Source organism: Peromyscus leucopus, chromosome 1 (genome assembly GCF_004664715.2).
Source record: "Peromyscus leucopus breed LL Stock chromosome 1, UCI_PerLeu_2.1, whole genome shotgun sequence".
In the NCBI taxonomy this organism is placed as follows: Eukaryota; Metazoa; Chordata; class Mammalia; order Rodentia; family Cricetidae; genus Peromyscus; species Peromyscus leucopus.
The window spans coordinates 117,820,584-117,892,672 of record NC_051063.1 but is presented as its reverse complement, the minus strand read 5'-3'; the positions used below and the strand labels follow the sequence as shown (position 1 = coordinate 117,892,672).

At 35.6% G+C, this 72,089-nt stretch overlaps 3 protein-coding genes across 3 annotated transcripts; all 3 read left to right on the top strand.

The window, feature by feature from the left end:
- Window positions 1-3,386: 3,386 nt before the first annotated feature.
- LOC114687724 (olfactory receptor 14C36-like) lies at window positions 3,387-4,325 on the top strand. The gene has a single exon (XM_028862358.1). The coding sequence runs from the start codon at window positions 3,387-3,389 to the stop codon at window positions 4,323-4,325; it is 939 nt and encodes a 312-aa protein (XP_028718191.1).
- Window positions 4,326-14,725: 10,400 nt separating this feature from the next.
- On the top strand, window positions 14,726-23,886 carry LOC114687720 (vomeronasal type-2 receptor 116-like). Its single transcript, XM_028862354.1, has 6 exons — window positions 14,726-14,925; window positions 17,342-17,621; window positions 17,995-18,801; window positions 19,504-19,731; window positions 20,683-20,806; window positions 22,967-23,886. The coding sequence occupies exons 1-6, from the start codon at window positions 14,729-14,731 to the stop codon at window positions 23,884-23,886; spliced, it is 2,556 nt and encodes an 851-aa protein (XP_028718187.1). The 5' UTR covers window positions 14,726-14,728.
- Window positions 23,887-40,991: 17,105 nt separating this feature from the next.
- Window positions 40,992-56,300, top strand: LOC114687721 (vomeronasal type-2 receptor 116-like). Its single transcript, XM_028862355.1, has 6 exons — window positions 40,992-41,191; window positions 49,191-49,470; window positions 49,833-50,639; window positions 51,730-51,957; window positions 52,939-53,062; window positions 55,381-56,300. The coding sequence occupies exons 1-6, from the start codon at window positions 40,995-40,997 to the stop codon at window positions 56,298-56,300; spliced, it is 2,556 nt and encodes an 851-aa protein (XP_028718188.1). The 5' UTR covers window positions 40,992-40,994.
- The last annotated feature ends 15,789 nt before the right edge of the window (window positions 56,301-72,089 follow it).

Here is a 72,089-nt window from a genome sequence, read left to right as displayed (position 1 = left end):
CTGAAGTTACAGCTGGTTATGAATCTCCATGTGGGTGGTGGGAAGTGAACCTGGTTCTTCTGCAAGAGCTACAAGTTATTGACCACTGATCCATCTCTCCAACTCAAAAGACAAAGCAAAATTAAAAAAAATCAAGATATCTCTTGACGCAAATTATGTAAAATTATTCTTAAAGACACTGTTTACTTCAAATGAATCACCAGATGACTTTCTATATTGTGCCATTCCAGATGACATTTATTTAAGTAAACACAGATTCCAAACAAATGAAATTGAAATTTAGGTGAGACAAAACTAACTCATTACTGAAGCCTTGATGGATAACATTATAACCTTCAACATATATAAATCAAACTATAATCCACATCTTTTAGAGCTTTTTTCCTTGACTACTTGTGGTTTCAAATTTTGAAATGCTTAAATCTCTTCATATGAGATTTGAGTTTTGATATTGTTGCTTTTTGAGTAAAAATAATTCAGTGTAATGTTTACATACAAATGAAGTTGCTTCCCAGTTTATCAGGCTAAGAGTGAGATAAATACTCATTGTCTCCCTTTTCCAAATTACTCTATGCTTGTATTCCACTTGGCACTCCCTCTCCCCAACACATACTCTGTCCACTGAAACACACATTTCCTGTCCCTGACCTCTGTTTCTGTACCAGGTGTGTAGTATACTTGACTAATGTCTGTTTTTTAACCATTGTTTAATTACTTATAGGAGTAGACTAAATAATTGCAGTGTAATCACTCAGTCTTAAGAGAAGGATCCACTGCCCCAGGAATTCACATAACAATCACTAAAAATGAGTCAGAACCAACTGAGATGAATAGAATGAGCAATACAGCTAGAGGTTGCTGTAATCACCCATACTCTTTCAATTTCTCACAAGAAACACCAGGGCATTAATTTTTACAACTGCTTAGAACAATTGAAAGACATCTCCCATGTGGGACAATCTCATGGACATAGTCACACTCCTTATGGCCACTCACCAGTCAGTTACAGTTAGATTTTTTTTCTTTGTAGTTATGATACTAGCCAACTAGCCAAAGACTTCATACAATATTGTTTTGTGTTGTTTTTTCTGTTAACTATATTGTCATCATATAACTTCTAACACTGATATTACATTTAAAATATGTACATGGTAAGAATTTTAAAATCTCACAGATAGCTAGGTGGAGGTGGCACTTGCCTTTAATCCCAGCACTCGGGTGGCAGAGGCAGGCGGAACTCTGTGAGTTCAAGGCCAGCCTGGTCTACAGAGTGAGATCCAGGACAGGCACTAAAGCTACACAGAGAAATCCTGGGACAAAAAAACAAAACAAAACAAGAAAAATCTCACAGATGTCATCCCGTGCTTTTGCAAAAACTGGTATATAACTCTCTTGACATGGTCATCATGGACTTTTGTCAAAGGATGCTCTTGGTAGGTGACCAAACTTCCTTTTCTGTAGCATGCTGTAGCCAAAACCAAAAAAAAAGGCATGGGTGCTGCTTCCTGATTTGATGCCCATTTACTCATTTTAGTTTGCCACATCACACTGCTACTGAAGGTGACTCTGAACACATAACAGACACCAGAATTTTTAATCTCTTGCAAGATGGGTCATCTATTGATAAAACACACATTAAGAATCACTTACTCTTGAACCAGAAATGTGTTAGGTTTTGTATTCTTTAATGATAAGTCTTGAGTTACACTTTTTAATTTCACTGCTCACCTTACTGTGGTTATTAAGTTTATTGTGGGCATTTTTAGACTATGTTCTTGAAAGATATCTGTCAAATATAGTACAGATAGGATGATCTATTCAATAGAGGCTATAATAATACCATTAGGAAAACATTTTTTCTCTTTTTGCATCTTGACAAAATGGTTTACTACCAGTATTTGAAATGAAATAAATTGTGGAAATAGGATTAATTAATGCTAATTTTCTGTGTCACTCAGCTATCTATTGTCACTAAATAAGGTTTTCTTAACTTTTGTGCATTTTATGCTTTTAGATATTTTGAGAGTGAAAAAATAAAAGACATTCAATACATATGAGTTTTTCATGAAAAAAGTGACTGTGGCTACCTCACCACTTGCCTTTGCTTTGTTTCATGTTTTCCGTCTGTTTCATAGAGGCTTTTTCAACTCTTCTTAGGCTGCTTTTTAATTAGTTAGAGTTTCATATCCAGGAAGTATATTTTTGGTTGCCTTGACAAATTGATAAAACTCATTACAGTATTTGAAAAAAACTGATAGCAGCTTGCCTTTAATTTCATGAGCTTTGACCTCTACACTCCTGCACTTGATTATAAATTTAGAAATTCCTTTTTTGCATTATGCATTAATCAGGGTTGTAAGATTATGCCAGTCACTACTGGGAGAACATGGTGTGACATTCAATATCATATATTAGAGTTAACCAAACTTGGAGTCCAACTCACAAGAACATAAAAGGTGTCATGTAGAGCATCATGTTTAGTTTTATGAATATAGTTGTCTTTATGCCACCTAGTTAGCCAAACAATATTCCTAGTGTTTTTTGTAATATGTATATTGCTACTGTTCACATATAAAAACACTTGATTTTAAGAAATTGAAATTATCATCTATATAATATGATTGATTTTCAAGAAAACCTGAGGTTTCTCCAAGAAGAGAAATTTCTGCCAAAAGCAGACAAGTTTAACTGTGTTTGGGTTTTCAGGTAAATGGCTTATTCTGTAGGTCCAAGATGTTCCAAAATCTGAGAGAGTTGCTTAAATTCCCACTTTTTCAATGCTCATATTGCTTCATCTTTCTCAACATGTCCTGTTATGTTCATGTCTCTGAAATTCACTCTCATTTTCCCCATCCCTCCTCATATACATACACATTTGTATTTATTTATGAAAATAATCATAGAGCACAGAGGCATTCCAAATGTAAATACATGTATCATAATAAATATACAAACATGGTTTTAAATAGATCTCTCACATGTTGAATTTCACTGGGTATTTCTAAGTCTTTCAGGTAGTTTATCTTAAAGAGGAACTTGCCATATATTACTCAACTTAATATTTGTTAAAAAATAACTTAATATTTGTTAAAACAGTTAAAAACTGCTAATGAGACGGTTATTATTATGAAAATTAACACTAAGCATTTATCATCATACCATACAATCAGAAAGACCGACACATATCTGTGTATTGACAACTAAGCATGATGAGAAAAAATATTTACATAAGCCAAAGAAACATATATTTGATTTTTCACCCAAAACGGCCAGTTTTAGAAAACTGAAATAAATAATAATAAATAAATAAGAAAAATGCTAATAAATATTTTAGGTTATTCTCTGTCTCTGCTTTTCTTTTTCAGATAAACTTGTACTTTGAGACAATGTCCAATTCTACACTGGTGACGGAGTTCCTCCTAGAGATCTTTGCGGAGAGTTGGGGGCTCAGGGTCCTACTCAGTGTGCTGTTCCTGCTGTTGTACCTGGGCATCCTATTAGGAAACTTGACCATTGTCATTGTTACCACAGTTGACCAGACCCTGAACACTCCCATGTACTTCTTCCTCAGGAATTTGTCCATCTTAGACATGTGCTATGTTTCTGTCACGGTCCCCAATGCCTGTGTCAACTCTCTCACTAACCACAGGAGTATTTCTGTGGCTGGGTGTGCAGTACAGGTATTTTTGGTCTTCTTCTGTGCATGTGTAGAGATTCTGTTTCTTACTGTCATGGCTCAGGACCGCTATGTGGCCATCTGTAAACCTCTCCTTTATCCTGTGATCATGAACCACCAATTCTGTGTTCAGATGACACTGGCTTCCCTACTTACTTCTCTTATCCTTGCGGGTGTGAACACTATCAAAACCTTCCAGTTATCTTTTTGTCGCTCGAACCTGGTCCCTCAGATCTTCTGTGATATTCCCTCTTTGCTGAGGCTTTCTTGCTCAGATACCTTTAACAACAAACTCTTAATTCTCCTGACAGCAATTGGGGTCAGTGGTAGCTGCTTTACCTTCATCTCCATATCATATGTTCACATATTATCCACTGTATTGAGGGTTCCTGTCAAAGGGGAGCGAGGGAAGGCATTTTCCACCTGTGTCCCTCACATTATTGTAGTGTCTGTGTTTCTTACTTCAGGTGCCTATGTGTACCTAAGAATTCCAGTAACTTCAGAGTTTGTGAAGCAGATTACTCTTTCTGTATTTTATACTGTTTTCCCACCATTCTTGAATCCTATCATCTATAGTCTTAGAAACAAACAGATAAAGGAGGCAGTGAGGAAATTAACGTTAGGATTTTTTTTCCAGAGTAGAACATAAAAAGAAATTGTATTGGTCAGGGGTTTCTAGAGGAAAACATACAAGCACACACACTCCTCAAAGAGGTTTGTTTTTGACATTTTATTGAAGAGATTTTTTTACATAATTCATTCTGATTATAATTACCCCTCCCTCTGCTTTTCCTAGTTTCTCCTCATCTGTCCTCCCATCTGGAACCATCACCTTTCTACCTCTCATTAGAAAGAAAACAGCCTTCAGAGCGTTATTAACAAAATAAAGTAAAACAAGATAAGACAAAAACTAGTGCATTAGAATAACACAAAATAAACAGATGGGAAACAAGCACAGGTAAAGGCACATAAAACATGTAGATGGAGAGTCCCACTCATTCAAACACTGAAGAAACCCATTAAAAAACCAAGTTGTAGGACAAAACAGAGAAATACATACATACATACATACATACATACATATATATATATATATATGTATATATATATATATATAATTAAAAACAATATGATTATAAAAATAAAGTAAACAAACAAACAAAATGTCCTGAAAAGAAATTATGAGTCAAGGAACCTCAAATGATGCCCTTGAGTTTATTTTCTGTTAGCCATCTAATGCTTGGCGTTTAGCCTACCCTTAAGAGTAGTTTGATTATCCAGTGAAACGCTCTTAGAGGAAACTAAATTTTTCTTTGAAAGCATTTACCAATTAGAGATTGTTCCTGGGTTAGGTGTCAGGGTATGTCTCAATTCTCATTTCAGCTCTAGGACCCCATCTGGTGAGACCCATAGGCCCCGTGCATACTTCCTCAGTTTCTATGAAATCACACGCGCATAAATCATGTTGAATTGGAGGATCTTGTTTACTTTGTGACTTCCATCAACTCTGGCTCTTATACTGTTTCTGCTTTCTCTAGCAGAGGGCCTCCTGAGCCTAGAGGGGAAGCATTTGATGGAGACATACCATTAAGGCTTACTGATCTAATGTCTCACACTCTCTGCACAATTTTTGGCTGTGGTCCTCTGTACTTGTTCCCATCTGCTGCAGGAGGAAGCTTCTCTGATGATGGCTGAGCAAGATACTAATCTATGCGTAATGGGCATTGTCATTAGGCATCGTTTTATTGCTAAGTTTTTTTTAATTTAATTTCTTTTTTTTTAGAACAGTAGTATTTTATTTTATCCTAGACCTTGGGGCTATCTAGTTTCAGGTTCTTGGTAATCCAGTCGGTGGTGGGTATGAATTCCATCTTGCAGCATGGACCTTGAATCATATCAGACCTTGTTTGGTTACTCCTATAAAATATTCATCACCATTGTACTAGCATGCAGGGAGGATACCATTGTAGATCATAATTTTTATGAAGGGATTGGTGTTTACATTTTGCTTTGGTAGCATGGAAAGTTCCTCCTTGTAACAAATAAACTAGAATATAAGAGTTAAGACACTCAAGGGAATCTGATTCAATTCTTCCTGTTCAGTGAAAATGTACAGGTTTGTCTTAAGCAATAATGTCTCCTGTCAGTTTTTGCAATTCAAAGATTGGCAATGGCCTGAGTTGTGTTGGGTGTTCCAATGGGACCTCTGTGGGGGAACAATTCAGTGTCACATAACCCAACACAGATACTGGGAGCTTCATTTAATGAAAATATATGGCCAATTCAGTCTCTATCTTTTCATTATTTGATGACTTCCTTTAGATTACCTTCATGTGTGTATTTATTTTGAGACGCTTCTACTGTATGAAGTTTTTGTAATATTGTTCCAAAGACTGTTATTTTTAGTTGTGTTTCCCCATAATTCTCCATCATCCCCCTATTCTCTCCCCCACCCCATTTAATTTCCTTATTCCATTGACCCTTTCTTCCATAACTATTCTATTTCACTATTCAAATGAGATCTCTCCCCACCTACTCCCTTACTCTATACTTCTTTGGTTCTTTGAATTGTAGCTTGGTCATCATTGACATAAAGGCTATATTCACATATAAGTGAATACATACCCTATTAATATTTCTGGGTCATGGTTACCTCACTCAGGATAATTTTTTAATCCCATTTATTTACCTATGGTGTTTCATATTTCACTTTATTTTATTTACTTATTATTTTTTCATACAATACTTCTCAACTATAGCCTCTTTTCCCTCCCTCCTCCACTTCTCTTCTGCCCAAGATTAACTGTTCCTGCAATTCCATTTAGAAAATAGCAGGTTTAGCAGTGATATCATCCAGAGTAGTCATAACAAGATGCAAGAAGGCTAGGCATATACCGTCATATCATGATTGGATAAATTAACCAAGTAGGAAGCAAAATGTACCACGAGATGGTAAAAGTGTTAGAAATACCCCTACTACCATTGTTTGGAGACATTTTTAATGGCTGAATAATATCCTATTGTATAAATGTACCACATTTTCTTTATCCATTCTTGAATTGAGGGATATCTAGTTTGTATCAAATTTCTGACTATTATGAATAAAGCAGCAATGAGTATGTTTGACCAAGTGTCTCTATGGTAGGATGGAGCAACATTTCAGTGTACGTCCAAGAATCGTATAGGTGGACCTTGAGGTGGATTTATTTTCATCTTCCTGAAAACTGCCGCACTGATTTTCAGAGTGTCTGTATATCTTCATTCACAACAGCAATAGATTTGAATTGTGTTTCCCTGATGACTAAGTATGTTGGACATGTTCATCTTACTTTTAGTACTTAATTGAACTTAAAATTTCAGAAATACATTCTGTAATTGTAAAAGAAAATTTATCCACTTTTCTTTTTATTGATCCACAAGGAAAAATAAAAGATATATATGTGTATGTATAAATATATACAGATATTACAAGTAATCAAAAAATCTCAAACATTTATTTTTCTATGCCAGTCCTCCCAATAATATCATCCCTACTCACAATGGATTCCCTGAAGTACCCTTAGGCTACTTCTCTCAAAGTCTCTGCTGCAGCTTGCACTGTGAAGGCTGTAATAGAAATTTGTGACAATACCACTGTCACATCCATCAATAGAACTACCCCTCCTACCATGACTTTCATCACTATAAAAAAATCTCTACAACTGCAGTCACTAGCCTTACCAGAATGTCTATGTAACACTATATTTGTTCTTCTATTATAAATAGCAGAGGTGTAAACTCAGTTTATAGATATGGATTTTCTGCTCTTTATTGTACAATAAATACTTCTGCCTCTAAGAAGGCCAACAATTATAGTTGTCATATGACAATAATGGATATATGCCTTTGAATACTCAATGTGCTAATAAAGTGGGATGTGGGACAGGGAAAATTAGAAGGAAATCAATCTTCAGTGAGGTAATCCAGAGTCAGAAACTAAACTTATAAGTGGCTATGAGATGTAAAGTAAAGGATAACCATGTTATATCCACAGCCCCAGAGAGGATAGGTAACAAGGGGAGCCCAAGTGGGCATGCATGGACCACCTTGGGAAGGAGAAAATGAGGAGATCTCCTATATAAACTGGGAGAGTTTATGAATGGGAACAAGAGGAATTTTTTCAGGGATGGAGAGGGAGGGTACTGAAAGAGATGACTAGAAGGTATGGGGCCGGTATTCGGGGCTCAGGTAAGAGCTTGTGGTAGGAAAACTCCCAGTATTCTACAAGGATGAACCAATGGAAGACTTCTAGCAAAAGTTAATACCTAGTCTGAACTGGGATCACATTTGACTCGGCAAGACTTCCAGTAAAGGGATTTGGACACCAGCCCAGCCCCCAAACTTTTGACACACATTGTATCCTGTCTGTGGGTTGTGCCTGGGGTAAGTGAGCATGGAGATTGTGGTAATGGGCAACCAATGACTGGTCCAGCCTGATACCCATGCCACAAGGGTGAGCTCACTCTTGTCACTTCCCGGAGCACCTGGAACTAAAGGCAGGATGGCCAAATGATAAAAGATAGAACAACAGAAAACATTTCAACATAATGATACCTGAAATTATTGTGCTATACACATAGATTGGTGGGTACTCCCATTGTCATCAGAGAGGCTTATCCAGTTACTATGGGAAGAGATGAAGAGACCCACAACAAAACACTAGGCAGAACTCAGGGAATCCTGCTGAAGGAAGGAAGGAATGAATATATGAGCCACAGGGGTCAAAGAAACCACAAGAAAATCCACAGAAACAACTAATGTGGGTTCATAGGAGCTCACAGAATCTAAACTGACAAACAGGTAGCCAGTCAAGGACTGACATAGACCTTCTACATATATATGGAACAGTTGGGTAATTTGGTCTATCTGTGGGACTCCTAACAATAGATTTAGAGGCTGTCCCTAGCATTATGTCTGGCTCTTGGAAACCTATTCCTCCTACTGGGTTGACTTACCCAGGCTTAATATAAGGGGTTGAGCTTAGTCCTGCAGCAACATAACGTGCCATGCTTGTTGATACCCATGTGATCACTGTCATTTTATGAACAGAAACAGATGAGAGGTCCATGAGGCCAGTGCAGGAGTTCGGTGGAGAATGGGAATGGGAGGAGAACACAGGAGGGGATCTGTGGTCTGGATGTAAAATACAGAGAGAGAGAAAGGGAGAGAGAGATTGACTTGTCAGAGGATTTCTCCTGTCCTGACTGGCATCAAGGACCCACAAACAAATATAAAATAATCTCTCAAAAGCTTATATTAATTATAACTGCTTGGCCATTAGATCATCTTATCACTGACTAGCTCTTAAATTAACCCATAATTCTTATCTATGTTTAGCCATACGGCTTGGTACCTTTCCTCAGTTCGGCCTTTTCCTCTTGCTTCCTCTGTGTCTAGCTGTAGACTCCTGACTCAGCCCTCCTTTTCCTAGAATTCTCCTTGTCTGCTTTCCCTACCTACACTCCCTGCCTGGCTTCTGGCCAATCAGCATTTTATTTATCAACCAATCTGACCAACATATTCACAGTATACAGAATGACATCTCATAGCAGAGATTGCATAGGAGTCCAAATATCAGACAAATATGAGGAATATCTGAGTGAAGGATCAATAGAGTTTGAAGAAAAAGATGGACTCAAATTAGGCAAAGCCTTATTACATAGCTCTAGAGTTTTGGAATTTGGAGAGAAATCTCTCTTCTTGGAAGGCAAGTTGAGAGAATTTGTAATACCTCCTTTATTGGTACTTAAATCTCAGCAGTATATATCTTAGCAGTACTCAATGATGTGATCCTTCCAGTTTAGGTAACTGGAATGTTTTCAAGGCAAAAAATGGATTATGTAGGTATAAGTTGCACAGATGTTAAAAAGTTTCTATGCTACTGATTTCCTTAATTTATCTAGACATAAATATACATTCATTAAAAATATATTGCATCTAATTCTCTACTTAATGTCTCTTCTTACTTCTTTAGATGTCAAATTCTCAGCCAACACAATAACAAGACTTGTGCTACTATAGGAATGAGTCTAGAAAAAAAGCATTAAGTACATAAACAAATTTGTCTGATTTAATTTTATCATATTTGAAGCCTAATTTCTAATGATCTCTTTATGCTGTTTTCAGGAAGACACTTGGACACCCCATTGACTTTTTTCTCTTTGTTCTTAAAGAAATAAAAAAGATCCTTCATAATTTATCCAATATTTCTCTGTTAGTGATAAATGATTGGGACCCATTCATTTGTGGGAAAATAAAAATTTATTCTCAAAAATAGGTGAATTTCTTCCTAACATCTGTCGTATAAATCAGAGAAGATATTTAATTGTACTTACAGGACCCATGTGGTTATTATATGCTATATTTGAATCAATCCTATATATCTCCAAAAGAAACAGGTAAAATTGGTTGAGTTGGTTTTAGCAAAATATTTTCTCTTTTCTTCCTGATTTTCTGATATCAACAATGAAAGGAAGAAAATGTGTTTATTTTGATGCATAGAATTCAAACCTGAAATACTTGGAAGGTGTAGAGCTGTAGTTCTCAACCTGTGGGTCAGGATATCTTTGGAGCTGCCATATCACCCTGCACGTGATATTAACATAACAATTAAGAAGAGTATCAACATTATAGTTATGAAGTAGCAATAAATGTATTTTATGGTTGGGTGTTACTACAGCTTAAGGAACTTTATTAAAGGTCCACAGCATTATTAAGTTTGAGAACCACTGCTCTAGAGGCACATACCACTACTTATGCCACAGAGATGTGTAGGACAGCAGGAAACTGAACTGGTTTGCTAGCAGACTGGTTATCTGTAATTTTTAAGATATTCACAAGGAATTGGATATTTTTTAATGGTGATATGAAAAGTCCACTCATCCAAAAATTCCAGCTTCAGTTGAGCACACTGGGTATTTTACCGAAGAGTACACATTCCATCTTTTAGTTATTGCTTGTGATCTATGGGCTTCAGCTTCACTATGGACTGTTTTTTCCTCTCCTTAGTAACCATAAACAGATTCCATATCCTTACAGTTGATTCCTAAGGACACATCCCTGGACATTGCCTTGGTGTCTTTGGTGGTTCAGTTTAGTTGGAACTAGGTGGGAGCGATCATTTCAGATGAAGACTTAGAACTTCAATTTCTCTTGAAATTGAGAAGAGAGAGGCAAAGAAACAGTGAGTTCTTAGCCCTTATGCATATTACCTTTATGCATATTAGTTCTTTGCCTTTATGCATATTTATGCATGGAGGGCATAATGATATTCTGGAAAAATTAGTATATATATATATGTATGTATATATATATATATATATATCACAATATTACCAACAAAATTGTTATCTTTTACTGAGATGGATATTCTTATTTGCAACTGAATCTTAGAATCCACAAATCAGAAAATCTTCAGAGAATCTGTGTCACTACCTCACAATAGCATATGATCCCAGACAATGAGAAATATCTTCTTAATTTCTTCTATGGGGCTTTTACACTTTTATATTACTATTCTGAATTATCTGGATTAAAACATCCAGATAGAACTCCTTTCAACAATGGCTACAGTATTTGCTAATCTACATTATGGTGTGTGGTGATAAAGGGTAGATTATTGAATCTACTTTCAAAGAGAAACTACTTTTAAATATTTTATATTGGATTGGATTTTTGTATATTGTATACAAATTTTTGTAGCACAAATCTTAATTGGTCTTCATAAAAACAAATTTGAGCCAAGTATTGGGGTGAATGCTGGAAGATCAGAGAAGCAGAACAAGCCACAGCTTCCTTACCTTGCCAGTTCCTCAACTGATGTTCTTTCAGACTGGAATCCTCTGAGTTTTCATCCAACTGGATTTCAGCTGAACTGCTGCTAAAAGCTGAAAAAGCTTAACCAGATCTAATGCCTTGTCTTCATGCCTTAATTATCTTTCTGCTTTCTGCCATCACTTCCTGGGATTAAATGCTCACTTCTTGGGATTAAAAGCATGAGTCACCATGCCTGGCAGTTTCCCGTGTGGCTTTAAACTCACAGAGATCTGGATGGATCTCTGCCCCCCAAGTGATAGGATTAAAGGCTTTTGCACCACCATTTTCTGGCCTCAATATCTAGTGGCTGATCTGTTCTCTGACCCCAGATAAGTTTATTCGAGTGCACAATATTTTGGGGAACACAATACCACCACAATTTTGATACAAATTTGAGACTATTTTTGTTGGATCATATTATATATGTATTTCTACTCCTGTTTAAGGTATTATAAATATACAGTTCAAGGAACAATGTAATGCAAATTACTAGTCCTTGAAAGTTATTATTACCAACTAATTAGGATATAAAGAAATGAAAGTTAGTAGTTGGTCATTACAATTGAATTTGTAGTGCAGTTAGGTATGTTTCCAAGGTCAAGCATATTTTAGATAGACAGGTCATCTTCAAATGCTTCAGAGATCTACAGAATATGGCACTTAGGACATTTTAATAACATTATTTTAATATATATGATACATGTCTACTCTTGGCAGCATCAATCTACTTCAGAGAAGATGATGGGTATTAAATAAATTCTCTATGAAGTTCACTTTCTTTGTGACAAGTTAGCCACTGGACAAGACAATGCCCTTGCCTTGACTGCTGACATTATGCTGTCAAATGGGACAATGGGACACAAAAGAAAGGACTGAAAAACATTACAAGACAAAATAGGACAGCCCTTAAACAAATCCTGCTTGACAGATGAGTCTATGAGGTATGCTAGGCCTGTAGGCTAAAGATGGATGCCCCAATATTTAAGAATAAACTGATATGACTGTTCAGGAAGCCAGCTATTTCTGTCATTCCTCACATTTTTGTAAGTTGCTTACTTGCACTTTCTACTTACTCAGTTAATATTTCCTTCTCCAGTCTCCATACTTAACACTGCTTGCATGACCAAGAACCTCAGACTACATTACCCAAGTACCTAGGGTTGAGCCAAATACAACCCTTCCAAAATCTATATTAATAAAAAGATTCTGAATGGCAGTCTGCTATACCCAAAGTTCAATGCCTTTCTCAGTCATCATCAGAGAAACTTCCTCCTGCAGCCTAAGCAAGACAGTAGCAGAGTGAGAAACATTGAAACACTTGCTCCTAAATGTATTGACTATATTAATTGCCTCCTCTCAGAATGTATAAAAGCTAGAGAGGATGAAGGACACTAAAAATTGAAGAACCTATATTTCAACTTGATTGATGAATGTGTGTACTCACTGACACAGCATGCATGGGTTTTTCATGAGTCTCTACCAAATGGGGACCTAGAGCTGAAAGAAGATATAAACTCATACCCTCATTCCTAAGTCAAATGCAATCTCTAATTGATTAACTATTCCTAGGTTATATCACTGGGCAACCTAACAACTTTTAAGGTTTGGCTGCATGCAAAGCAGTAGATGGCCAGCAGAAACCAGACTCCATGTCATCCTTGAAAATTCCTTGTCTCACAATGTCATGTCAGGACTTTACATTTTTTGAAAGTTTGTCATTTTCTTTTTTTCTTTCATATTTTTAATTTTTCCCATATATTTATGCAACATTTGCTTTGTATATATAAGATTTGTATTTATAAGATTCTATGTGTTATACCAACAGATCTTCTGATTCTTGTCACTTCCATTGAGATTTTTTTCTTCATTTTCTACATATTATTTAATTTCTATGTATTGGTTTCAGTTTAAATTTATTAAATTACATTTTCTTATATTATAATCCCTTAAAGACTGTGTTTTTTTCTAATAAGAAACAGAAGCAGGAAAGAACTGGTTACAAGATAATGGGAAAAATTATAAGAGTAGATGGTGGGTAATCATATGAGGATATATTTTGTGAGAAAAGGAGTTATTTTCAATAAGAATAAAAATACCTGAGAGCCTCCCCAGCACCCTGCCTCTCTGCTGACTCCCCAATGGGAGACCTCGATTTGGGGGATGTGGATTTGCGGGGTGGTTTGAGAAAGAGGGCTGGGTTTGGGTGCAGGGAGGAGGGGGTGTTTGTGGATAGTATGTGGAGTGAGTAGAAATTTTCTTAAAAGAAAAATGAAAAAAAATGCCAACTCACCAAACAAATAAAGAAAAAGTAAAGAAACAAAGATCTGTACTATTTTATTCACATTGAAGTCATTCAAAATTATGGAGTAAATTAGAATAAATAATGTGAATAACCAATATTGTAGATATAGAGCTATATGATCATGAGATATCAGTTAATTGGAACTGAGGCAGAGCCAATGAATAGAACTATAAAAAAGCAGTTTACTTTCTGCATTGATATTGAGATACTGATTGAAATTTATAATTTCAGGATGATTATTGGTTCTCTCATCTCAGCAACTGTGGGAGATTTTATGTTGCCTGTGACCACTCTGTGTGTGTGTGTGTGTGTGTGTGTGTGTGTGTGTGTGTGTGTGTGTGTGTTAAATTCCCTACTCTGTGTATGTCAGGGAAACCAATAGGTGATAAGGCATACCATATCATAAACATGCCTAGATGTAATATTTGTTTGTCTATAGTTAACTCTGCCTAGAATTGGTTCCCTATCATATTTGGTATGGAATTTCTAAGGCAATGTCCTTCAAATATTTCACATGTTGATAAGAATAGAGATCATGTGGATTAGGTGAATACATAGATATCTCAGGGGGAATTTAGCCTGGGGCCTTCATGTCTACTGATGTGGAGGGAATCACAGGAATGTAGAAATGAAGATAATTACATAAATAAAATTACTGAAATTTTCTTGCACCTGAGCTTAATAACTCAGATGCAGACCCTGAAGCTGAGTATGTTTCAGAGTTCTCCAGAGAATAATAAGCTGAGAAAAATTATATTAGGAAATAAAAATACACTTCTGAGTACTAGAGCAGAAAAAGAGACACATATGTGTACAGGCACATCTGAAACGTGGTTTTCTGTGAATCTCTGCTTATTACACGTTGCCTTGGTTCCAATCTTGGTGACATTAGAAAGATGTTCTATTTGAAGTTTGTCTTCTTGGTCATCAGGCTTTCCTTCATTTTCTGCAGTTTGGTGGGTCCCAAGTGCTTTCTGAGATTTAAAAATCCATATACTTGGGGTGAAGATAAAGACACTGATTGTTTTTTTTCTATTTATACAAAGCATGGTCACATCAAGAACGAATATTTAACCAGGAATCTAGATAAGAAGTAAGTGCCTTTCATTTATTTGTTTTTGATTGATCATCAATGTAAATACTTAGAAGGCCCAATTATGGGGCCTTCTCCATGTTTTCAGTCTGTTTTGCCCTACCTTCCTATCTAGGACATGACCAAATTTTATTTTTTATGCTGATTATTACACTATTTCAGGTGATTTAATGGTTATCTGATTCATCTTTTTAGAGACAGATTTTCAGGCTAAAAGCTGTATAATATAACTTGTCTATATTTCTATTAGAGAGATTTCCTTTATATTGGCAATTCCTACTGTATGTTGCCAAGTGATATTTCCAAGAAACATAATCCAAGGTAATGACACGAGACCATTTCTTTGAGGCTGAGTAAATTTTTCTGTCAGTGTTGTGCTAGTGTTTTTTCCATTTTGATGGAATGCCGAATTTGGTATTTCTTAAATGCTTCATGGGTACATTTCTTAAAAGAATACTGCATTTTTATTCAAATGTTTATGTATCATTTCAAAACTGCTGTGCTGTATGACTCCTGTAGATAAAATCATGCATAAAAACATAAAGATCATTCACCGTGGTAACTTTATTCTTTGCATTAAATTTTGTTTCAGTTGAGAACATGTACAGCCAGATTTCTTTTTAATGCCAATGTCAGCAGTGTTTTTTCTTTTAAGTTTTATGTTGTTCATGTATAACAGTCATCTACACAATTTCAGGAAACAGTTTGTGTACTTGTTATAGATGGTATGTTGTGAAGACATGTCACTATGGTTTAATAAAAAGCAAAATGTCCAATATGTCTAGGCAGGATTTTTGGGTATGCAGGATGCTGGAAAGAAGAAGCAGAGACGCCTAGAGATGCAGAGCGAGCAAGTTGGGCACTACAAAAATATGGTTATAAAGCCACAAGGCAGAACCTAAATTAACAGAAATGTGTTAAAGTTATAAGAGCTAGTTAGAAAAATGCCAAAGTTAAGGCTGAGCATTTATAATTAATAGGTCTCCCTGTCATTATTTTGTTGGTGGCAGCCCAATGAAAAACTCAACTATAGTATGTCACTGTAAATATTGACTTTATATTAGCCTTGTCAAGTGCTTGAATGAAAGTGCTGTCTGTAGCACATGCCACAGTTTGAAAGTAATCTATTAAATACAAATATGGTCATTACGATCTATTTTATTTTCATTTCTTGACAGTCTGCTCCATAACTTTAATCTCTGACACTTATTCCATATTTGTTTCTCTTTTCCTTTTTTCCTAATTATAAAGAGTGTGTTCACATGTTGTGGGAATATGTACAGCATAGTGTAGATTTTTAGATGTGATCATAATTTAACTGGATTGGTGATGTGTACTGGATTTGATATTTGATTTGGATAATTGTAGCAATGTCTCCTTTGGCATGGTAAGCAAATTGTCACAGGTAACATTATAAATATCTGGTAATATACATGTACAAGATGGGCATTGTACTCTATGTGAGGAATAACACAATGAAGTTTTAATATTTGAGACAAAAGTTGTATTCATTTATTAATAACATACAGATGAATGCAATTCATAGCAGAAGATGATGTTTCAGATCATGGAGCAGAGGAGAGAAATTTTCAAGGAAATAAGGTAAAGCGACAATAAAACTGGTCTCGGTGCAAAATATAACCATAGCGATGAAGGACAATGAGGAATGACTTTAAGTGACATCACATATTCTTACATTTATCAACCAGTCAGAGCAACACATATTCACAGTATACAAAAGACAAGCCCCAGGAAGGGCCGATGTGAAGAGGGCATATTCTTCACATAAATGATCATTGTTATGAACAATAACATATCACTGAAGATTATAGAGCATCAAATGCAATGGAAAAGGACAAAGGTGCAACAAATAAAGAGAAAAATTAAAAATAATGATATAAAATAATGATATAAAAATAATGATGCTGTCTATATTGCTTATAAATTTAAATATTCTCAGAGATTGTGATACATATGGATATATTTTTAACCCATTCCTTATAATCATAACTAATTCAGAGCCTTGTCAATGGTTGCTTCTTTGTAAAAATCTATCACAATCTGGATAGAAGATAATATCCACCTACTTTCCATTTATGTTATTGACTGTAATTCTCCAATAGAGGAATAAGTAGATTAAATGTCTTTTGGTACCATTTTTTCTGTGATCACACACAAAGGAATAAAATTGTAAGAAAGTTCAAATCAAAGCATCCCACATGAGTGATATACACCTCCTAAATATTGAAAAATCCTTCCAAAATTCCAGAAAATCTCATTATGCAGTACAGTAATAGGGCTTGTGTCATTACAGTAATTGAAAAAGCAAGCAATAAATACATAAAAACTATTATTGTAATTTAATATTACTATGTTTGTAGCCCCATCTCTAATGATCTCTGTGCTTACTTTTCAGGTTGACATATAAAAATATCCACTTGATTTTGTCTCTTTATTTTGCCCTTGAAAGTATCAACAAAGACCCTCATATTCTACCCAACATTTCTCTATTAGTTAAAGTCGAATGTAACCTCCTGGATGATTGGAGAATGAATAGTTTATCCACAAAAATAGGTGAATTTCTTCCTAACTACTACTGTATAAATCAGAGAAGATATTTAATCGTACTTACAGGTCCAATTTGGTTATCATCTGCTATGCTTGGGCCACTGCTGTACATCACCAATAGACCAGAGGTAAGCATGGGTGAGTTAGTTTCAATGAAACATTGTCTCCTTTCATCCTGATTTTCAGATACCAAGGCTGATTAAAGAAAAAAGTATATATGTGTGTATAGAATTCTAAGCATATATACTCAGAAAGCATTGACACATACCAGTACTTTAGCACAATTACACCCAAGAACAAGGAGAAATTTGAAGTATTTCAGTAGCAGACTTAGTTCATCGGTACTTTTAAAGATATTCACAAGAAATTACATAAGATTTAATAATGAGATGAATATCCACATGCCCTAATATTTCCAGTGTATGATGAACATAATTAGTTTTAAACTAATCATTATATATTCCACCTTCTTCAATTAATTGTCTCTTGTATGTCATTCAGCTTTACTATGGACCATTTCATCCTCTCCTGAGCAGCCATGAACAGTTTCCACATCTCTACCAGATGGCGCCTAAGGACACATCTCAGGCTTTGGTCATGGTATCTTTGGTAGTGTATTTCAGATGGAACTGGGTTGGAGCAATCATTTCAGATGATGATCTAGGACTTGAATTTCTCTCAGAATTGAGAAGAGAGATGCAAAGAAACAGTGTGTGCTTAGCCTTTGTGCATATTATTATGGAAGATAAAATATTATTCCAGAAAAATGTAAATATTTATTATAATGAGATTACAACGTCATCAGCCAAAGTTGTTATCATTTATGGAGACAAAGATTCTCATCTGCAACTTAACCTTAGATTGTACAGACTAACATACCTTCAGAGGATCTGGGTCACTACTTCGCAGTGGGATATGATCACACATAATGACAGATTCCTTCTTGATTCCTTCTATGGGACCTTTACATTTTTAATTCACTCTTCAGAATTACCTGGTTTTAAAAAATTTATTGAGACAGCAGATCCTTCCAAGTATAGTAATAAATTTTCTCTTGCTAAAATGTGGTGGATTTATTTTAATTGTTCTCTGACTTCATTTAATTCTATGAACCTTAAGAATTGCTCAATAGAAAAACGAATGCAGTGGTTATTTCAGCACCGTTTTGAAACGTCTGTGAGTGGTACGGGTTATGTTGTATACAATACTGTGCATGCTGTGGCCCATGCACTCCATGAGATGCTGCTACAAGAAGTAGATACATTGTCAAAGTATTCTGGGGAAAAACTGGAGTTTGACTCTTGGCAGGTAATATGTATTCTAATGAATGTAATGTAGTATTGTAAATATAATTTCATAATGGTTGATGTTGTTTCTACCTAAGAATTTCAGGATCATTTCTATCATATACAACAATTTGTGTATTCTTAGAGTGTCATGGGAAATTAATTGTTTATAGGCCTTAATCCAGCCAACACTGACACTCAGATAGATATTCCTGATCTATGCCAAGAATGTTTCCCATAATACTTTTTTTAGATATGCATGTTTTTAATATTTGAAATAAAAATGTATTTCTTTCTCATGAAAACTTGAAAGCCAACAAGGAGATGGATGTTCTCTTAAGTGATCAAAATGTTGGTCAGCAATTAAGTGGATCCTAAATAACAGTAAGAAATTCTTCCACATTTGTATTTTCATAATAAAAACCTCAGTTCCTTAGCTAATTGTCAGGTATCATTTAGAAGAAACATTATGGGTAATATCTATCTACTCTCCAGGAATATCATTCATGGGGGCATGTGTTAGATAATTAACATCAATGACAAACTACTATTTCCAATCATAATGTTGTTGTTATCCTTATGTGGGTTTTTCCATCTACTATATGAGTACTTGGTATTAAGTCACATTTCTAGACATATTAATGAAAATTAGAGGCAATCTATACTTCAAATTATTTGTTCTAATGTGTAGGCATGCTTGAACCTAAAATAATAAATGTTTCAGATGGTCCATTTCCTGAAGAACATACAATTTATAAACCCTGTTGGAGACCAAGTGAACATGAATCAGAAAGAAAGTCAGTATGTGGAGTATGACATTCACTACAGCATTGATTTTTTCGCTAATCTTGGACTTAAGGTGAAAATAGGAAAGTTTTCCAAATATTTGCCACATGGTCAACAATTGTTTATGTCTGAAGAGATGATAAAGTGGAACATAGACCTTAGGCAGGTTTGTTGGACTTACTTGTACAACTCTACAAGCAACATAAGTAACCAAAATCTCAAAGTTGCTTTCAGCACCCTCCTGAAATAGAGTATTTTCAAAAATATTCACATACTTATTTCTCACATTTCTAGATTTTTCTTTCAGAACACATTTTATTTCATTAGTATGAATATTCATAATTTGTGAGGGGTCCACTTTTACTCTTTTCTTGTTTGCCACAAGGTTGAGAGGGCAAAGTCATAGCTCTGACAGAACTTTGCACATGGCCCTTGAGCACGAACAGACTTGATGAATCAGCTCAACTTAAAGCCGAGTATAGGGAATATATAATATTGGGGAGCCTGGGAACAAAATTAATTTGCATTAAGTGGCACATTGTGATCACAAGGCTTATTCTGTGGTAGTTGGGTCCTACAACAGTACTCCCAGCACAAATCTTCTAGAAGGAATCTGTGCCAAAGTTCAAGCCAAAGATGAATCAGCATCTGCTTTAGAGACAGGCATCTGGTTTAGAGACAGCTTTTCAGTCCCACAGGCTCAGGTATATTCTCCAAATAAGGGCAGGGGTAGGGGCAGGAAATTCTTCTGGGGGAAGGGAGCCCCATGTTATGGAGCTATTGTGATAAGCTGCCAGGCCATGGAGAGGCTTTGATATTTACCAGACAGCAATGTCTTCCAACATCATAGCTACATATTTCGATGTCTATGTATCTATTTATATGATAGACAGATAAATATAAATTAAATATAAACACACATACATACAAGTTTATCATTATATAAATCATAATACATCTATAATATATAATCACAATATGAAATAAATGTTACTTTTTATTTATTTGCAGATTTGTAATAGGGAGTTTTTCAATAGTACCATGTTCTAAATTTCTCTCACTATTCCCAAGTAGATAAGACTTTTTTTTATTATATTCCATTTGTTATTTTCCTCAGATTCCATCCTCAATATGCAGTATACCTTGCAGTCCAGGATTCAGAAAATCCCCTCAGCAGGGAAAGGCTGTGTGCTGTTTTGATTGTATCCCTTGCCCAGAAAATGAGATTTCCAATATGTCAGGTAAATGTACAACATATGAACAGATTCATTAGATTAGTTAATTACTGTTGTCTCAATGACACCTTCTGGGAATATAATATATAAATTTCGTCATGCAATCAAATGAGCAGCAATTCTGCCTCTGAGCATCACAACCCATGTCCTGAGACACATATTTGAATTGTTACTCCAGCAACTATTCATGTAGTGTTTCATTTGGAAACTGATTTAGCGTATTAAATATCACTATAGCATTTATCTTAGCCTGTAATCTAGTCCTTCATAATATATCTAACATTCTCTTCTTTTCTAAGACATGGGAGCTGCACATTCTTATTTACATAGCATCTATGATATTTGTGATAACTTGTAGATGATCATGGATGATGCTTCCTGATTAACAGGCATGCATTTTCTCATGTGTCCTATGGCAGATCATGCTGTCAATTTGTTGATTGTATTTTCATTTGTAGACTAGTCCACAGGTTAGTTTCTAGACAACAAATATAATCCAAATTGAAACATTTATTTTCGTATTTCAATTTGAAAGGAGGTATTCCTGTAAACTTTTCAGATTAAATAGGTGGGAATATCGACTTAGTGACAAGGCACCCAGGGAACATTTGATAGTGATATTATACGTACCAAAACAGGTAACTGAAAAAAGGAATTAATTGCTTTTGGAGTAATAACACAAACCTAAAAAATAAAATTGCTGCCTTATTTAATCTGAAGACCAGAATTGTTCTAAATAATTTGAATGTAAGTAACATGGAGATACAAGTAGAGTTTACATACAAAAAATTCCATTGAAATGTTAAACATATTTTGTAGAGGACCTATTGAATAATGGGAAAAATAGTGTCACAGAACACTAAGTAGAAAATAAATTGATGAAAACTATGGTTTACATATATTAACTTTAGTTTAATTGAAAATAAAATTAATGTACAAATATTTGAAAATTAGTAACTGCTTATGTGTATTTTAAAATAATCAAAATAAATTATTTTATAGCAAATAATAATTATAAAATGATTAGAAAAATAAAATATGAATGTTTTTGTCCAATTATTTGGATAACATCACATATTAATTTATGAGAGAACAAAAGCTATTTGAATGCGATTTAGTCTTGAATGGAAAGACTCATAATTAGAATAATATTATTACTTTCAAGTTTGATTTGTTGATCCATTCAATTGAATGCAAGGAAAAGTATGTTAGATTACATGATATAGGTGGAAGAGAGCTCTTCCTTCTACCCCTTAGTGTGTGCCTTATCTATGTCCTTAGGGGCCGAGCCTAGTCCTACCTCATCTTGATATGTCAGGCTTCCTTAGAACCCATGGAAGTCATGCACCTTTCTGAAAATAAACAGAGGAGACATAGATTGTGCAGGGAGAGTGGAGCTGTGGGAGGAAAGGGGAATAGAGAAAGGAAAGGAAACTGTGATCTGGAGGTAAAATAAATGAATAAAATGGTTTTATTTAAAAATATGGAAAGCATCTCCATCATGTTGTTTTCTCAATAAATATTTTTCTATCAATGGTCCAATCTTAGAGAAATTAGTAAAGTGGTAGATTCTCTTTATTAGCAAATATATAAGAAACCTAATAATAAATGTGATATCATTAACATGTAGAGATTTAGGTGGTCAAAGGTTCATGGATCTTCTGCATTCCCTGACATTTTTTTTCGTGCCTTTTAAGCAATATATGGGGTTGTTTGTGTTTCAGTACACAAGCAGTTACAAAAGGACATTGATATATAGTACTTGCCTTGCAGTTGATAGACAGACAAAAATATCTATGGAAGAACTTGGTTTTATGAATTTATACTTTAAAATTTCTGAATTGTTAAGAATAAATATGTGTTTCTGTATTGTACTCAATAAGATATTTTATTGTGTAATCATATTCTGTTACATGCCATTAATTCTGGCAAACAACTAAAATGTCTTGACTGTAAATGAAAAAATGCAAACAACAGATTTTCAAAATTGTGCATTAAAAAGTTAGATTTTGCTACCACTATTAATTCTTAAATAAAAAAGCTAACTTTCTGTCTACCTCAAAACATTAGACTAAATTAAGAAGAATTTTTTAATGCATTAATGTAATATGTCCTGTAAAATTCTAAGAAATATTAAACCTGAATATATATTTACTCTTGTACCAGACATGGATCAGTGTTTAAAGTGCCCTGATGATCACTATGCCAACCCTGAAGGAAATCACTGTCTCAAAAAAGTGGTGGCATTTCTGGGTTATGAAGACGTTTTGGGAATGTCTCTAGCCTGCTTGGCTCTGTGTTTTTCTATTCTCACAGCTTTTGTACTGGGTGTCTTTTTGAAACACAAGGACACTTCCACAGTCAAGGCCAACAACCGAACTCTGAGTTATGTTCTACTCATCTCCCTCATCTTTTGCTTTCTCTGTTCCTTGCTCTTCATCGGCCAACCCAATATGGCCACATGCTTCATGCAACAGACCATATTTGCTGTGGTGTTTACTGTGGCTGCTTCTACTGTCTTGGCCAAGACAATTACAGTAGTACTGGCCTTCAAGGTTACTACTACAAGTAGAAGGATGAGGTGGCTGCTGGTGTCAGGGGGATCTAACTTAATTATTCCAATTTGCACTGTGATTCAGCTGATTTTATGTGGGATCTGGCTGGGAACTTCCCCACCATTTGTTGATATTGACATACATGTTGAAAGAGAACACATTTTGATTGTCTGTAACAAAGGATCAATTATTGCCTTCTATTGTGTTCTGGGATACTTGGGCTTCATTGCCATGGGAAGTTTCACTGTAGCTTTCTTGGTCAGAAATCTGCCTGACACATTCAATGAAGCTAAATACCTGACATTCAGTATGCTGGTGTTCTGTAGTGTCTGGGTTACATTCCTCCCTGTATACCATAGCACCAAGGGCAAGGCTATGGTGGCAGTGGAGGTGTTCTGTATCTTGGCCTCCAGTGCAGGGCTGCTTCTTTGCATCTTTGCTCCAAAGTGCTTCATTATTTTGTTAAGACCTGAGAGAAATTCTTTTCAAAGGTTCAGGAATGTGCATTTTAAAGTGGAAAATACTCATTAGATGTTCTTTATCATTAGAACATACTTCCCAATAAGACTACCCTGACATATTTGTTCTCAAATATGTATTTTGTGTCATGAGTAAAGGCAGAAAATAAAGTGCAAAGTAGAGTTTTAAAACATGAAATATGAACCAATGGCTGAGGGGCCCCCAACTGGATCAGGCCCAGGATGAGACAGTTAATTGGCTTGTTCTGTTTGGGAGGCATCCAGGCAGTGGGACTGGGTCCTATGCTCATTGCACGAGTTGGCTGTTTGAAACCTAGGGCTTATGCAGGGTGCTAGGCTAGGGCTGGGAGGAGGGGACTGGACCTGCCTTGACTGAGTCTACCAGGTTGATCTCAGTCCTCGGGGGAGGCTTTGCCCTGGAGGAGGTGGGAATCGGGGGGGGGTAGGTTTGGGGTAAGAGGAGGGGGGCAGATGGGGGAGAACAAAGGAATCTGTGGCTGATATGTAGAACTGAATTGTATTGTAAAAAAAATAAAACAATAAAATTTGGCCCACAATTCATTCTTATAGACCAAACATTGTGATCTGACATTACTATACCTGTAAGGCTGGTTTCCTTCTTTATAGCCATGCTTGTTGAATTGGATCATAGCTATGCATTACTCTGAATTCTATATATTAACATCTAATATCACTTTCCAGTATAACTTATACAGTAAGGTTGTGTTCCATACTAAATCATTACAGTGGAGAGTATATAGAAATGTATTTAAATGATGATTAACTGTAATTTAATTTGTAATAAAGAGGAATTTACACAAAATTAATTCATTTTTGGACCAAGTATTTTGTGTTTACATGTCATCTATACATTAATATGTACAAAAATAAAAAAATTAAATGTCTCTTAACTTGAAAATTAGATCTCAAGAAGTGTGACAGTGACTGGACAAAGGAAAGGGAGGGGCAAGATATTCTCTTTCACTAAGAACATAATGTTAAGAAATGAAAAATTTCTCATTTTACTCATGCCTTTACTATCATGCCTTTCACATACCATATACCCATGCATTTAAACACATATTTTCATACACATGTACAGTTACATAGAAACACACACACACACACACACACACACACACACACATTGTTTGTTAACCTAAACATTCTCTTAGATTTCAAAATTCCTTCTTCCATAACAACTTGAGTATTAAGAAGAGTCAACTTGTCCTACTATCCACAATAATTAAAAATGAATTTCATAATTGATGAGAAAACCGAGGTTGGATTTCATAACTTATGGCATTTTTTATGGGAAGATGTAGAACCTTACATTATGATATATAACTTTTACTAGTTTTTTCCTGGTTATTCTTTCTTTTTTATGAATATAGATACTTTTTCATGCAAAGTATCCTGATTATAATTTCCCATCACTTTATTCTGTCTGGTTTCTCCCCACCTACCTTTCCTTCCAGAACCACTATCCTTATATCTCTCATCAGAAAAGAAAGTCTTCTAAGAGATAACAACCAAATATAAAAAATTTAATAAGGCAAAGAAAAATTATTACACTGAGGTTGGACAAGGCAAAATAATGGGGGGGGGAATCCCAAAAGCAGGCATAAGTGTCAGAAACCCATTCACTCCTAAAGTAAAGAGTTCTTTGTCTACATTGTGCCCTGCCTGCAAAATATGTTAGAGCAATGATGGCAGGGAAGTTCTGGAATTAGCAATCCAATGTCTGGTTTGACTAAGATCCACTTTTTGCTATATAGAACTCACACTCATCACTGAATGGATAGTCAAGGACCTATGGATGGGTAGATGGCCCCGAAATCAGGGGTAAAACCAAAGACTACTGGTCTAAAAAGAAAACCAATAAAATGATTCTTGTGGATAATCTGCTATCTTTATGGATCAGTGTCTGATTCAATCACCATCATAAAGGCTTCCTCCAGGAGACAACAGGAGAAGATACAGAGATCTGAGGCCAGATATTTTGTGGAGAGAAAGGCTAAGTTGGAGAGCTACATCAAATCCCTCCCCTCAGAGATCAAGGAATTCCACACAAGTGGAGGCATAAGGATTCTAAGAGCCATAAGGGTTGGACGACATTAGGAGACATTTGTTCTTATAATGAAATAAGAGAAAGGTGCATATAGGCTCAGGTAGATGGAAGCAGCATGCACAGGATCTACATACTTCTGAACCATGTCATCTGTGTGTATATTATAACTATTAGTTTAGGACACCCAACTCCAAATTTGAGTTATCCTTGTGTTAGATACTCACTTTGTAGTTTGGACATGGTCTCTGAAGAGACTACACACTGATTCCTATGTTTTGTCTAAAACAACAAAAAAAGTCATTTGTTGCTTTCCTGCCCACAGATGTGGTAGAGCCAATTGACTCAAGATCATGTCACATGACTTCCCAACCAAGACAGAATTTACTTTCAAGCTATGAAAAAAAAAGTAAACACTTCCATGCTTAAGCAGATTTTGTCAAATAATTCATACAACAAGACTAAATACTAATTCAGGCATTGTAGAGAATATGTCTACTGAGTAGATATTCTTATTAATATTATTGCCTTTATTATGACTGGGATACAATGGGCATATGTTGTCTGAAAATCACCAAACACTATTTTGCATATAAATTTTTTGAAGGAAATTCATGAATGTTTATGTAAATTATTAAAATGCAACAATGTTTCCTCTGTCATTGTACTGAACTTTGTACATGAGATGTGGAGTTAAGTTGCTATGACTGGATATCATTTCGTTCCAAATTTCTAAACTTTAAAGGTTTGCTTTTTAAGGTAATCATGTTGAAATGTGCCTACCATGGAAAGATAAAGCCTAGTGAGACAGGATTACAGGTATCACCACTCACTGTGAAGTTCCTTCCCACAATACACTGTCCCTGTCTGTTACATTGATGTCATCTTGATGACCTTATTTTTGAGGTTGTATATCTGTGTCACTTGAACCAAGCAAAGTATATGATAACGGAAATTTCATACTTCAACAATTTAGCCATTAAAACTATTTTATTTACCCATTCTTAAGTAGAGAGACATTTAAGGTGTCTTCAATTTCTGGCTATTATGAATAAAACTGCTGTCAACTTAGTTGAGAAGTGTCCTTATTGCACGATTTAGCATCCTTTTGTTAAATGGTCAAAAGTGATATAGTTGAGTCTTGAAGTAGATCAATTTCCAGATTTCTGAAGAACCATCATATTGATTTCCAAAGTGGCTATATAAATTTGTACTCCCACCAGCAATAGAGGAGTGTACATTTTTTGTGTGTTTTTTTGAAACAGGGATTCTCTGTGTAGTTTTGGTTCCTGTCCTGGATCTTGCTGTGTAAACCAAGCTGGCCTCAAACTCACAGAGATCCACCTGGCTCTGCTTCTAATGTGCTGGGCTTAAAGCCGAGCACCACAATGACCCAGTTACAAGAGTGTTCTTGTTCCACATCCTCTCCAGCATGAGCTGCCACATGTGTTTTAAGTCTTAGCAATTCTGCCAAGTATAAGATAAAATCTCAGAGTCGTTTTTATTTACATTCCCCTATTGGCTAAGGATGTTGAACATTTATTTAAATGTTTCCCTGCCATTTGAAAATCCTCTCTTGAGAATTCTCTATTTAGGTCTCTACCACATTTTTCAACTGGATTATTTAGTTTTATGATGTCTAGATTCTTCAGTTATTTATATATTTTGGAAATCAGCCTCCTGGTGGAAATGCGTTATGAAGATCTTTTACCATTGTGTGGGCTGGTATTTTCTCTTATTGACATTGTCCATTGCCTTAGAAAAGCTATTCCATTTCATGAGGTCCCATTTATTAAGTATTGATCTTAGTGTCTGTGCTACTAGTCATATATTCAGGAAGCTGTTTCCTGTGCCAATGCCTTCAAAGTTGTTTCTCACTTTCTCTTCTAATCAGGTTCGGTGTAACTGGATTTATGTTGAGGTCTTTGATCCACTTGGACAAGAGTTTTGTGCAGAGTCAAAAATAAGGCTATATTTGCTTTAATCTACATGTTGACATCCAGTTATTCTAGCACCATTTGTTAAATGTGTTTTCTTTGTTCCATTATATATTTTTAGCTTCTCTGTCAAAAATCAGGTGTCCAGAGGTGTGTGGTGGTATATTTACCCAATGGAATATAAATTGTCTTTTAAAAATAATGTCATCATGAAATTTGAAGCTAAATGGATGGAACTAGAAAAAAATCACCTGAGTTATATAACCCAAACCCAGAAAGACAAACATGGTGTTTACTTGCTCATAAGTGGACATTAGCTCTAATATAATGGATAACCATATTCCAAACCACAGTACCAGAGTGGATAGGTAATAAGGAGGTCTCAACAGAGAACTGAGATGCATAGATTTTCCTAGGAAGGATCTCCTGGGTAAACTAGGGATGAGTGGATATGGGAACATAAGTGATCCAGTTTGGGTGTGACTAATAAAAGAGATATCTAGATAGGGGTGCATTTTGGGGTAAAGCAGATAAATATGTAATGGAATTTCCCAAGAATCTAAAAGCCAACCCAGATAAGACTCCCATCAATAGTGATAGGTAGCCTCAGATGGCCATTTATTGTAATCAAATTGGTGAATACCCTAGTTGGCATCAGAGAGCCTTCATCCAGTAAGTAATGGAAGCAAATGCAGAGATTCATAGCCAAACACTGGTCTCTGCACTGGGAATTCTATAGAAGGGAGGATGGAAGGATTGTGAGAGCCAGGTCCCGCAAGATCATCAAAAGAGAACTCACAGACATAAGTAACCTGGGCACATAAGAGCTCACAGACACTGGAACAACAGCAAAGGAACCATCATAATGAGACCTTATGGTCTCTACATATGTGTGACTGTTGTATAACCTGGTCTACTTGTGAAACTCATAGTAGTGGGAACAGGGCCTGTTGTTGGTACTTTGATAGGACTTGGGAACCTGTTTCTCATACTGTGTTGCCTAACCAAGCCTTAATATAAGGGGAAGAACATAGGCTACCTCAACTTGATATGCCATGCTCTGTTGATAACCATATGAGGCCTACACCTTTTTGAACAGAAGCAGAGGATGAGTAGATTTGAGTTAGGCAGAGGGGAGAAATGGGGAGATATTGGAGAAAAGGATGGCAGGGAAACTGCAGTTAGGATGTAAAATAAATGAATAAAATTAACCAACAGAAAGAATGAAAGAAAGAAAGAAAGAAAGAAAGATAGAAAGAAAGAAAGAAAGAAAGAAAGAAAGAAAAGGAAGAAAAGAAAGAGAGAAAGAAAAAGAACCAAAAGCAAAATGCTGGTTCAGAGTATAATTTCCAGGCCCTCCCAGCTGTGTAACTTCAGTCAAAATGAAGTAATCTCTTTGTACTTTCTCCTTAATGGTCAAACTGAGGATAATTGTAGTATCCATGTTATCATATCTTTATGAAGAATAAATTGCATAAGACAATATTTTACATGCACGAAATAATGTCAATAGTTTTGCACATGTGCCTGTTATTACTTTACAGTCAATGTAAAATCTCTCCCCACCATGAGATGTCAGCACTTGTATCAGCACTACTATAATGACATCTAAATACTACAACCTAGGCATGGCCACCATGATACATTGATCACCATCCCAACCATATTTCCACCAAGCCTACCATCATTTTTATCACCCTTACATCACTATCACAACAGTAACAATTACCATCTTTGTCAGCATCACCCCTTCCTCAGCACTATCATGTCCATCACCATTTACTCTCTAGACCAATCATTGTCCCCATCCTCTTCAACAACTATACCATTACAAACATCATAATCACTACTTCTACCAGTGTGACTACATGATCTGGCAATACCACTGTCATAGCCATCAAAACTACTACCCCTCCTCCTACCAGGACTCTCGTCACTATCCCAAACTTCATTATGACTGCAGTCACTTGCCTTACCAGAATGTCTATGTAAAACTATATCTGCTTTTCTATTATAAATAGCCAAGGTGTAAACTCGGTATTTATAGAGATGAATTTTCTGCTCTTTATTGTACAATAAATTCTTCTGCCTCTATGAAAGCCAACAATTACAGTTGTCATATGATAATAATGGATATATGCCTTTGAACATCCAGTGTGATGAAAAAAGTGGGATTTGAGACTAGAAAAAGTAGAGAAAAAACATCTTCAGTGAGGTAATCCAGACTCAGAGAGACTAAACTTATAAGTGGCTATGAGATGGAAAGCAAAGGATAACCATGTTATATCCACAGCCCCAGAGAGGATAGGTAAAAAGGAGTGCCCAATGGGCATGCATGGACCTCCTTGGTAAGGGGAAATAGAGGAGAACTTCTGGATAAACTGGGAGAGTTTATGGATGGCAACAAGAAGAATTCTTTGGGAGGTGGAGAGTGAGGGTACTGAAAGAGATGACTAGAAGGAGGAGGGGGAATTCGGGGCTCAGGTAAAAATCTGGTATTAGGAAAACTCCCAGTATTCTACATGGATGAAGCAATACAAGACTCCTAGCAAAAGTGAATACCTAGTCTGAACAGGGATCACATTTGACTAGGCAAGACTTCCAGTAAATGGATTGGGACACCAGCCCAGCCCCCAAACTTTTGGCATACATTGTGTCCTGTCTGTGGGTTGTGCCTGGGGTAAGTGAGGCATGGAGATTGTTATAATGGGCAACCAATGACTAGTCCAGCCTGATACCCATGCCACAAGATTTGAGTTCACTCCTAACACTTCCTAGTGTACCTGGAACTAAAGGCAGGGTAGCCAAATGATAAAGGTTAGACAACAGAAAAAAATTCATACATAAATTCAGGTATCCATAATGATACCTGAAAATATTCAGCAATACTCATAGATTGGTGTGTACCCCAACTGTTATCAGAGAGGCTTCATCCCGTTACTATGGGAAGAGATGAAGAGACCCACAACAAAACACTAGGCAGAACTCAGGAAGGAAGGAATGAATATAGAGCCACAGGGGTTAAGGACATCACAAGGAAACCCACAGAAACAACTAATGTGGGTTCATAGGACCTCACAGAATCTGAACTGACAGCTAGGTAGCCAGTCAAGGACTGACATAGACCTTCTACATATATATGTAATAGTTGTGTAGTTTGGTCTGTCTGTGGGACTCCTAACTGTAGATGTACTGCCTGTCCCTAGAATTTTGTCTGACTCCTGGAAACCTATTCCTCCTACTGGGTTGCCTTCCCCAGCCTTAATATAAGGGGTTGAGCTTAGCCTACAGCAACATAATATGCCATGCTTTGTTGATACCCATGGGATCACTGTCATTTTATGAACAGAAACAGATGAGAGGTCTATGAGGCCAGTGCAGAAGTTAGGTGGAGGATGGAAATGGAAGGAGAACACATGAGGGAATCTGTGGTCTGGATGTAAAATACAGAGAGAGAAAGAGAGAGAGAGAGAGAAAGAGAGAGAGAGAGAGAGAGAGAGAGAGAGAGAGAGAGAGAGAGAGAGAGAGAGAGAGAGAAAGAGAGAGAGACTTGTCATCAGATGATTTCTCCTGTCCTGCCCAGCACCACGGTCCCACAGCCAATTATAAAATAATCACTCAGAAACTTATATTAATTTTAAATGCTTGGCTATTAGCTCAGTTTATTACTGACTAGCTCTTAAATTAACCCATTACTTATCTATGTTTAGCCACATGGCTTGATACCTTTTCTCAGTTCCACCTTGTCAGACTCAGCCCTCCTCTTCCCAGAATTCTCCTTGTCTTCTTGCCCCACCTGTACTCTCTGCTTGGCTACTGACCAATCAGCATTTTATTTATCAACCAATCTGATCAACACATTCACAGCATAGAGAATGACATCCCACATCAGAAATTGCAAAGGAGTCCAAAATACCAGAGAAATATCTGAGTGAAGGATCAGTAGATTTTAAAGGAAAAGAAATTACTCAAATCAGGCAAAGCCTTATTACATAGCTCTAGAGTTTTGGAAGTTAGAGAATAAGTCTTCTTGGAAGGCAAGGTGAGATAATTTGTAATTCCTCCTTTATTGGTACTTAAATCTCACCACTATATGGCTCAGCAGTTCTCAATGATGTGATCTTTCCAGATTAGATAACTGGAATATTTTAAAGGCAAGAAATGGATTATGTAGACATAAATTGCACAGATATTCAAAAGTTTCTATGATATTGAATATTTCCTTAATTTATCTACACATAAATGTACATTCATTAAAAATATGTTGTATCCAATTCTCTACTTAATTTCTTTCCCAGTTCTTCTGATTTCACATTCTCAGACAACAAAATAATATGACTTGTATTACCATAGGAATAGGTCTAAAAACAAGTATAATACATAAACACAATTAGTCTGATTTAACATTATCATGTTTGAAGCCTAATTTTAAATGATCTACCATAGGAATAGGTCTAAAAACAAGTGTTAATACATAAACACAATTAGTGTGATTTAACATTATCATGTTTGAAGCCTAATTTTAAATGATCTCTTTATGCTGTTTTTAGGATGAACTTGGACACCCATTTGATTTTGTCTCTTTGTTTTGCTCTCAAAGAAATAAAGAAGATCCTATATATTTTATCCAACATTTCTCTGTTAGTTATAATTGATTGTGACCTACTCAATTTTTTGGAAAATAAAAAATTTATTCTCAAAAATAGGTGAGTTTTATCCTAACAACTGTTGTATAAATCATAGAAGATATTTAATTGTACTTACATGACCAATGTAGTTATTATGTGCTATATTTGGACCAATCCTGTACATCTCCAAAAGAAACAGTAAAATCTGTTGAGTTGGTTTTAGCAAAATATTTTCCCTTTTCATCCTGATATTCTAATACCAACAATGAAAGGAAGAAAATGTGCATAGAATTCAAACCTGAAACACTTGGAAAGTTTAGAGCTGAGGTTCTCAACCTGTGGGTCATAATACCTTTGGAGCTTACAAATTACCCTGCATGTGGTGTTTACATAACAATTAAGAAGAGTGTCAACATTATAGTTATGAAGTAGGAATGAGTTAATTTTATGGATGGGTGTCACCACAGCTTGAGGAAATTTATTAAAGTTCCACAGCATTTTTAAGTTTGAGAACCATTGCTCCAGAGGCACATAAAACTACTTATGCCACAGAGATGTGAAGGGCAGCAGAAAACTAAACTGGTTTGGTAGCAGTCTTAGGTTATCTGTAATTTTTAAGATATTCACAAGGAATTAGATATTTTTTTTAATAGTGATGTGAAAAGTCCACTCATCCTAAAACTTTGAGCTTCAGTTGAACACACTGGGTATTTTACTGAACAGTAGACATTCCATCTTCTTTAAGTTATTGCTTGTCATCTATGACCATCAGCTTCACTATGGACTGTTTTATCCTCTCCTTAGCAACCATAAACAGTTTCCACATCTTTAGAAGATGACTCCTAAGGACACAACTCTGTACATAGCCTTGGTGTTTTTGGTGGTTCAATACAGTTGGAACTGGGTGGGAGTGATCGTTTCAGATGAAGACTTAGACTTCAATTTCTCTTGAAATTGAGAATAGAGAGGCATTGAAAGGGTGAGTGCTTAGCCTTTATGCATTTTAACTTTATGCATATCAGTTCTTTCCCTTTATGCATATTTATGCACAGAGGACATAATGTTATTCTGGAAAAATTGATACATATATTGTAAGGAGATCACAATATTACCAACAAAATTGTTATCTTTTACTGAGATGGAGATTCTCATTTGAACTGAATCTTAGAATCCACAAATCAGAAAATCTTCAGAGAATCTGAGTCACTACCTCATAGTGGAATTTGATTCCAGACAAGGAGAGATTTCTTCTATGGGACTTTTACAATTTTATAATACTATTCTGAATTATTTGGATTAAAATATCCAGACAGAACTCTTTACTAATCTACATAATGGTGTGTGGTGATAAAAAGTAGATTATTGAATCTACTTTCAAAGAGAAGCTACTTTTAAATATTTTATATTGGATTGGATTTTTGTATATTGTATACAAATTTTTGTAGCACGAATCTTAAATGGTCTTAATAAAAACAAACCTGAGCCAGGTGAATGCTAGAAGACCAGTGAAGCAGTATAAGCCACAGTCTCATCACCTCACCAGTTCCTCAGCTGATCCTGTTTCCTCAGATAGGAAGCCTCTGAGTTTTCATCTGAATGGATCTCAGCTGAACTGCTGCTAAAAGCCAAAAAAGCTTAACCAGTTCTAGTTCCTTGTCCTCATGCCTTAAATACCTTTCTGCTTTCTGCCATCACTTCCTGGAATTAAAGGCTCACTTCTTGGTATTAAAGGTGTGAGTCACCATGCCTGGCTGTTTCTAGTTTGGCTTTGAACTCACAAGGATCCAGATGATCTCTGCCTCCTGAGTGATAGGATTAAAGGCGTGTGCACCACCATTTTCTGGCCTCAATATCTAGTGGCTGATCTGTTCTCTGACCCCAGATAAGTTTATTAGAGAGCACAATATTTTGGGGAACACAATACCACCACAAATTTTGTATATTGATACAAATTTGAGACTATTTTGTTGCATCATACTATATATGAATTTCTACTCCTATTTAAGGTACTATACCTATACAGTTCAAGGAACAATGTAATGCAAATTGCTAGTTTTTGGAAGTTATGATTACCAACTAATTAGGATATAAGGAAATTAAAGTTAGTAGTTAGTCATTACAATTGAACTTGTAGTAAGGTTAGGTATTTTTCCAATGTTAAAACATATTTTAGATAGGTAGGTCATCTTCAAATACTTCAGAAATCTACAGAATATGGCATTTAAAATATTTTAATGACAGATTATTTTTTATGAACATGATACATGTCTACTCTTGGCAACATCAATCTACTTCAGATAAGATGATGGGTATCACAGAAATTCTCTATGGAGTTCACTTTCTTTGTAACAAGTTAGCCAATGGACAGGAAATGCCCTTGCTTTGACTGCTGACATTATGCTGTCCTAATGGGACAAGTAGAACACAAAAGAAAGGACTGCAAATATTACAAGACAAAGTAGGACAGCCCTTCAAAAAATCCTGCTACAGATGAGTCTGTGAGATATGCTAGGCATTTAGGCTAAGATGGATGCCCCAGTGTTGCAGAGTAAATCACATGACTGTTCAGGCAGCCAGCTATTTCTGTCATCCCTACATTTTTTGTTAGTTGCTTACTTGCACTTTTTACTTACTCAGTTAATATTTCTTTCTTAGGTCTCTGAGGGAGTTGAAGATTAGATAGTTATAGTTTTCCTTGTTAACAAATTCAGAAAAGAAACTCACTAGGGAATTGTAAAGTTGATAGGTTTGAAAGATATCAAAAGATAGTTTTTGGTTGGTAATACCAGTTAGGATAAAAAGTGCATTAGGTAAAATTCAGGCTCACCAAAATAGGATAAATACTAGAGTATTTTCTCTAAATTTGTCAAATATTTATGGACTGAACATTGTTAATGTAATTCTTGACTGTATATATTGTATATACTTATTGTACTTATTATATATAGTTTTTCTTATATTAGATATAATCGTCTTTTATTTTAGACAAAATGGGAAATGTGATATATTGTGTATGCTAATAAAATTTGCCAGAAGATTGGAGAACAGAACAAGCTACTAGATTAAACATAGATGCCAGGCAGTGGTGGCACACACCTTTAATCCTAGCACTGGGAAGCAGAGATCTGTCTGGATCTCTGTGAATTCAAAGCCACCCTGGACTACTTGAGATTGATTTAGTCTAGAAAAGAAACAGAACCAGGCAATGGTGGCATGCACCTTTAATCCCAATACCTTGGAAGCACACATGTAATATGGCTTGGCCAAAATGTATATAAGGCAGGAGGACACAGGAACAAGGGCCCTTTTGGGTTGAGAAAGGCTTTTTGGCAGAAGCCATCTTTCAGCTGAAGCTTTTTCAGCTGAAACCTTTTGGCTGGACCCCTTTTGGCTAAGGACTCGGAGACACTCAGTCAGAACATTCATGAAGTCGGTGAGTTAAGAAGTAGCTGAGGCTTGTTCCTTTGCCTCTCTGATCTTTCAGCATTTACTTCAATATCTGGTTCTGAGTTTTTTATGAAAAGACCTATTAGATTTCAGGTCACAATGGTGGATATATTTTTAATGTAATTTGTAATCATTTAATGGTAAGAATCTTAAGAATTGTTCAACTAAAAATAGATTGATATGGTTATTCAAGCATAATTTTGAAATTTCTCTAATTGTACAGGTTACATCCTATGCAATAGTATGTGCTTGCTCTGGAACACACTCTATATGAAATGCTGCTGCAATAATTAGACATGTGGCCAAGAAATTTTGGGAAAAGATTGGAATTTGACTCATAGCAGGCAATATGTATTCTAATGAATATCATATTAGTGCCATAAATATCATTTTTATAATCTGTACCTTGGGTAATCTTCAAGTATTTTAGTAGCTTCTCTCAAACACATAATTTTTTTTGTGCTTTGACTACATATCATGTGAACTTCATTTTTTGGATAGATTCAAATCCAGCCAAAACTGACATCCATTCAGAGTTGCATAATTCAATTCAAAATGTTTATATTTCTAACACATGTGAATATTATGTTTTTAATATTTGAAACAAAAATTTAGTGTTTTCTCGTGCAAATTTTAATACAAACATGAAACTGATTGGTTTTCTAAGTAATCAAGAAATTGGAGATCAAATAATAAGTGTCTTTGTCATATTGTTTAATCAATTGAGACAGGAAATCCCTAACAGAATGAGAGATACCATAAAACAAGAAATAGGCTTGGATTGCCTCAACACTCTCCAGGTAATTCACGTTTGCAAGTTTGAGAGATAAACTGCAGTGAGGAGTTGGTGCTTCCAAAATATGATATTTTTACTACTATCTAGATTTTTCTACTATTTAATACTTGTAAGTAGTTCACAATTTGAAACAGATTAATAAAAATTAGAGGCAATCTAAACTTCACATTTTCAGTTCAAATGTAGAGGCATTACTGAGATTAATATAATAAGTGTTTCAGATTGTCCCTTTCTTGAAGAACCTCCAATTTATAAACCCATTTGGAGACCAAATAAACATGAACCAGAAAGAAAACCTGGATATGAGGTATGACATTCACTACACTAATGATTATTTGCCACTCTCAGACTTAAGGAGAAAGTAGTAAAGTTTTTCCCATATTTGCCACATGATCATCAAATTTATATGCCTGGAAAGATTATAAAGTGGAACACAAATATCAGACAGGTGTGTTGGGCTTATTTTTGAAAATCTATATGCAAAATAATTACACTGAATCTCAAGATAGACTTGAGCATCTTCATGGAATAGAGTGTTGCCTAATAGTCACTAACTCATATCCCAAATTTCAAGATTTCCTATCAGGACATATTTTGTTTCAGTTACATATACATATACATATACATATACAAATACAAATACATATATATATATACACATACATATATATATGTGTGTGTGTGTATATGTATGTATATGTGTGTGTTTGTGTGTGTGTGTGTATTTGTTCCAGTTATACATATATGTGTTGATGTGGGTGTTGATATATTGTGTGCCATAATAAAATATGTCTTAATATCACAAGGACAAAGGAACAAACCATGACCATATCTGGCATCTAGGACTCCCCAGCCTGAAAAGCCTTTAGTTCCTGTCTCCTCATGCATTATATACCTTTCTCTGCCCAGCCAAAACCTTCTTATTAGTGCTCGGATTAAAGGCCTATGATTCCCAATACTGGGAATAAGGTGTGTACCACCACTGCCTGTCTCTGTTGTTCTCCTAGACTGAGTCAATTTCATGTAGTCCAGGGTGGCTTGAACTCACAGAGATCCAGACAGAGCTCTGCCTCCCGAGTGCTAGGATTAAAGGTATGTGCCACCACTTCCTGGTGTCTATGTTTAATCTAGTGGCTTATTCTATTCTCTGATCTTCCGGCAAATTTTATTAGGTTACACAATATATCACCACATATATTAACACACACATGCCGATATATGAAAGTTAGATAGATAGATGATAGATAGATAGATGATAGATAGATAGATAATAATTAGATGTTTATTATAGATATATAAAAGCACATATTTACATATGTTTCACATTATAGAAGTAATAATAAATCTATATTATCTAACCACAAAATAGAGTGAAATATTACTTTTAATTTATTAGATGTCCTTTCAAAAATGTTTTTCAATGATGCCGTGTTCTAAGTCACTGGAACTATTGCCAAGAATGAATAACCATTGCTTTCTAACTCATTTGTTACTTTATTCAGATTCTACTCTCAGTATGCAGTGTGCCGTAGACTCTAGGATTCAGAAAATCACATCAGTAGGGAAAGACTGTGTGCTGTTTTGATTGTACCCCTTGCCCAGAAAATGAAATTTCCAACATGACTCATTTGTATATAACTTACCAAGAGATTCATTAGGTGAATTAATGTCTCCCATATTGACATATCTCTGATGTCTTATGGCATTTGAAAAGATTAATTTCCTTGTGAGATTAAATAAATCCACAAGTAAAACCCCTAAAATTGATAAATGTTTTCATCGAAATAGTTGGAATAAACTTAACACAAAAGAATCAACAGTTCTCCTATATAAAATGACAAATGTTTTGTGATAGAATATGTGTGTGTGTGTGTGTGTGTGTGTGTGTGTGTGAAACTAGAAACAAACAAAGAATATGAAATATTTTTATGGCAAAAATTTCAACTATATAAAGACAAAAACATGAAAAAAGTTATCAGAAATTAGAACAATCTCCTATGCTTATGATATGATAGGATTAATATCGTTCAAATGGCCATCTTACTGAAATAGTTATACACATTGATTGTAATCCCCATCAAAAGTCCATATTATTCACTGATCTTGAAAGAACACTTCTCAGCATCATATGTACTCACAAAAACTCCAAATAGATAAAATATGAATAATAAAGGAGCTGCTGGAGTTATCATCATGCCTTAATCTGAAAACGGAATACAAAATCTATAGAAATTAAAACATGCTAAATTTGTATATAACTGAACAATGAAAACAAATGAAGATTCAGACATATATACACACAGTTACAGACACCTGATTCTTGATAAAATGCCAGAAATACATTTGGGAAAATAGAAAACTTCATAAAGAAATGATGCCAGTCAAACTGGATGGCTGTATGTAGATGTATCCAAATACATTATAATTTATCACTCTTTTTGGGCATTTGAGTCAAAGACAATCAATCTAGAATCCATGGATGTAGGAAGGATAAGTATAGAATATGGGATTAGGAGGACAGTTACATTTTCCTAGTAAATGGAAATGGAAAAGATAGATGTGCATGAATGGAGGTGAGCGAGAATGGGTAAATAAAATTACCCACTAATGGGAGGGACAGAGCCCCAACTTGGTGGATATAAATATGTATGTATATATATTATTAAAAATAATTTCAAGTTAAAATAAACATAAGAAATAAAGAAGTACAAATACAGAGATTTCTAAAAAGAGGAATCTCAAATGGCAGAGAAACACTTAAAGATGTGTTCAACATTCTATATGTTCGGTCAGCATAGGTAAGATCAATAAAACAAGTGACAGCCCACACCACTAAGAATGTGCACTAAAGAAAACACATATCCATTGTAGGTTGTAGTGCAAGCTAGTACAGGCACTAGAGAAATCACTTTAGTAGTTCCTCTGGAAGTTGGGAATTGGTCTACCTTAAAATCCAGCTATAACATTTTTGAGATTATGTCCAAAGTTTGCTTCATCGTACCACATCGTGAAACTGGCTCACCTAATCTCATTGTTGCTCTATTCATAATAAGCAGAAATTGGAAATAACCTAGATGTCTCTCAACAAATACTTGGATAAATAAAATGCAGTACATTTATACAATGTACTGTTATTCAGCCATTTAAATAAAAACATTATAAAATTTACTGGTACATCATTTCAGTAGGTAGCCCAGATACAAGAGATAAATATGGTAGGTATTGGCTTATATGCACATGTTAGCTTTTGAGTCAATGACAAGCAAGCTAGAATCCACAGACATATTGAGGCCAAGTATAAAATAAGGACTAGGAAGGCCAGATATATAAAAATAAAAATACCAACTCACCAAACAAATATGGAAAAGAAAAGAAACCAAGATCTGTACTGTTTTATTCACATAGAAGTCATTAAAAATATGTAGGAAGTTATGGGTACTAGACTATTCAAAGAAAAATGTAATGTGAATAACCAATATTGTAGATATAGAAGTGTATGATCATGAGATATCAATTAATTGGAACTGAGGCTCAGACAATTAATAGAACTATAAAAAAGCTGTTTACTTTCTGCATAGATATTGAGATACTATTTGAAATTTATGATTTCAGGATGATTATTGGTTCTCTTAACTCTGCAACTGTGGGAGATTTTGTGTTGCCTGTGGCCACTCAGTGTGTGTGTGTGTGTGTGTGTGTGTGTGTGTGTGTGTGTGTGTGTGTGTATTAAATTGCATGCTGTGTAGACATCAGGAAACCAAATAGTGGATAAAGCATACCATCTCATAAACATGCATAGATGTAATACCTGCTTGTCAACAGTTAACCCTCACTAGAATGGGTTCCATATCATACTTGGTTTGGAATTTCTAATGCAATATGCTTCAAATATTTGACATGTTGATAAGTAAAGAGATCATGTGGATTAGGGTGGTTACACAGATATCTCAGGACGAATCTAGCCTGGGGACTTCATGTCTACTGATGTGGAGGGAATCACAGGAATGTGAAAATGAAGATAATTACTTAAATAGAATTACTGAAATTTTCTTGCACCTGAGCATAATAACTCAGATGCAGACCCTGAAGCTGAGTATGTTTCAGAGTTCTCCAGAGAATAATAAGCTGAGAAAAATTATATTAGGAAATAAAAATACACTTCTGAGTACTAGAGCAGAAAAAAAGAGACACGTGTGTGTACAGGCACATTTGAATCGTGGTTTTCTGTGAAACTCTGCTTATTTACACTTTTATCTAGGTTCCAGTCTTGGTGACATTATAAAGATGTTCTATTTGAAGCTTTTCTTCTTGGTCGTCAGGCTTTCCTTCCTTTTCTGCAGTTTGATGGATCCCAGGTGCTTTCTGAGATTTAAAGATCCACATACCTGGGATGAAGATAAAGACACAGATTGTATTTTTTCTATTTACACAAAGCATGGTCACATCAAGAACGAATATTTAACCAGGAATCTAGATAAGAAGTAAGTGCCTTTCATTTATTTGTTTTTGATTGATCATCAATGTAAATACTTAGAAGGCCCAAGTATGGTCAAAACATCATTCTCCAAGTTTTCTGTCTGTTTTGCCCTACCTCCCTATCTAGTACATGACCAAAATATATTTTTTATACTGAGTATTGCCATATTTCAGGTGATTTAATGGTTATCTGATTCATCTTTTTAGAGTCAGATTTTTCAGGCTATAAGGTGAATGATACACACTGTCTATATTTCCTTTGGAGAGATTTCCTTTATATTGGCAATTCCTACTGTATTTTGCCAAGTGATATTTCCAAGAAACATAATCCAGTGTACTGCCATGAGTCCATTTCTTTGAGGCTGAGTAAATTTTTCAATAAGTGTTGTGCTAGTGTTTTTCTGTCACAAGGGAATGGCCAATTTGGTATTTCTTAAATAGCTTCATGGGTACATTTCTTAAAAGAATACTGCATTTTTATTCAAATGTTGTTTATGTCATCATTTCAAAACTGCTGTGCTGTATGACTTCTGTGGCTGAAATCAAGCATAAAAACATAAAGATCATTCACTTGGTAATTTTATTCTTTGCATTAAATTTTGTTTCAGTTGAGAACATGTACAGCCAGATTTCTTTTTATTGCTAATGTCAGTAGTGATTTTTCTTTTAAATTCTATGTTGTTCATGTATAACAGCCATTTATACAAATTTAGGAGACAGTTTGTGTACTTGATAAAGAGAGTATGTTGTCAAGATATGTCACTCTGGTTTAATAAAAAGCAGAATATTCAATATGTCTAGGCACAATTTTTGGGTAGGTAGGATGCTGGAAATAAGAAAGCAGAGATGCCAGGAAATGCAGAGCAAGCAAGATGGGCACTACAGAAATACGGTTATAAAGCCACGAGGCAGAAAGTAAGTTAACAGAAATGTGTTAAAATTATAAGAGCAAGTTAGAAACAAGCCTAAGTTAAGGCTGAACTTTTATACTTAACACCTCTCCCTATCATTTTTTTTTTAAATCTGGCAACCCAAAGAAAAACTCAACTATAGTATGTCACTGTAAATATTGACTTTATATTTGCCTTGTTCAGTGGTAGAACGAAAGTTGCTATCTGTAGCACATGCCACAATTTGAAAGAAATCTACTAAACACAAATATGGACACTACTCTTAATATTTATTTTATATTTTCACGTCTTGATTCTCTGCTCCATAACTTTAATCTCTGACACTTATTCCACATTTGTTTCTCTTTTCCTTTTTTCCCAGTTATAAAGAGTGTGTTCATATGTTGTGGGAATATGTACAGCATACTGTAGATTTTTAAATTTGATTATAATTTAGCTGGATTGGTGATGTGTACTGGATTTGATAGTTGGTTTGGATAATTGTAGCAATGTCTCCTTTGGCATGGTAAGCAAATTGTCACAGGTAACAATCTAAATATATGGTAATAAACATGTACAAGTTGGGCATTGTACTCTCTGTGTGGAATACGGCAATGAAGTTTTAATATTTGAGACAAAAGTTATATTCATTTATTAGTAACATACAGGTGAATGCAATTCATAGCAGAGGATGATGTTTGAGATCATGGAACAGAGAGAAATTTTCAGGAATATTAAGGAAATAATGAAGAACAGGAATAAAACTGGTCTCAGTGTAAAACATAACCATAGCTATGAAGGACAATGAGGAATGACTTCAAGTGACATCACATATTTTTTACATTGATAAAGCAATTTTCACAGTGAAAGGGAGCATGAGAGTGATGACTCAGAGCCCAAAATACCAAACAAATTTTAAAAATCTCTAAGAGGAGGTTCATTAGAGCATGAATGAGAAAATCTTCACTCCAGTTAGGCACAGTTTTGTTATATCTCTACCAGTCACTAGAGTTCTTGAAGTTGGAGAGAAACTGTCTTCTTGGAAGTAGAGATGAGAGAACTTGCAATTTCCCTTTTTATTGGTTCTAAAACCTCCTCAGTTTATGGCTAAACACTCCTCAATGACATGATCTCTCTAGATAAAATTACTGGAATATTCAGTAAGGCAAGAAATGGATAACGTAGGCATAAAAGCAACCAAGATACAAAAGTTACTAAATGGTACTGATGCTATTCATGATTTTCTACATGTAAATAAACATTTGCTCAAAAAAAAAAGCATTGAATTATCTGATACTCTTTGAACCATATATTTATTACATAAAACATCATAGAAGAATGTTTCTAAACATGCGTTATCTTGGTTTATATCTTGTATCATTAAAAAGAACATAATAGTTGATAAAGAAAATGATGTTGTAAAAATTAAAAAATTGAGCAAAAGTTCCCTACATGTTCCTTTGTCAAGTTGAATTGAGATCTAATTGTATAGTAAAGCAAATAAACTATTCATTTCCAAAACACAAGTATAATAGAGGTAATTTATAGTATATATGTATAAATATATACATATATACACATCATACAAATATATACAATATATATTCATATAGATTTCAAATGTTTATCTAGTTTAAAATTTTTTGTTATGAATAAGTGTTTTGCTTAAATACTTATTAATCTTTTTTATGATATTTTATATTATTTTCAGCTAACCCTATATCCTATGAACTTAATTTAAAAATTTTCACCTTTTGTTCATTAGCAACTTCAAACTTTTAGCATTTATAATTTGCTAAAATATCTTTGAAATTAGTGTGTTTATCCCTCAGTTTTGTAATCTAACACTGAAAGAAACACTCTGTAACATCCTCTCTGTTTTATTTTACATCTTTTAATTCAATGAGAGCTTACAAATCAGGTAAATATCATTTGAATTTGATTTTTATTGGATCCCAGAAGAAATGTTCATTTGTTTTTAGTAAACATATTTGACTGTAGCATATGTCAATATGTGACAACCCTAGTCATTGCTTCTTTTCATGGGCCTTGTAGAGCATTAGTAATTGATATTGTGACAAATTAGAGTATTAAAATGAAATGTTTGCTATGAGTTCATTTTAAACTTGAAGAATTGCTTCAATATATCACACAAATATAGGCATCCACAGTTTTCTTTTTTTTCAAGTTTTAATTTAACTTTATTATTATATTGAGACAGTAGTTAATTTCAAACAATGATAGATGGCAAATTCAAACTTGAAAGGAATGTGAGTTAAAGGTATAGACAAACATACTATGCACGTGCATGAAATTCTCAAACAAGAAAAAAGTGTTTGAAAAATAATATCAAAAACTTGTTTCAACAGGATATAAATTTTTACACAGCAGATTTTAGAAAAAAATACCAGAAAAACCGCAAAGAAGGTCACACATTCATCATCTTCAGTGAAGCCCCCTTGTTTTATTTTGAAATCCACCAGCTACTTTTCTTCAGTTACATGTTTACTCATGACTTGGCCAAAGACATCTCAAAATTACCAAATGTCTCAAAACTTTTTCTAATGCCAGTAACAATGAAGTTATGTGCTTTACTGGACTTTGTGCTTCATGTTGTCTCTGGAAGAGTTTTAGAGTTAATCACTTTTGGTTTGTTTGTTTTGGTTTTTTCTTTTTTTTTAATTAAGAAAATATTTTCATTCATGTTATACAGCACAGTTTTCAAAATGCAATCACTAAAAATGATTATTTGTTGACCGGTCTGACTAGATACTTCAGAGTATAATCAGCCTTTTTGTTGTAGAATATAATAAATTAGATTTCCCATATTCCAACTCCTTTGATGACACACATAATCAGAATATCTGTGACTAATCAGAGGCTTTTTCCATTGTAGATTCAGTAATTCACTAGAACTTGTGATTGGATTAATTGATGACAGAAAGGTAGTATATTGTATGTATTTAAAAAAAATTATTCATTTTACATACTAATCATAGATCTGCTTCTCAGCCCTCCTCCCATTACCTCTCCTCCCCCATACCTCCACTCCCTAACCCTCTATTCCCCCACTCCTGCCTTTGCTCCCCTATCCATCATCCCCTCTTCCAACAGGGTAACTTCTCCCATGAGGAAGGACAGCTAATCCCAGTACATTCAGTTGAGGCAGGACCAAACCTCTCCCCACTGCATCAAGTGTGGACAAGGTGTTCGACTATAGATAATGAGATCCAGAAAGCCAGCTCATTCACCTGGAATAGACCCAGATCACATTGCCAGGGCCCCTTCACACATACCTAGCTACACAAGTGTCTCTGGAATGCAGAGAGTCCAGTCCAGTGTCTTGCAGGTTCCAAAACTGTCCAAAGATCATGATTTGCTTTGAGATTGGTTCAGTAGTCTCTGCAGATTGCTCCCATCATGATCTTGACCCCGCTTGCTCTTATAATCACTCTTCCTCTATTCAACTGGCCTCCCTGAGGTTGGCCTGGTGCTTGATTGTGGATCTCTCTGCATCAGCTTCCATGTGTTACTGGAATAAGGCTTGCTTGGTCCAATCGCAGCTGGGAGACTGTATTTTATTTCTTTATATATTAAGAATTATTATAGATTTGATTTGAGGGTCGCTAAAATTCTTGAATACTGATGAACCAAACTTCAGTTTGACACTTTATTTTTGGCACACTTGATAATGGGATAAGGTATTCAATTGGAATTGTAGAATCCTAATTTATTTTCTACTATTTTCTCTTGTTGACCCAAGACATCATGTAAATGCTTTGGCCTTCACTGTCTCCAACCTAGATGCACAGTGCTGCCAGGAATAGCAATTGAATGCATTCACGTAAAGTTAAATCTCCAAAATTGTGAACTCATATAATACTGTCATGATTTGAAGCTAATTGCATAAGGCACAATTTTTATTAGTTGATTAAGAGTTTGGTATAATGTAATTTAATGATAATTGCTCCTCTCCTTCACCATTCTTTTTTATTAAGCCACCAAGTATATTTTGTGCTTCTGATTAATTTTCTGCATGAGTCCTTCCACTGGGAAATGAATGATCCACTATGGGTCATACTCTTAAAGAAAACTGACTCTTCCCTTTTGAGAATTAATTAATGGCCAATATTAATCTATATGCCATTAATCTATTAATCTATAACCATTTTTATGTGGTGAATGAGATTTGTGTCTAGATTATTTCTGTTATATATGTATAAAGGCTTAACATAAATCAGCAAGTTCATTACTTCAAATAAAGCAAGAGATACCTAAAAAAACACAGAGGAATGGTACTAGATAAGAAATGAGGATTATCCCAGTAGGGATAACCAATAGAAATCTTGGGGTTAAAGGAATTTTCTTAAGCTTATAAACAAGTGGTGGCAACAAAATTTTGGTCTACAAAACAAACAGTGTTCAAGTTTGACAGTAACTTATCACATTCATGCTTTGGAGAAGAAGGCAATGTGATGAATTGAAGGGGAAATAATATTCAGTTATATATTCAGATTGTCCATAAATTAAAATGAAAATCCAGAACTGGTGATCAATCATATTAGGAAATGTGGAAATATTGATGATGTTACTTTGAAAAATGATTTTTTAAAAAGTATGTAAATCACTAATTGGTCAAAGATAAGATATAGAAACATTTACATGAAAGATGAATAGAAAGTAAGAGTTCATGGAATTTGATGACTTGAATCCATAAGAATAAGAACTATAAATTCTGAAACTTTATTTGGAAAAAATGATTTTAGCAATTTTAGATATTAATGTCATAGAATAGTAACTTTGTTGTTGAACTAGAGAATTCAAATTTAAAACTGGAAATATCCATACATCAATAAAATCCAACCCAAATGGCAGAGCACTAAAAAACAATTCAAGCTTGGTTATTTCTGAATCCAACAGAAAACTTTAAGAAATAAAAGAATAGAAAACTTCAGAGTAAAATTATTCAAGCATTAGAACCATAAATTCTAGGGCAAATATGCTATTCATTCAATTGATTACTAGCTGGAGAGCAACAGAATAGGCCAGTGCACTCAGATATGGAACACTGTCCTAAAGAAACAGAATATACACAAGAGGAAATAAAAGCTGAAACAATAAAAGAAAAACAGACAATGAAACAAATTATTAACAAATTGTTACATATGATTTTTTTTTTACTTATTAAGAAATTTTCTATTCATTTTACATACCAACCACAGATCCCACTCCCGTACCTCTTCGCATCCTCCAGCCTTCTGTCCCAACATAGGCCCCAACTCAATCCCTCCAAGACAAGGCCTCCAATGAGGAGTCAGCAGAGCCTGGTACACTCATTTGTGGCAGGTCCAAAAACCTCCCCCTGCACGAAGGCTGTGTAAAGTGTCTCACCAGAGGCACTGGGCTCGAAAAAGCCCACACATGCACCTGGGTTGGATCTTGATCTCACAACCAGGGATGGGGTCTTTAAGCAGGTAAAGCTTCACAACTCCCTTGCCTATGCAGGGGGCCTAATCCAGTCTGATGGACGATCCGCAGCTATTGGTCCACAGTTCATGAGTTCCCACGAGTAGTCTCTGTACATTTCCCCATCATGACCTTGATGCCCTTGCTCAAGGAATCCCTCTTCTCTCTTTGCCTGGACTCTTGGAGCTCAGCCTGGTATTTGGCTGTGGATCTCTGCATCTGCTTCCATCAGTTACTGGATGAAGGCTCTATTCTGACAGGGTATTCAGCAATATGATTACTGATGTAAGACAGTTCACTCACCCTCTCCATTATTGATATCAGAGGATCTGCATGGAGCTTAAAAGTTAAGATATTAGAGAAAGACAATTATTTTGGTAATTAGCACAAACCAACAGTAATCTAGAAATAAGACTAGCATGTTCAGATGAACAAATGAAAATTAAATTATTCATCATCAACCTAAGGGGTTGTAGCTGGAAGATTTTTTGTGTCCTACTTGGTGCCTCAGTCACTCAGACCCAACTAAACACATAGAGGCTTATATTAATTATGAATTGTATAGCCATGACTTATGACTCAATTTTCTTATAAGCTAATTCTTCTATCTAAACTCAGCACATTTCTATTAATCTATATATCACCATGTGTTCGGTGGCTTTACCTCTTTGTGATTTCATGTTGCTCCCTGGATGGCAGGATGTAGTCTTTTCCTCTTTGCCTTTCTTCTTCCTGTCTCTCTTTTCAATTTTCCACCTAGCTATAACCTGAATTGCCATAGGTCAAATGACTACTTTTCAACCAATCAGAGCAATACATATTCACAGCATACAGAAAGACATCCCACAGTAAGGGCCCATGTGAAGAGGGCTTATTCTTTGTAATATATGGTCATTGTTCTAAACAATAATATATCATTGAATATTACAGAGCATCAAATAAAATGGAAAAGGACAAAGGTGCATGAAATACAGAGAAAAATATGCTATTAATATTGCTTACAAATTTAAAGGTTCCCAGAGATGGTGATACAGATTGATATATTTTGTTATCCATTCTTTATATTCATAACCAAATCAGGGCATTGTCAACAGTTGCTTTGTTCTAAAAATCTATCACTATCTGGGTAGAAGATAATATCCACCTATTTTACATTTATGCTATTTACAATAATTCTATAATAATGGAATGAGCCGATTCAGTGTCTTCTAAGACCTCCTTCTAACCATGCTCACAGACAAAGAAATAAAACTGTATGAGAGTTCAAAATCAGAGCATCCCACATGAGTGAGATCCACCTCCAAAACTTTTAAGAATTCTTACTTAATCCCAGAAAATTCATGTTCTCAAACAGCACAGTAACAGGTCTTGTGTCTCCAAAGCAATTTGAAAAAAATCAAGCATTAAATACATGATAACTATTAGGTTAAGGCTGGACAGTGGTGGCACACACATTAAATCCCTGCACACGTGAGGCAGAGCCAGGCTGATCTCTGTGAGTTTGAGGCCAGACAGGTCCACAGAGAGAGTTCAAGAACAGGCACCAAAACTACACAGAGAAACCCTGATTAAAAAAAAAACCCTAATGGTTTAATTTAATATTACGTTTAGAGTTCCATCTCTAATGATCTGTTTGCTCTCTTTTCAGGTTGACATATAAAAATATCCACTTGATTTTGTCTCTTTATTTTGCTCTTGAAAGTATCAACAAAGACCCTCACATTTTACCCAACATTTCTCTGCTAGTTAAAGTTGAATGTAACCTCCTGGATGATTGGAGAATGAATAGTTTATCCACAAAATTAGGTGAATTTCTTCCTAACTACTACTGTATAAATCAGAGAAGATATTTAATCACACTTACAGGTCCAATTTGGTTATCATCTGCTATGCTTGGGCCACTCCTGTACATCACAAATAAACCAGAGGTAAGCATGTGTGAGTTAATGAAACATTGGTTCCTTTCATGCTGATTTTCAGATACCAAGGCTGATTAAAGAAAAAAGTATGTATGTGTGTGTTTTGATGCATAAAATTGAAAGCATATATACTCAGAAAGCATTGACATATACCAGTACTTTAGCATAAATAGACCCAAAGCAAAGAGAAATTTGAAGTATTTTAGTAGCAGATTTGGCTCATCTGTACCTTTTAAGATATTCACAAGAAATTACATAAGATTTAATGAGATGAAAATCCACATGCCCTAATATTTCCAGGTTATGATGAGCACAATTGGTTTTAGGCTGATCATTATGTATTCTACCTTCTTCAATTCATTGTCTTTCAGCTTTACTATGGACCATTTCATCCTCTCCTGAGCAACCATGAACAGTTTCCACATCTCTACCAGATGGCACCTAAGGACACATCTCTGCCTTTGTCCATGGTGTCTTTGGTTGTGTATTTCAGATGGAACTGGGTTGGAGCAATCATTTCAGATGATGACCTAGGACTTGAATTTCTCTCAGAATTAAGAAGAGAGATGCAAAGAAACAGTGTGTGCTTAGCCTTTGTGCATATTATCATGGGAGATAAAATATTATTCCAGAAAAATACAAATATCTATTATAATGAGATCACAACATCATCAGCCAAAGTTGTTATCATTTATGGAGACAAAGACTCTCATCTGCAACTTAACCTTAGACTCTACAGATTATCAAACCTTAAGAGGATCTGGGTCACTACTTTACAGTGGGATATGATAACACATAATGGCAGATTACTTCTTGATTCATTCTATGGGACATTTACTTTTTTACTTCACTTTTCTGAATTACCTGGTTTAAAAAATTTTATTGAGACAGCAGATCCTTCCAAATATAGTAATAAAATTTCCCTTGCCAAATTTTGGTGGATTTATTTTAATTGTTCTCTGACTTCATTTAATTCTATGAACCTTAAGAATTGCTCAATAGAAAAACGAATGCAGTGGTTATTCCAGCAACATTTTGAAATGTCTGTGAGTGGTACAGGTTATGTCCTATACAATACTGTGTATTCTGTGGCCCATGCACTCCATGAGATGCTGCTACAAGAAGTAGATACATTGTCAATGTATTCTGGGGAAAAACTGGAGTTTGACTCTTGGCAGGTAATATGTATTCCAATGAATGTAATGTAGTGTCATAAATATAATTTCATAATAGATAATATAGGTTTTCTCCAAGAATTCCATGGTCATTTCTATCATACACAACAATTGCGTACATTAGACAGAATTTCATAGGAAATTTATTGTTTATAGACTTCAATCCAACCAACACAGACACAGACAGATGTTCATGATCTATGCCAAGAATGTTTCCCATAATATATCTTCCACATATACATGTTTTTAATATTTTAAATATTAATGTATTTCTTTCCATCACAATTTGAAAGCCAACAAGAAGCTGAATGTCCTTTTAAGTGATCAAGATATTGGTCAGCAATCAAGTGAATAGATTCTAAATAACAGCAAGTAATTCTTCAACACTTTTTTTTTAACATACTAACGACCTCAATTCCTTAGCTAATTATCAGGTAACATTTGGAAGAAATAATGTGGGTAATATCTCTCTACTCTCCAGGAATATCATTCAGGTGGGCAAGTGTTAAATAATTAACATCAGTGAGTGGTTGGTATTTGTTGTGGGATGGTCTGTATGTCAAATTACTCTGATTGGTCAATAAGTAAAACACTGATTGGCCAGTGGCTAGGCAGGAAGTATAGGCAGGACTAACAGAGAGGAAAAAAGAAAGAACAGGAAGGCAGAAGGAGTCACTGCCATCTGCCACCATGAGAAGCAGCATGTGAAGATGCAGGTAAGCCATGAGCCACATGGCAAGGTATAGATTTATGGAAATGGATTAATTTAAGCTATAAGAACAGTTAGCAAGAAGCCTGCCATGGCCATACATATAAGTCTCTGTGTTTACTTGGTTGGGTCTGAGCGACTGTGGGACTGGCAGTTAAGAGATATTAGTCCTGACTGTGGGCAAAGCAGGAAATACCTCTAGCTAGAGGTATTTCCATAATAATAATGTTATTAACCCTATTTGAATTTTTCTATCTACTGTATGAGTATTTGGTATTATGTCACATTTCTAGACAGATTAACAATAATTAGTGGAAATCTACACCTCTAAATATTTCTTCTAATGTGTAGGCATACTTGAACCTAAAATAATAAATGTTTCAGATGGTCCATTTCCTCAAGAACATACAATTTAAAAACCCTGTTGGAGACCAAGTGAACATGAATCAGAAAGAAAATCAGTATGTGGAGTATGACATTCACTACAGCACTGAGTTTTTGCCTAATCTTGGACTTAAGGTGAAAATAGGAAAGTTTTCCAAACATTTGCTACATGGTCAACAACTGTATATGTCTGAAGAGATGATAAAGTGGAACATAGACTTTAGTCAGGTTTGTTGGACTTACTTGAACAACTCTACAAGCAACATAATTAACCAAAATCTCAAGGTTGATTTTAGCACCCTCCTGAGATAGAGTATTTTCAAATATATTCAATAACTTACTTCTCAAATCTCTAAATTTTTCTTTCAGGACATATTTTATTTCAGTAGTATGAATATTCATAATTTGTGAGGGGTTTTCTTTTCCTCTTTGCTTGTGGGTCACAAAGTTGAGAGGGCCCAGTCAGTAGCTCTGACAGAAAGCTTTGTACAGGGCCCTTTAACATGAGCAGAGACAGCTCTTCAGGAGACAGTCTTTGATGAATCAGCTCAACTTTTTTCTAGAATATAAGGAATATATAAGACTGAGGAGAGTGGGGACAAATGATAATTTGCATTAATTGTCAAACTGTCATCACAAGGCTTCATATGTAGCAGGAGTGTTTTATAGCAGAACTCCTAGAACAAATCTTCTAGAAAGGATCTGTGCCAAAGTTCAAAACAAAGATGAATCAGCATATGCTTTAGAGACAGGCATCTGGTTTAGAGACAGCTTTTCAGTCCCACAGGGTCAGGTACATTCTCCAAATAAGGGCAGGGGTAGGGGCAGGAAATTCTTCTGGGGGAAGGGAGCCCCATGTTATAGAGCTACTGAGATAAGCTGCCAGGCCATGGGGAGGTTTTGGCATTTACCAGACAGCAATGTCTTCCAACATCGTAGCTACATAAAAATATGTCTATGTGTCTATGTATGCAACAGAGAGATAAATAATGATTAAATATAAACAAGCACATATACATACAAGTTTATCATTATATAAATCATAATACATCTACAATTTATTACTACAATACAAGATGAATGTTGCTTTTTTATTTATTTGCAAATTTATAAAATGGTGTATTTCAATAGTACCATGTTCTAAATTTCTATCACTATTACCAAGTAGATAAGACTTTTTCAATATATTCCATTTGTTTTCTTCCTCAGATTCCATCCTCAATATGCAGTGTGCCTTGCAGTCCAGGATTTAGAAAATCCCCTCAGCAGGGAAAGGCTGTCTGCTGTTTTGATTGCATCCCTTGCCCAGAGAATGAGATTTCCAATATGTCAGGTAAATATACTACATACCAACAGATTCATTATATTAGTTAATTTCTGTTGTCCAAATGACAGCTTCTGGGAATTGAAAAGATAAAATTTATCATGTAGTCAAATGAGCAGCAATTCTGCCTTTGAGTATCACAACCCGTGTCCTGAGACACATACTTGAATCATTACTCCAGCACCTATTTACATAGTAGTTTCATTTGGAAACTGATTTAGAGTACTAAATATCACTATAGCATTTATCTTAGCCAGGAAAATAGTCCTTCATAATATATCTAATTTTTTCTTCTTTCCTAAGACATGGTATCTGCACATTCTTATTTACATAGCATATGTGAGATTTGTGATAATTTGTAGATGATCATGGATGATGCTTCCTGATTAAGAGACATGCATTTTCTCATGTGTCCTGTGTAGATCATGCTGTCAGTTGTTTGGTTGTATTTTCATTTGTAGACTAGCCCACAGGTGAATTTTTAGACAACATATAGAATTCAAAATTGAAATATTTATTTTAATATTTCAATAATGAAAACAAGTATGCATGCAAACCTTTCAAACTGAATAGGTGGGGATATCTTTTTAGTGACAAGGCACTCAGGGAACATTTAATAGTGATGTTATAAGTACCATAGCAGGTAACTGAAAAAAGGAATTAATTGCTTTGGGAGTAAGTAGTAACACAAACCTTAAATATAAAATTGCTGCTTTATTTAATCTGCAGAAGAGAATATAAATTGTTCTAAATAATTTAAACATCATTAGCATGGAGATTCATGCAGAGTTTACATACAAATAATTCTATCAAAATATTAAACATATGTGGTAGAGGACAAAGTAAATAATAGGAAAAAGTTTCATGGAATACTAAGTAGAAAATAAATTGATGAAAACTATGTTTTACATATATTAACTTTAGAGTAATTGAAAATAAAAATAATGTACCAGGTTTTTATTAAATTGGTAACTGCTTATGTGTATTTTCAAATAATGAAAAAAATATTTTATAGAAAATAATAATATAAAATGATTAGAAAAATAAAAGAATATGAATGTTTTTGTCCAATTGTTTAGATAATGTTACATACTAAAATATGAGAGAACAAAAGTAATTGATAATGATATACAGTCATGAATGGAAGACTCATAATAAGGATAATATTGTTACATTAAGTTTGCTCTGTTGATCCATTTAATTGAATGCAGTTGAAAAATATGATGTAATAAATTACATAATATAGGTAGATGAGAGCTCTTCCTTCTATCCTTTATTGTGTACCTTATTTATGTTCTTAGGGGTGGGGTCTAGTCCTACCTCATCTAGATATGCCAGGCTTCTTTGGTACCTCTGGAAGGCATGCCCCTTCCTGAAGAGAAACAGAGGAGACATGGATTGGGATGCAGAGGAGAGCTGTGGGAAATAAATGGGAATAGACAAGGGAAGGGAAAATGTGGTCTGGAAGTAAAATAAATGAATAAAATTGTTTAATTTAAAAATATGGAAAGTATCCAGTTTGTGTTGTGTTCTCAATAAATATTTTTCTATTATGGTCCAAACTTACAGAAATTAGTAAACTGGGAGATTCTGTTTATTACCAAAATACATAAGAAACCTAATAATAAATGGGATACATTTAACATGTAGAGACTTTATGTGGTAAATGGTTCATGAATCTTCTGCTTTCCCTGACATTACTCATGTGGCCTTGTGTTTCAGTACACAAGCAGTTACAAAAGGCCACTGGTATGTAGTACTTGCCTTGCAGCTGATAGAAAGACAAAAGTTATCTATGGAAGAACCAGCTTTTATGATTTTATACTTTATAATCTACTGAAATGTTAAGAATAAATATGTGTTTCTATATTGTACTCAATAAGGTGTTTTGTTGTGTAAACAATATTCTGTCACATGTTAATTAATTCTGATGAACAACTAAAATGTCTTGGCTATAAATGATAAACGACAGACTTTCAAAATTGTGCATTAAAATATTAGATTTTGTTATTGCTATTAATTCTTAAATAAAAAAATAACTTTCTATCTACCTCAAGAAAATAAGGCTAATTGGTGGTGCAAGCCTTTAATCCCAGCACTCAGGAGGCAGAGGCGGGCATATTTCTGTGAGTTCAAGGCCAGTCTGGGCTACAGAGTGAGTTTGAGGAAAGGCTCCAAAGCTACACAGAGAAACCCTGTCTTGAAAAAAAACAAAAAATAAAAATGAAAAAAGGCTATTTCAGAAGATATTTTAATGCATTGATATAATATGTCCTCTAAAATACCAAGAAATATTAAACCTAATGATACATTTATTCCTGTACCAGACATGGATCAGTGTGTGAAGTGCCTTGGTGATCAGTATGCCAACCCTGAAGGAAATCACTGTCTCAAAAAAGTGGTGGCATTCCTGGGTTATGAAGACCTCTTGGGAATGTCTCTAGCCTGCTTGGCTCTGTGTTTTTCTCTTCTCACAGCTTTTGTACTGGGTGTCTTTTTGAAACACAAGGACACTCCCACAGTCAAGGCCAACAACCGAGCTCTGAGTTATGTTCTACTCATCTCCCTCATCTTTTGCTTTCTCTGCTCCTTGCTCTTCATCGGCCAACCCAATATGGCCACATGCTTCATGCAGCAGACCATATTTGCTGTGGTGTTCACTGTGGCTGCTTCTACTGTCTTGGCCAAGACAATTACAGTAGTACTGGCCTTCAAGGTTACTACTCCAAGTAGAAGGATGAGGTGGCTGCTGGTGTCAGGGGGATCTAACTTCATCATTCCAATTTGCACTGTGATTCAACTGATTCTGTGTGGGATCTGGCTGGGAACTTCCCCACCATTTGTTGATGTTGACATACAAGTTGAAAAAGAACACATTTTGATTGTCTGTAACAAAGGGTCAATTATTGCCTTCTATTGTGTTCTGGGATACTTGGGCTCCATTGCCATGGGAAGTTTCACTGTAGCTTTCTTGGCCAGAGATCTGCCTGACACATTCAATGAAGCTAAGTACCTGACATTCAGTATGCTGGTTTTCTGTAGTGTTTGGATCACCTTCCTCCCTGTATACCATAGCACCAAGGGCAAGGCTATGGTGGCAGTAGAGGTGTTCTGTATCTTGGCCTCCAGTGCAGGGCTGCTTCTTTGCATCTTTGCTCCAAAGTGCTTCATTATTTTGTTAAGACCTGAGAGAAATACTTTTCAGAAGTTTGGAAATGTGCATTTTAAAATTGAAAATACTCATTAAGTTTTCCTTTATCATTAGAACATACTTCCCAACAAGAATACACTAATATTTTGATACTCATATTTTAGGTCAAAATGTGTACTTTGTCTCATGAGTAAAAGCAGAAAATAAACTACAAAGCAGAGTTTTAAATTATGGTCCTGATCTCAGTTCTCATGGACTTTGGTGACCCGACATTACTATGTCGGTAAGGCTGGATTCCTTCTTTATAGCTATGCTTGTTGTTGAGTTGGATAATAGCTATGCATTAGTCTGAATTTTACATAAAAACATCTAATATAGCTTTTCCAGTATAAATTATAGAGTAAGGTTGTACTCCATACTAAATCATTACAGTGGAGAATTTATAGACATGTATTTAAATGATGATTCACTTTTATATGGGATGAAGAGGAATTTACATAAATTAATTGATTCATTTTTGGACCAAGTATTTGTATTTATATGACATATATACATCGATAAGTAACAAAAATAATAAAATTTAAGCGTCTCTTACCTTGAAAATCAGGTCTTGTGAAGAGTGACCGTGACTATAGGAAGGATAGGGAGAGAGTTCAGACATTATTCTATTTCATTAAAAACATAATGGACCATGTCATCTGTGTGTATATTATAGCTATTAGTTTAGGACCCCCCACTCCAAATTTGAGTTATTCTTACTTACTATTTTTTATGTTTCAGAATATGGTGTCGATATTTTTTCCCTTTATTTTATTTTACAATACCATTCAGTTCTACATATCAGCCACGCATTCCCTTGTTCTCCCCGCTACTGCCCCTCTCCACTTCCCCCCAGCCCACCCCCTATTCCCACCTCCTCTAGGGCAAAGCCTCCCCCGAGGACTGAGATCAACCTGGTAGACTCGGTCCAGGCAGGTCCAGTTCCCTACTCCCAGACTGAGCCAAGCGTCCCTGCATTAGCCCGAGGTTTCAAACAGCCAACTCATGCAATGAGCAGGGGACCCAGTACCACTGCCTAGATGCCTCCCAAACAGATCAAGCCAATCAACTGTCTCACCTATTCAGAGGGCCTGATCCAGTTGGGGGCACCTCAGGCTTTGGTTCATAGTCCATGAGTTTCCATTTGTTTGGCTGTTTTTCCCTGTGCTTTATCCAAACTTGGTTTCAACAATTCTTGCTCATATAAACCCTCCTCTTTCTCGCTAATTAGACTCCCTGAGCTCCACTCAGGGCCTAGCCGTGGATCTCTGTATCCAGATCCCTCAGTCCTTGGATGGGGTTGCTGGCACAACTATTAGGGTGTTTGGCCATCCCATCGCCAGAGTAGGTCAGTTCCAGCTGTCTCTCGACCATTGTCAGCAGTCTATTGTGGGGGTATCTGTGGATTTCTGTGGACCTCTCTAGCACTTTGTTTCTTCCTTTTCTCATGTGGTCTTCATTTACCATGGTCTCCTATTCCCTGTTCTCCCTCTCTGTTCTTGATCTAGCTGGGGTCTCCTGCTCCCATAGGCTCTCTTTCCCTCGACCCTCACCCTTCATTACTCCCACTCATGTCCAGGATGTTCATGTAGATCTCAGCCATTTCTCCAACATTGGGCAATCCTCGTGTCTTTCTTGGGGTCCTGTTTTCCAGGTAGCCTCCCTGGTGATGTGAGTAGCAGTCCAGTCATCCTTGTACCACATCTAGTATCCTCCTATGAGTGAGTACATACCATATTTGTCTTTCTGAGTCTGGGTTACCTCACTCAGGATGATTTTTTTCTAGATGCATCCATTTGCCTGCAAACCTCATGATGTCATTGTTTTTCTCTGCTGAGTAGTATTCCATTGTGTATATGTGCCACAATTTATTTATCCATTCTTCAGTTGAAGGGCATCTAGGTTGTTTCCCTGTTTTGGCTATTACAAACAATGCTCTTACTTATATTAGATACTTAATTTGAAGACTGGACTTGGTGTCTGACAATACTACACACTGATTCCTATGTTTTGGCTAAAACCAAAAAAAAAAAATCAAAGGAAAGTACTGTACTGAATACAATGGAGAGTATAAGCTAAACAATAGCATTCTTATTTGTTGCTTTCCTGCTCACAGATGTGATGGTTCCAGTTGACTCAAGATCATCTCACATGACTTCCCAACCAAGACAGACTTTACCTTCAAGCTATGAAAATAAATAAAATTAACACTTCCATGCTTAAGTAAATTCTGTCAAATAATTTCAAACAAGACGAAAAACTAATTCACGCTGGGGATTTGTCTACTGAGTAGATATTCTTCTTAATATTATTTCCTTCATTTCAACTGGAATACAATGGACACATGTTGTCTGAAAATCACCAAATATTATTTTGCATATAAATTTTTGAAAGAAATTCATGAATTTTTATATAAAATTATTAAAATGGAACAACGTTTCCTTCTGCCATTGTAACAAACTTTGTACATGAGATGTGGAATTAACTAGTTATGATTAGATGTCATTTCTTTCCAAACTCTAGTGGTTTAAAGGCTTGGTTCTTAAGGTCATCGTGTTGAAATGGGCCTCACATGGAAAGATAAAGTTTAGTGAAAGAGGATCACTGGTCTCACCACTCACTGTGGAGTTCCTTCCCACAATACACTCTTCTTTTCTGTTATATTGTTATCATCTGATGGTCTTGTTGTTGAGGTTGTACAACTGTGTCACATGACCCAAGCAAAGTATGTGATAAGTGAAATTTCATACTTCAACAGTTTAGCCATTAAAACTATTTTCTCTACCCATTCTTCAGTTGAGGGATATCTAGGTTGTTTTCAATTTCTGGCTATTATGAATAAAGCTGCTATGATCTTAGTTGAGCAAGTGTCCTTGTGGTATGATTGAGCATCCTTTCGTTATATGGTCAAGAGTGATATAGTTGAGTCTTGAAGTAGAAACCACCATATTGATTTCCAAGGTGGATGTATAAATTTTCGATCCCACCAGCAACAGAAGAGTGTTCTTTTCTATGTGTGGGGGTTTTTGAGACAGGGTTTTTCTCTGTAGTTTTGGTTCCTGTCCTGGATCTCTCTCTGTAAACCAGGCTGGCCTCAAAATCACATAGATCTGCCTGGCTCTACCTCCCAAGCACTGGGATTAAAGGCATGGGCCACCACCACCCAGTTAGAAGAGTGTTCTTGTCCCACATTCTTTCCAGCATGAGCTACCACTTTGGTTTTAAGTCTTAGCCATTCTGCCATGTGTAAGATAAAATCTCAGAGTCATTTTGATTTACATTTCCCTGGTGGCTAAGGATGTTGAACATTTATTTAAGTGTTTCCATTCCATCTGAGATTTTTCTCTTGGGAATTCTCTGTTTAGGTCTCTAACCCATTTTTCAATTGGATTATTTAGTTTTCCAATGTCTAGATTCTTGTTATTTATATATTTTGGAAATTAGCCCTCTGTTGCATATGGGGTGAGTGAAGTTCTTTTACCATGTGTAGGCTGGTAGTTTGTCTTATTGACAGTGTCCATTGCCTTAGATAAGCTATTTCATTTCATGAGGTCCCACTAATTACATATTGATCTTAGTGTCTGTGCTACTAGTCTTATATTCAGGAAGCTGTTTCCTGTACCAATGAATTCAAAGTTCTTTCTCACTTTCTCTTCTAATCAGGTTTACTGTAATTGGACTTATGTTGAGGTCTTTGATTCACTTGGACATGAGTTTTGTCCAGAGTCAAAAAATATGGACATATTTGCTTTAATCTACACACTGACATCCAGTTATACTAGCACCATTTGTAAAAAGATGCCTTCTTTGTTGCATTGTACATTTTTGGTTCCTCTTTAAAAAATCAGATGTCCATAGGCATGTGGCGGTATATCTATACAATGGAATTTTACTCGGCTGTTAAAACATTGACATCATGAAATATGAAGGTAAATCTAGAAATTTGAAGGATGGATCTAGAAAAAAATGATCCGGAGTAAGATAACCCAAATCCAGAAAGAAAGACATGGTATTTAATTGCTCATAAGTGAATATTAACACTAAAGTAAAAGATAACCATGTTCCAATCCACACTGCAGAGAGGCTAGGTGACAATGAGGTCCCAACAGAGAACTGAGATGCATAGATTTCTCTAAGAAGAATCTCCTGGATAAACTAGGTATGAGTGGGAATTGGATCACATGAGTGATCCAGTTGGGGTATGAGTAATAAAAGAGATGTTTTGATAGGGATGCATTTGGGAATAAGGTAGAATCATGGTAAAATGGAAACTTTCAAATGTACAAGCCAACCCCAGATAAGACTCCCACCAATCGTGATAGGTAGCCTGAGCTGGCCATTTCCTATAATCAGATTGGTGACTACCCTAGTTGCCAGCTGAAGGCCTTCATCTAGTAAGTAACCAAAGCAGATGCAGAGATTCATAGCCAAGCACTGGTGTCTGCATTGGGAATCCTGTTGAAGAGATAATGGAAAGACTGTGAGAGCCGGGGGCTCAAGGTCATCAAAAAGGAACCCACAGAGATAACTAAACTGAGCACATAAGAGCTCATAGACACTGGAGCAACAGTAAAGGAGCCATCATGATGAGACCCTAAGGTCTCTACACATGTGTGACTGTTGTATAATGTGGTCTACTTGTGAAACTCATAGCAGTGGGAACAGGGCTTGTTTTTGGTACTTTGGCAGGTCTTGGGAACCTGTTTCTCATACTGGGTTGCCTGACCAAGGGAAAGAACACAGTCCTACCACAAATTGATATGCCATACTGTGTTGATACCCATAGGAGGCCTATAACTTTTCGAACAGAAACAGAGGAGTAGATTTGAGTGGGACAGAGGTGAGCTAGGGGAGATAATTGGAGAAGAGTAAGGAGGAGAAACTGCAGTTAGGATGTAAAATAAATGAATAAATTTAAATAACATACATACATACATGCATACATATATAAAGATAGAAATAAAGACAGAGACAGAGACAGAGAAAGGAAGGAAGGAAGGAAGAGAGAGAGACAGAAAAAGAAAGAAAGAAAGAGAGAGAGAGAGAGAGAGAGAGAGAGAGAGAGAAAGAAAGAAAGAAAGAAAGAAAGAAAGAAAGAAAGAAAGAAAGAAATATAAAGAACCAAAGGCAAAATACCTGGTTCAGAGTATAGTTTTCAGGACCTCCTAGCTCTGTGACCTTGGGCAAAATGAAGTAATCTCTTTGTACTTTCTTAATGGTCAAACTGAGGATAACTGTAGTATCCATGCCATAGTGTTTTTATGAAGAATAAATTACATATGAAATTATTTCACATGCATGAGATAATGGCAATACTTTTGCACACATGATTGTTATTACTTCACAGTCAATTTAACATCACTCCACACTATGAGATGTCAGCACTTGCACTAGTGCTACTATGACATCTAAATACTACAACCTAGGCATGGCCACCATGATACATTGATCACCATCCCAACCATCATTTCCTACTACCCTTACATCACTATCACAACAGTAACAATTAACATCTTTGTCAGCATCACCCTTCCTCAACACTATCATATCCATCACCATTTACTCTCTAGACCAATCATTGTCACCATCATCTTCAACAACTATACCATTACAAACGTCACAATCACTACTTCTACCAATGTGACTACACGATCTAGCAATATAACTGTCACAGCCATCAAAACTACTACCCCTCCTCCGACCAGGACTCTCATCACTATAAAAAACATCACAACTGCAGTCACTAGCCTTACCAGAATGTCTATGTAAAAATATGTCTGCTCTTCCATTATAAATAGCAAAGATGTAAATTGGTATTTATAGATATGAATTTTATGCTCTTTATTGTACAATAAATACTTCTGCCTCTATGAAAGCCAACAATTATGGTTTTCATATGACAATAATGGATATATGCTTTTGAACACCCAATGTGCAGAGTAAAATGGGATTTAGGACAAGGAAAAATTGACCCAGAGTCAGAAAGACAAAATTTTCACTGACTCTGAGATGTAAAGTAAAGGATAACCATGTTACATCCACAGCCCCAGAAATACTATGTAACAAGGAGGGCCCAAGTGGGCATGCATAGACATCCCTGGAAAGGGGAAATAGAAGAGTTCTCCTGGGTAAACTGGGTAAACATGAATAATTCTTTGGGGAGGTGGAGAGGGAGAGTACTGAAAGAGATGACTAGAAGGCTGGGTGTGAAATTCTGGACTCAGGTAAAAAGCTGGTGATAGGAAAACTCGCAGGATTCTACAAGGATGAACCCATGCAAGACTCCTAGCAAAAGTGAATACCTAGTCTGAACTGTGATCACATTTGACAAGGAAGACTTTCAGTAAAGGGACTGGGACACCAATCCCTTTCAAGAAACTGTTTTCTGGAGAGCCAAAGTGAGAGAAATTGCAATTCCTCAGTTATTGGTACTTAAATCTCACCAGTATAAGGCTCAACAGTTCTCATTGATGTGATCTTTCTAGTTTAGATAACTGGAATACTTTTGAAGGCAAGAAATGGATTATTTAGGCATAAATCGCACTAATGTTCAAAAGTTTCTGTGATACTGATTATTTCCTTAATTTATCTACACATAAATGTTCATTCATTAAAAACATGTTGTTTCTAATTCTCTGCTTAATTTCTTTCTTGGTTTTTATATTTCACATTCTCAGACAACACAATAATAGGACTTGTATTACCATAGGAATAGGTCTAGAAAACAAGTGTTAATACATAAACACAATTAGTCTGATTTAATATTATCATGTTTGAAGCCTAATTTCTAATGATCTCTTTATGCTGTTTTTAGGATGACACTTGGACACGCACTTGATTTTGTCTCTTTGTTTTGCTCTTGAAGAAATAAAAAGGATTCTTTATATTATTCCAGTATTTCTCTCCTAGTTTTAGTTGATTGTGACCTACTCAATTGTTGGAAAATAAAAATTTATTCTCAAAAATAGGTGAATTTCTTCCTAACAACTGTGGTATAAATCAGAGAAGATATTTAATTGTACTTACAGAACCAATGTGGTTAGTATATGCTATATAGTCTAAAGCAGCTGAAACACCAGAAAATGACCTTAAAAATAACTTTATGAAGCTCATAGAATTTTTTAAAGAGGAAATGAAAAGATATATTAAATAAACAGAGGAAAAGACAACAAAAAATGGAGGAAATGGAAGAAATAAATCTGTTTTTCTGTTTTTTTTTTGTTTGTTTGTTCTTTGAGACAGGTTTTTCCTGTGTAGCATTGGAGCCTGTCCTAGAACTTGCTCTGTAGACTAGCCTGTACTCAAACTCACAGAGATTATCCCTCCCTTTGTCTCCTGAGTGCTGAGATTAAAGGCATGCACCACCCAACCCGGCTATAAATAAATCTCTTAAAGAATGTTGAAAAACCTAAGGAAAAAAATAATCAAACAGATGATGGAAACAACTAAAACTTTTCAAGACCTAAAAAATGGAAATAGAAGCAATAAAGAAAACAAAACCTAAGGGATTCAGGAAATATAAAACCTGGGTAAACAAACAAGAACTGCAGATACTAGCATCACCAACAGAATACAAGAGATGGAAGAGAGTATCTCCAACATTGAAGATATGTTAAAGAAAATAGGTTCATCAGTCAAAGAAAATGTTAAATACAAAAAAATTCTAGCACAAAAAAATGCAGGATATCTGGGAAACTATGAAAAGACTAAAACTAAAATTAATAGGAATAGGAGAAGGAAGAGAATTCCTGCTGAAAAGCCCAGAAAATACATTCAACAAAGTCATGGAAGAAAGAAGTAACTATAAAAGTACAAGAAGCTTACAGAACATCATTGAGACTGGACAAAAGTTCTCTCACCATATAATAATCAAAAAACTAAACATACAGGATAAAGAAGGAATATTAAAAGCTGCAAAGGAAAAAGGCCAAAAAAATATAAATGCAGACCTATCAGCATTATACCTGACTTCTCAATAAAGATACTAAAAGCCAGAAAAATCCAGACAGACCTCTTTCAGACTCTAAGAGACCTTGAATACTAGACCAGACTATTATTTTCAGCAAAGTTTTCAATTACCATAGATGGAGAAATGAGAAATTTCATTAAAAATCAAATTTAATCAATATCTATCCACAAATCCAGCTCTAAAGAAGATAATAAAAGAAAAAAAACACAAGTTAAGGAAGTTACCTACAACTATGAAAACAGCAAAACACAAAGAAGGGAAACACACACACATACACCAACAACAACAACAACAGCAAATAACAGGAATTAACAAGCACTAGTCATTAATATCTCTCAATGTCAATGGATTCAATTTGGCAAGGAAGATTTGTTTCTTCAAGAATTTCAACAAAATAGATCATAGCTCTTCTAAATGAAGTAAAAGGCTGAGAGACAATATCCAAATTAACAAAATCAGAAATGAAAATGGGGACATAACATGAGACTTTCAGGAAATTCTGAGAATCATTAGGTCATACTTGAAAAAAACTGTACTCCACAAAATTGGAAAAACTGAAAGAAATGGACAAATTTCTTGATAGATACCACTTAATGAAGTTAAAAAAAATCAGATAAACAGTTTAAATACACCTTCAACATGAAAGGAAACAGAAACAGTCACTAACAGTCTCCCTGACTCTCCAAAGAAACAAGGGCCAGATGGTTTGTGTGCAGAAATTCATCAAAGTTTAAAAGAAGAGATAACATCAATATTTCTAAAATTTTCACACAGAATAGAAACAAAAGGAAAATTGCCAAATTCTTTAAATGAGGCAAATGTCACCCTGATAACCAAGCCCCACAAAGACAGATAATTACAAATCAATTCCTCTCATGAATATTGGTGTAAAAATAGTTAAAAAAAAAAAAAACTACTGTCAAACTGAATCCAGGCACAGGTCAAAAAAATTATCCATAATTATCAAGTAGGCTTTATTCCAGAGATTCCGGGAAGATTCAACATATGAGAATATGTCAATGTAATCCACCATATATACAAACTGAAAGAAAAACACCATATGATCATCTCATTAGATGCTGAAAATTTCTTTGACAAAATCCAAAACCCTTTATCAATAAAAGTCTAGGAGAGATCGGCAATATAAGAGACATACCTAAAAAAAAAATAAAAGCAATATACAGCAAGCCAATTGCTAACATCAAATTAAACGGAGAGAAACCTCAAAGCAATTCCACTGAAATCATGGGTAAGACAAGGTTGTCCACGCTCTCCATACCTATCCTATATATTACCTGAATTTCCAGCTAGAATAATAGAGCAATATGACAGCTAAAGTAAATCAAGGGGGTGCAAATAGGAAAGGGAGAAGTCAGAATAGCATTATCGGCAAATGATGTGAAAATGTGCGTAAGCAAACTCAAAAATTCTAGAAAGGAACTCATACAGCTGATGAAAGAGTTTTAGTCAAGTAGCTGGATACAAGATTAACTCAAAAATTTTTTAAAAAAAAACGACTATCTCTTTAATCTACAAATGATAAATGAGTTGAGAAAGGAATCAGAGAATCAACACCCTTTGCAATAGCCTGAAATATTATGAAATATCTTGGTGTAACTCTAACCAAGCAAGTGAAAGATCTTCTTGACAAGAGCTTCAAGTCTTTATAGAAAGAAAAGATGCTCAGGGATCAGGAGGATTAACAGAGTAAAAATGTCATATTACCAAAAGCAATCTACAGATTCAAAGCAATCCCCATTGAAATTTCAACACAAGTATAGACAGACTTTACATGAACAATTCTGAACTTCATATGAAAAAACAAAAACTCCTAAAATCGCTAAATCAATCCTGTACAATAAAAGAACTTCCAGAGCCATCACCATTCCTAATCTCAACCTGTATTACAGAGGTAGAATAATAAAAAGCTGCATGGTATTGGCATAAAAACAGACAGCTTCTGTACAAGAAAGGACAAAAGGGTAGCCAACAGAATGAGAAAAGATCTTTACCAACCCCACATCTGACAGAGGATTAATATCCAAAATATATAAAGAGCTCAAGAAAATAGTTATCAAAAAATCAAATGAGCCAATTTGAAAATGGAGTACATATCCAAACAGAATTCTCAACAGAGGACTATCAAATGGCTGAAAATCACCTAAAGAAATGTTCGACATCCTCTATCATTGGGGAAATGCTAATCAAAATACACTGAGATTTCTTCTTACATCAGTCAAAATGGCTAAGATCAAAATCACAGGTTACAACTCAGTTGGTAGATGAGGTAGAGCAAGGGGAACACTTCACCACTGCTTTTCAAAATGCAAATATGTTCAAGCCACTTTGCAAATCAATATGGTGGATTTCAGAAAATTAGAAATCAATCTACCCCAAGACTGAGATATACATTTCTGGGGAGTATATTCAAAGGACATTTCATCATACCACAAGGGCACTTGTACAGCTATGTTCACAGCAGCATTTTTTCCTAACAGCCAGAAATTGGAAACAACCTAGATATTTCTCAACCAAAGAATGGATAAAGAAAGTGTGGTACATTATCACAATGGAGTATTACTCAGCTGTTAAAAAACAATGACATTAGAAAATTTTCAGGCTAATGAATGGAACTAGAAAAGATCACTTTAGGTGAGGGAATCCAGACCTAGAAAGACAAACATGGCATGAACTCACTCATAAGTGGATATTAGCTGTAAAGCAAAGCAGAAACATGCTCCAGCCCACAGACCCAGAGAAGCTATGTAACAAACAGCAATGAATAGAATGAGGGGAGGGGATGATTGAGTCTCACTGTTCTGGGGAAACAGAATAGAGATTGCCAGTGAACAAGGGAAGGAGATGGAAGAAAAAGAGAAGATGGAAGCATGAGGCATCAGTTTGGGGGTAGATGGTGGAGAAGAGTACTGGGAGAGACAACTAGAATCTGGGACATCTCTAGGATGAGGTAGAAACCAGAGCAATGGAAACTCCAAGGACTCTAAATGGATGACCCTAGGTAAAACTCAAAACAATGGAGGATATAGAGCCTGAACTGACCATCTCCTATAACCAGGCAAGACTTCCATTTGAGGGAATAAGACACCAACCCAACCACAAACTCTTCAACCTACAATTTGTCCTGCTTATAAGAAATGCTAGGGTAAAGATGGCACAGAAATTGTAGCAGTGACCAACTAATGACTAGCACATCAGTACACCTATACTCTGAGAGGAAGATCACCTCTGAGAACCAATTCCCAATGGTGGGATACACGAGAGACTTAAGATGGAATCAAACCCAACTGGAAAAAAGTCAATGAAGTGATTCTTAATGATATTATGCTATTCTCATAGGTTAGTGCCTAGTTCAACTGTCATCACATAGGATTGCAACAGCAAATGATGGAAACAGATGTAGAGACTCACAGACAAACATTAAGTGAAGCTGTAGAAAGCCTATGGAAGAGGGGGAGGAAGGTTGTAAGCACAAGAGAGATCAAGGATCCAGGAAGAAAATAGAAAAGAAAAAATGCCAAGAAATAAAAACTGCAAAACCAGGTAATGTGGGCTCACAGGGGCTCACAGAGACTGAACTGACAACCAAGGAGCCTGCATGGGACTGAACTAGGCCCTCTGCATATACATTACGGTTGTGTGACATGATCTTTTTGTGAGACTCCTAAGAGTAAGAGAAGGAATTGACTCTGGCACCTGCTTTTAGGATCCATTGCTCCTACAGAATTGCCTTATCCCCTTAATAGAATAGGAGGAGCCTAGTCTCACTGTAACATGGTATACCTTGGCTTGCTGATATTGGTTGGAGGCCTACCTGTATTTGAAGAGAAACAGTGGAGGAGGAGTAGATGGGGTTTAAGAGGGGAATTGGGGGAGAAATTAGGAGGAGATGAGGGAGAGGAAACTTTGGTTGGGATGTAAAGCATAAATACACTACAATCTACTGGATATGTGAGGAAATAAATGAATACATCATTAGTGTATTGTTCATGTGAATGTATGTATACTCAATGTGGATAATCTTTTGAGTGACTTAAGAAAGTGAAAATAAACTACCATATAATATTCTTCTGCTATTCCTCACTATCATTCTAAAGGAGAGAAAGTCAACATATACACAAAACATCACTCTCCCATTAATGAGAACAGGCAATGGATGAGTACAAAAAAAAAATGTTTTCTGAGCACACCAGGACAGGCACACATATGAATCCACAGTAGTTTTAACAGGACAAAACCATTACATGTGAGAGTATGATGGTATCTCCATATGCAAGCTATAGAAAGGCTAAAATGTATGAAAATGATATACAGAAAATGAGAATACTTCTTGTTTTATCTGCACATCAAATTCCAAGTTATAATAATGTACTGAAGTTGCAAGAAATATTAATTTATTAGGCTATAGTAATTCTAATGAGGTAGCTTATCAGATAAGTAGGCATATTGAGTTCCAATTTATTAAACTATACACTGAGATATTCTAATTAAATTGGAAATGTAGTAACAAAGGTGTAAAATGGAAAAGTAATAAATAACAATTCTGATAAATTCCATCTGGTGATATGACTATAAAAATTGTCAATATTGGTTCATTGCAATCAAAAAAGATGTCTATTAAGTGTCTGTTGGAGTAGTTCCTCTAAAATCAGTATCACAATTTATGTTATGAATATAATTATTTAAGATATTTATATATTTTTTTGCATTAAAAATAATTTTGTAAGGACTAGAGAGGTGAGTCAATGGTTAAGAGCAGTGATTTCTCTTCTAGAGGACCCAAGTTTTACTCCCAGCACTCAAATGGTAGCTCATAACCACTCATAACTCCAGTTCCAGTCTAGATGGAAGGGAAATATAGGTGGGTATAATGGAGCCAGAGGTTGGAAGAGGATAAGAATGGGAATACCAGGAGGAAGAATAGGGAGAGGAGATGAGATTGAAGGAGGGAATGAGGGGAGAGACATTTAGAATTGAATAGCATTTGGGTAGCATTATGAAAACCTAGTTCAGTGGAAACTTCCTATACTATGTGAAAGTAATCCTTCTGAGTCTCAAATAATGAGGGAGACAGAACTTTTGCTGGCCTCTGGGGACAGGAACACTGAGTCAGGAGCCACCAACCAGACACAGAGGAAGTAAAATATGAAGGCAGAACTGGGAAAAGGTACCAAGTCACATGGCTAAACATAAATAAGAATTATGGGTCAGTTTAAGATGTAAAATCTCGCTAGTAAGAAGCTTGAGTCATTAGTCCATACAGTGTTAATTAATATAAGCCTCTGTGTGTTTATTTGGGTCTGAGCAGCTACAGGCCTGGGCAGGACTGGAGAAAACTCCAGCTACACTAGCCATCTCATCAACAAATGAAATTTCCAGTGCCAGGATTGGGTTTCAACCAATGGAGTTGTTAGACAAAAGAGTCCCATGGAAATCTAAAAATAACTGATTGCCAAAACAATCAATTGCTTTCTACAAATTGGCAGCAAGACCCTCTTGCTAAAGACAACAACTACACAACTCACTGAGCATGGAGAGGATGAACTGGTATCTACATAGAAAGTTTACTCCCATGTTCTAGTGTCTGTCACACGGAAAGGTACTCTGAAGGCTACCAAAAGAGAAAAGTAAATACCAACTCAACTGTAAAACCGTTGATCTACAGTATTTCCTGCATGCAAAATATGTTAGGGAAGTGGTTTCATACACCTTGTGGAAGTTACAAACTAAGATATCTCCTGTCTCTATCAGTTTTATCGCGTCAGAGACCAGAGAACTCAGTGAAAGAGGCGACAGAAGGAGTGGAGGGGACAAAAGGGATGGAAGACACTAAGAAAACAAGGCTCTCAAAGGCAATTGATCAAGCTCACAGACACTGAACCTGCAACCACAGAGCCTATATGGTTCACACCTGGTCCTCTGCAGAATACTGTAGCTTTCAGATTAGTATTTTATGGACTTCTGAATGTGTAAATCAGTGGGTCTCAGATTTTTTAAGCCTTCTCTTGGGTCTTTTTGTTATGTTGGTTTGTCTTGCCCAACTTCAATATGATGGTTTTTGTTTTATCAAATTATATTTTATTTTGGTTGTTACCTCCTAGAAGCCTTTTCTTTTCTAATGAGAGACTGAAAGGGAGTAGATCAAGACAGGAAGGATGTGGAGAGGAAAAGGGATGAGTAGAGGATGGGGAAATGAAAATGTAGGAGAAAAGAGTCTATGTTTAATATAAAGAAAAAGAAGAATAAGGGAAAGTACCTAAGTTGAAGTTTTTGGATATTAGACAAGTTTCAGACCCTTATAACTCTCTAAAATTAACTTGGGTTGCCCCCAGTTACAATAAGTTTTGTCAATTCATGGGCTGATAGTCTGGATACTATACTATCCTTGTATAGTACAGGACCCAGGGGTTTAAATACAATCAGCAATCTTGGCTGATTTCTGGCTGAAATGATTAAATGCCAAAATGGAATATAAGTTTTTTTGTCTGTAGTTGTGCTAGCTACAATATCTATTATATCAGTCTTCCTCAGTTCCTAGGTCCAGGCCTGAAAGTGGTGGGTTGGACCATAATCCACCATAATATTATGGAAGTCATACTCATAATGCAAAACATAAGACTTAGGAGGAAATAAAGGTGCAGGAAGTGGAAGGGCCTAGGAACTGATGAAACAATTTCAATGGGCCCATTGCTTGAAGACAGTACATTTACCATCCTTATATGTGTCTTCTACTCTTCTGAGCTTGGAGTATTGTCTCCATAATGTAATGCCAAATACCATCAAAGTCATAGCAATGGAGAGACTCACTTTTCAATTTGGCTCCAGTTGCATTCAAGAAGTGTTCCTTTCAGGTTTATTTGGTGACCTGCTTGATCCAGATCCAGTCTCACTGGGCTAGAACAAGAAAAAAACTGGTGGTGAACTCAGTTTATCTGAATTTCTCAAATAATCCAATTACTAAACTTTATAGAGGACCAAAGGGCCTGTAGTGTATTGAGAAAGTAATAGAGAATTGTGCCAACTGCTTGTCCCTAAGCTGGGGAAGCAATGGGGGAGGTCTTCTAAAACAATCCCATAATGGTTAAAACACATGAATATATGATGTGCAAGAAGCATAAAACAAAGCAAAGTCAGGAGATCTATCCACCCTTCCCTGGACTCAAATGAGAGTCTTGTTTTACCCAGAATGTTTAAAGCTATATTCAGAGTGGAGTCATTAAACTATGTCTAAAGCTTTAGCTGTTAATTGATAGATTTTGGATATGAAAGCCAGGTCATTGTCAGACCCTATTGCTGGGTGGGGCAAATCAAGGAATGAGTTGCTGGAGAAGTTTTTAAACTATTTGAGCAGGTTCATTCTCAATGGGGAACACTTCTACCCATCCTAAAAAAAAAAAAAAGTGTTTCTATAAACAAATACATCTATCCTGGCAGGCTGGATCCAAGTGAAGACAGTTTCCCAGAATTTGCCAGATGTTGGCCTCTCCTTCAGATCCCATACTGAATAAGAACTCTCTGTTTGGAATTTACTTAAATACAAACCTGGCATCTTGCTGAAACATCGTGTACCAGGATTTCTAGTCTAGAAATTGCGTACTTTGGTCTAAGGAACTCAAGAACTTCTGTGGACTCTAGGTATGTAGCCAGATGAAGACAATTGCCTGAGTCCTGCCAATTGTTTATGGAAGAAAGATATTTCTCTCTGGTGTCCTCCATCAATCTTGTGCATTTAAGCTGCCCATTTTCTTACATCCTCTATTTTATTTTGGTTGTATCAATGAATCTCAGGCAATACTAGCACAGGATATGTCACCAGAATATCAATAGGCCCCACTGGACTTAAGGCCATTTTTGGACAG

What these genes read in the sequence shown, in the direction of transcription:
- LOC114687721 (XM_028862355.1), top strand. Translation starts at nt 40,995, where the DNA reads ATGTTCTATTTGAAGCTTTTCTTCTTGGTCGTCAGGCTTTCCTTCCTT. An exon ending in ACCAGGAATCTAGATAAGAA is followed by an intron (nt 41,192 to 49,190) that starts GTAAGTGCCTTT and finishes CTCTCTTTTCAG; the next exon opens with GTTGACATATAAAAATATCC. An exon ending in TGGAGTTTGACTCTTGGCAG is followed by an intron (nt 50,640 to 51,729) that starts GTAATATGTATT and finishes TAAATGTTTCAG; the next exon opens with ATGGTCCATTTCCTCAAGAA.
- LOC114687724 (XM_028862358.1), top strand. Translation starts at nt 3,387, where the DNA reads ATGTCCAATTCTACACTGGTGACGGAGTTCCTCCTAGAGATCTTTGCG.
- LOC114687720 (XM_028862354.1), top strand. Translation starts at nt 14,729, where the DNA reads ATGTTCTATTTGAAGTTTGTCTTCTTGGTCATCAGGCTTTCCTTCATT. An exon ending in TGGAGTTTGACTCTTGGCAG is followed by an intron (nt 18,802 to 19,503) that starts GTAATATGTATT and finishes TAAATGTTTCAG; the next exon opens with ATGGTCCATTTCCTGAAGAA. An exon ending in TGAGATTTCCAATATGTCAG is followed by an intron (nt 20,807 to 22,966) that starts GTAAATGTACAA and finishes CTCTTGTACCAG; the next exon opens with ACATGGATCAGTGTTTAAAG.